The 72,089-nt window shown below is 39.0% G+C and overlaps 1 protein-coding gene across 4 annotated transcripts; it reads left to right on the forward strand.

Moving 5' to 3' along the window:
• Nucleotides 1–6,812: 6,812 nt before the first annotated feature.
• On the forward strand, nt 6,813–56,517 carry mdfic (MyoD family inhibitor domain containing). 4 transcript variants are annotated; one of them, XM_072551480.1, is made up of 5 exons: nt 6,813–6,969; nt 7,793–7,927; nt 21,099–21,233; nt 43,797–44,072; nt 55,215–56,517. In XM_072551480.1, exons 2-5 carry the CDS (start codon nt 7,843–7,845, stop codon nt 55,463–55,465), a joined length of 747 nt encoding a protein of 248 aa, XP_072407581.1. In that variant the 5' UTR covers nt 6,813–6,969; nt 7,793–7,842; the 3' UTR covers nt 55,466–56,517. The 4 variants fall into 4 exon arrangements, with proteins under 4 accessions (XP_072407581.1, XP_072407580.1, XP_072407583.1 ...); XM_072551479.1 differs by lacking the exon at nt 6,813–6,969 and adding an exon at nt 7,014–7,344; XM_072551482.1 differs by lacking the exon at nt 6,813–6,969 and adding an exon at nt 7,408–7,426.
• The last annotated feature ends 15,572 nt before the right edge of the window (nt 56,518–72,089 follow it).

Consider the following 72,089-nt stretch of genomic DNA (forward strand, 5'->3'; position numbering starts at 1 on the left):
CTAGGACCGGGCGGGGATGCTGATCCCACCCGGATGTGCGCATCGCAATCAGGTGGGCCTGCTTCACATGCACCCGGCCTGACTTGACTCCTAGCCCCACGAACTGCGAGAGCCACTGCTCTAGGAAGCTAACCAGGTTCTCACCATCTTCACGTTCTGGGAGCCTGATTATCCATAAGTTTCTTCCAACGACCTCAATTCTTGACGTCATTGACCTGGTCTATCAGGACCTGAACCTGGTTTTCCAGCATTCAGATCCTCCCCTCCAAATTCTCTACCATGATCTCTGACGCCGCAGTCCTTTGTTCGATCGATCAAGCATTTGGACCTCCTGCTCATGTTTTTGTAACATGATTTGGAGGTGCCAGTGTTGGACTGGGGTATACAGAGTTAAAAATCACACAACACCAGGTTATAATCCAACAGATTTATTTGGAAGCACTAGCTTTCAGAGTGCTGCTCCTTCATCAGATGGTTGTGGAGTATAAGATCGTAAGACACAGTTTATAGCATAAGTTTACAGTGTGATGCAACTGAAATTATGTATTGAAAAAAACATTTATTGTTTGTTAAGTGTCTCATCTGTTAGAATGACCAAGTTGGTTTCAGTTTTTTCATATGTAAATTCCAGAACTTCTTATTTAAAAAGTTACATTCTCAAGAGAACTTTAAAATAGGTGCCATATCAGCTAAGATAATGCTTTGAAAGGGGGAGATGCCCTGGATGAGACAGTGTGTGCTGCAATTTTCCAAAATTATTTCTCAGAATATTTCTAAAAAAAAACCAATACTGGAACAGCTACAATCCTCTGGCATTAAGAATTCCAAAGAATTCACTACACTTTTTAAAAGGGATTTCTCCTCATTTCAGTCCTAAAAAAAGACCTCAAATCCTGTATTCCCATCTTCTCCATTTTCCAGCCTCTGCAAGCAATCTGCATTTTGTGCAATAGCCTAACGTGGGGAGACTTATCAAATGCCTTACACCACATCAACCGCTTTACCCTCATCCATCTGTTTGGTCACCTTCTCAAAGAACTCAATAGTGCTTGTGATGCACGGCCAACCCTTCACAAAGCAGTGTTGGCTTTCCCCAATCAACTTATTCCTCTCTAGAATATTATAAATCCTATCTCTTATAACCCTTTCCAACATTTTACCCACAACTAAAGTGAGGATCACTGGTTTATAATTTCCAGGGTTGTCTCTACTGCCCTTCTTGAACAAGGGAACAACATTTGCTTTCCTCCAGTCTTCTGGCACTATTCCTGTAGACAGTAACGACATAAAGATCAAAGCCAAAGGCTCGGCAATCTCCTCCCTGGTTTCCCAGAGAATCCTAGGATAAATCCCAGCCGGACCAGGGGACTTACCAATTTTTACACTTTCCAGAATTGCTAACAACTCCTCCTTATGCACCTCAATCCCATCTACTCAAGTAACCTGTATCACAGTATTCTCCTCGACCACAGTCTTTTTTCTAGTGTGAATACTGACGAAAAGTACTTAGTCCTTCCCCTATCTCCTCTGATTCCATGCACAACTTCCTACTACTATGCTTGATTGGCCCTAATCTTACTCTAGTCATTCTTTTATTACTGATATAGCCATAGAAAGCCCTAGGGTTTTCTTTAATCCTAACAGCCAATAACTTCTCATGTCCCATCCTGGTTCTTCATGGCTGTCTCTTTATGTCTTTCCTGGCTAACCTGTAACTCTCAACTGCCCTAACTGAGCCATTACATCTCATCCTAACATAAACCTTCTTCTTCCTCTTGAAGAGAGATTCAATCTCGTTAATAAACTATAGCTGACACGCTCAACAACTTCTTTCCTGCCTGACAGGTACATACTTATGAAGGAACCACAGTAGCTGGTCCTTGAATAAGCTCCACATTTCAATTGTGCCCATCCTATGCATCCTAAATTTTGTCTACTTGCATTGTAATTGCCCTTCCTCCAGCTGTAGCTATTGCCCTCCAGTGTATACCTTTCCCTTTCCATCGCTAAAGTAAACATAACTGATTTGTGGTTACTATCACCAACGTGCTCACCAACCTCCAAATCTAATACCTGGCCAGGTTCATTACTCAGTAGCATATCTAATGTGACCTTGCCCCTTGTTGGTCTGTCTACATACTGTGTCAGGAAACCCTCCTGCACACATTGGACAAAAACTGACCCATCTAAAGTATTTGAACTATGGTAATCCCAGTCAATATTTGGAAAGTTGAAGTTCCCCCATAACAACTACCCTGTCACTTTTGCTCCTTTTGAGGATCACCTTTGCTATCCTATCCTCTACATCTCTGCAACTATTTGGAGGTCTATAGAAAACTCCCAAAAGGGTAACCTCTTCTTTCCTGTTTCCAACCTCAGCCTATACTGCCTCAGTAGAGGAGTCCTTAAACATCCTTTCTCCAACCATAATACTGTCCTTGACTAACAGTGCCACAACTCCCCCTCTTTACCATCTTCTCTATTCTTACTGAAACATCTAAATCCCAGAACCTGCAATAACCATTCCTGTCCTTGCTCTACCTATGTCTCTGAAATGGCCAAAACATTGAAATCCCAGGTACCAACCCATGCTCAAGTTCACTCACCTTATTCTGAATGCCTCTAGCATTGAAGTAGACACACTTCAAACCAACTTCTTGCTGCCAGTGTCTTCTTGAGATCTTGAAATCTTAGTTCTGACTTCACTACCCTCATCTCCCACATAAGCAAACTACAATTCAGGTTCCAATCCCCCTGCTGAATTAGCTTAAACCCACCTGAAGAGCATAAGCAAACTCTGCCCCCCCCGCCCAGGATATTTGTGATCCCACCCATCCCAAAAAGAGCCCCAATTATCCAGGAATCCAAAACCCTCCCTCCTGCACCATCCTGTAGCCATGTGTTCAACTCCTCTTTCTTCCTATTCCTTATTTTGCTAGCATGTGGCATGGGCAACAAACCAAGATAACAACTCTGTTTGTTCTAGCACTAAACTTCCATCCCAGATTCCTGAATTTTTGCTTCCTACCTTTGTCATTGGAGCCTATGTGGACCATGACTTGGGGCTTCCCCCCTCCCCATCAAGGATCCCGAAAACACAATCAGAGACATCATGAACCCTGGCACCTGGGAGGCAACACACCAACCATGAGTCTCTCTCATTACCACTGAACCTTTTATGTGTCCCCCTAACTATGGAGTCCCCAATGACTAATGCTCTGCTCCTCTTCCCCCTTCTCTTCTGAGCAACAGAGACAGACTCTGTGCCAGAGACCTGTGCCCTATTGCTTCCCCTGATAAGTTTCACCGCCCCCACCCCCTCACAACAGTATCCAAAATGGGATACTTGTTGTTGAGGGGAATGGCCACAGGTGATCCCTGCACTGCCTGCCACTTCCCTTTCCATCCCTGACAGTAACCCACGTATCCTCTTCTTTTACCTGAGATGTGACCAACTCCCTGTAACTCCTCTCAATAGCCCTCTTTGCCTCCCAAATGATTCAAAGTTCATCCAGCTCAAGCTGCAGTTCCCTAATACCTTCTCCAAGTACATGGCAGTAACACTGAAGACATATTGGTGTGGTCACATTATTTCAAAGGTCTCCTTAAAACGTAGCCCTTTGAACCATACCTGCAAGTCTCCCTCCCCAACTTAGTTAACGATTCACACAGCATTGAAACGGACTGGTCCAACCAGTCCACAGAGACGATGTTCCCAATCTAAACTAGCCCCACCTGCTTGGTTGATATCCTTACAAACCTTTCCTATTCATGAACTTATCTAAATGTCCTTTTAAATGTTGTAACTGTACTTGCATCCATCACTTTCTCTGGCAGTTCATTCCGTGCACAGTTTCATTTTCTCAGTGGCAGTTGCAGTGGGAGGAGTGACAGCGAGGATCAGAGGCCCATCGGGAAGGTAGGAATAAGGAATAAGTTGATTAGAGATAGTCAACATGGTTTTGTGAAGGGTAGGTCATGCCTCACAAATCTTATTGAGTTCTTTGAGAAGGTGACCAAACAGGATGAGGTTAAAGCCATTAATGTAGTGTATATGGATTTCAGTAAGGTGTTTGATAAGATTTCCCATAGTAGGCTACTGCACAAAATATGGAGGCATGGGATTGAGGGTGATTTAGCAGTTTGGGTCAGAAATTGCATAGCTGAAAGAAGACAGAGTGTGGTGGTTGATGGGAAATGTTCATCCTGGAGTTCAGTTACTAGTAGTGTACTGCAATGATCTGTTTTGCGGCCACTGTTTGTCATTTTTATGAATGATCTGGATGAGGGCATAGAAGGATGGATTAGTAGATTTGCAGACTACACTAAGGTCAATACAGTTGTGGATAGTGCTGAAGGATGTTGCAGGTTACAGAGGGACATAGATAAGTTGCAGAGCTGGACTGAGAGGTGGCAAATGGAGTTTAATGCAGAAAAATCTGAAGTGATTCACTTTGGAAGGAGTAACAGGAATGCAGAGTACTGAGCTAATGTTAAAATTCTTGGTAGTGTAGATGAGCAGAGAGATCTCTGCGTCCATGTACAGAGATTCCTCAAAGTTGCCACCCAGATTGATAGGGCTGTTAAATAAGCATGTTGTATGTTCACTTTTATTGGCAGAGGGATTGAGTTTCGGAGGCACGAGATCATACTGCAGCTGCACAAAACTCTGGTGTGGCCACATTTGGAGTATTGCGTACAGTCCTGGTTACCCCGTAAGAGGAAGGATGTGGAAGCTTTGGAGAGGGTTCAGAGGAGACTGACGAGGATATTGCTTGGTATGGAGGGAAGGTCTTACAAGGAAAGGTTGAGGGACTTAAGGCTATTTTCATTAGAGAGAAGAAGGTTGAGAGGTGACTTAATTGAGACATACAGGATAATCAGAGGGTTAGACCAGGTGGATAGTGTGAGCCTTTTTCCTAGGATGGTGATGGCTAGCACAAGGGGACATAGCTTTAAATTGAGGGGTGTTTCATATATAGGACAGATGTCAGAGGTAGCTTATTTACTCAGAGTAGTAGAGGCGTGGAACACACTGCCCGCAACAATTGTAGACTCGCCGACTTTAAAGGCATTTAAATGGTCATTGGACAGGCATATGGACGAGAATGGAATAGTGTAGGTTAGATAGGCTTCAGATTGGTTTCATAGGGCAGCGCAACATTGAGGGCTGAAGGGCCTGTACTGCGCTGTAATGTTCTATGTACATGGCTCACTTTCCATGTAAAAACATTGCCCCTCATGTCCTTTTTAAATCTTCCTCCTCTCATCTTAAAAATATACCCCTCAGTTTTGAATGTCCCCATTCCAGGGAAAAGACCCTTGTCTTGTACCTCATGATTTTATAAACCTCAGTCTCTTTTGCTCCAGTGAAAACAGAAATCCCAGTCATAGTCATGCAGCACAGGAATAGATCTTTTGATCCATCCAGTCCATGCCGAACATAATCCCAGGGAAAAGACAAGTGGGCGGCACGGTGGCACAGTGGTTAGCACTGCTGCCTCACAGCGCCGGAGACCCGGGTTCAATTCCCGCCTCAGGCGACTGACTGTGTGGAGTTTGCACGTTCTCCCCGTGTCTGCGTGGGTTTCCTCCGGGTGCTCCGGTTTCCTCCCACAGTCCAAAGATGTGCAGGTTAGGTGAATTGGCCAAGCTAAATTGCCCATAGTGTTAGGTAAGGGGTAGATGTAGATGTAGATGTAGGGGTATGGGTGGGTACGCTTCGGCGGGGCGGTGTGGACTTGTTGGGCCGAAGGGCCTGTTTCCACACTGTAAGTAATCTAATCTAATCTAAACCCATTAATATTCTATAAACTTCGGTAAGGTCACCCCTAAAGCTCCAATAAAAATGTCTCAGTGTGTCAAACCTTTCTTTATAACTCAACCCTTCCATGCCTGGCAACATCCAGTCTATTTTTATGTGTCATAACTTCCATTCCTGGCACACCCTGAACCCTCTCCAGTTTAATAATATCCTTCCCATAACAAGGCAACCAGAACTGCACACATTACTTCAGCAGAGGCTTTACCAATTTCCCGTACGACCTCAACATGATGTCCTAACTCCAGACTCAAAGGTCTGAGCAATGAAGGTAAGTGTGTTAAACACCTTCTTAACCATCCAGTCTACCTGTGATGCAAATTTCAAAGAGTTATGTACCTGAACCCCAGCGTCTGGCCTTCCCTTTACATGCCATTTGGGCAAGTTTTAATTTTGCAATGTCGTATATTACGTTGTCATCCAATTTGTATATTCAAAATAAACGTGCAGTAAAATCAATAAGTTCATTTCCAAGTATTATTCAAAAATCAGAGGATCTTCCCTCTGAGCAGACCACTGTTATGTGGCAGTCTAAGTGTCTAAATTCATCAAACATGATACAGAAAATAAGTTGAACAAAGTCATAGAGCCGTTCAGCATGGAACCACACCGTTCCGACCAACTCGTCCATGCTGAACGTCAGTCTAGTTCCATTTGCCAGCTTTTGGCCCATATCCCTTTAAACCCCTCTTGTTCATTTATCCATCCTGATGGCTTTTTAATGTTGTAATTGCAATGTTTGGAGATAAGCAGTGGAATTTTCTAGTTGGTGAGAGGGGGAGGGAAGGTTACCTTTATCTCAGTCATGCAGTTGCACTGAAAGAGAACAGACAAGAGGATGAAAACAAACGTTTGGTTTGGAAGCGTTTTGGTCACTATCTGAGTATAGAGATCCTTTGAGTGAGTTGTGTGTACTTTCATAATGTAAACGGCATTGCGAGGCATAAGTTCAAAGTGCAGAACTGAATGAAAAAAGAAGTTATGTGTGACGCCGCCTATCCCACCCAGTGGTTAACTCCTGCTAAAGTTTCAAATGAAAATATCGAAAGCCAGTCCCTTCATGATCCTTGAGTTTATCTGGGCGTTAACCGATGGACGCTGTGTAATATCACAACACGCTTCGAGATGTCATAGGACTGTTAAATCTGGTAAATGAATCAGCTGTTTTACTGTATCAATGCAATAAACCTGAATAATATTTTGTTCTTTGGCTGGAGCTTTTAAAGAAAGGCGGTCTGAATCTTATTTTGGTTTCGAAACATATTTGACTACAATTTGGCATATAACGGAAGTAAGTCAAAATACAAATACATCAGATTAAGAGTCAAATGTAAACTAAGAGGTTTGATTGAGTTAAAGACAATTGTGAGCGGCGGCCGTGTAGACCCCGCACTTCTCAATGGCTCCACTCCAGCGCTGAATACCATTGGCATCCGGAAATGATGAAAACTGAGGTCTGGGGTGAAAAAGGGAGAGGGGAAAAAAAGCCTCTCTTGTGAAGAAATGAGTTGCAGAGGAGTAATGTAAGTATAGCAAGTTTACTCGCAGCTTGGCTATCCAGCTTCACTCAGTCCTCGTTGTAGAACAGGGTCTGGGCTGCAGAAAGTAACCGAGTTTGTGTTGTTTGGATACTTTAACTTGTTTTTTGTTGATTGATATAACCAAATCACCTTCGAAAAAAGTAAAGGTTGGGGATGGTTTGCAGGTATAGGGCAAACTATAGGGCTAAGAATCTGAGTGCAATATAAATAATACATGCTTTTCTCTGAAATTGTTTTCGTTCAAGGAAAACTATATTTCATGTATTTTTTTAAAAGATTTGGAACAACTGTTGACGTAGTTCAAATAATAGTTTACGATGGAGATGTCAAAGTAATTTTAGAAATTAAATAAAGGACTAAATGCAGTTTTTGTATATGTTTATGGTCTGCTGCTTTCGTAGTTTTGAGATTTTCTCCTTGCATTTCCTAGGATTGCTGGTTCCGTTTCTGGCATCTGTGCCTGAGTGAGCTGCTTGGCAGATGTCCCGGGTGAAAGAACCTCCAAGGCCTGAAGGGCCAGAAGAGGACATTTTTAGTGAAAACAGTCTTTTACTTCACACTGATGGTAAGGAAACGTAGGGTTAAAAAACTCCAGCAACCTCATATATTTGGGGAATTCAGCTGGAACGAAATCTAATACTCAATACAAATTATGCATAGTTTTGACAATAGGAATTGATTAGAAGCACTTTACTCACTAATGTTACTTTTTATCTATAAAACTTTAAAAAAATGTACCAAGCTTTCATACTTGTAGATATACAAATGTTTGATGTTTGGTTTCAGGATGTTGGTTGAGACTTGAGCTTTTAAAATATGTAACTAACCTTTAATTGGTCTTGGAATATGTTCAAGTTTGAAATCCTGTTGTTGCTCTTTTATAAGTTTCCCCAAGTCTTTGGCTTGTTTCAGATGATTAAATTATATTCTCACTGAAGAATCTGAGATTCAAACCTTACACCTGAGTACAGTTATTGGCTTTCAGACTTACACTGTTAGTTGTGTACCTGAAAGTGATTTGTATTCCAAAAAAGTGCATCCTTAAGTTTCAATATTAGTATCATTTTGAAATATTTATTATCTACGTAGTAAAATCTAAACAATATTTTTGGTTCTTGAAGGAATTCTTTCTGTGTGTAAGATATACATTGAAATTTAGTAAATTTTAAAAATAATGCTGTGACAATCAATATATCAAACTTTGTATAAAAGTCTTACTTGAAATTCATGTTGTGGAAATTGACCTTTTAAATAATTTCCTTTAGGATTTGCGTTTAATGTTATCCATATCTTGTCATATCCTTCTCTAGCTAAAACCACACAGTTAGATAAGGAATTTTATATGAAAATTAAATAAACACTAGAGAGATTGCTGCGCATGTGAAATTGATGCTCGGGTGTGTCACCTGATCAGTAGCCAAAAAGCTTAATTTTGGCAATTCATTGTGAATTATGTGCTGGACAGCTATTTCTGGCATCCTTCTATTGTTTGTTTATTTTAAACCCTTCAATTGTTGTGAACTGTAGACTTATTGTATTGCTTCTGTCCTTAAGTAATGAAATGGCCTTATTATTAAATTGTTAGCAAACATGAAACCAACTGCTAGAACTGGTAAACTTGATGTCAGTGAAAGTGTACTATTTGATACGAATGCTAAAATAAAATTAGTTTAATTTATTACCAAGGGTTTAATATGCCTTGGATGTTATGAAATTGACTATTCTGCTATTTTCTAGGTGTAGAAACTACAAAGAATGATTTGTTTTCATTTTTATTGGGACATCTGAACTGGTGTATTTAGCCCTTACCGTGAACTGTGTTCTTGGTCTTGACAACTGCCTGAACCTGGAAAACAGTGCACAACTGCAGTGTTACATTAGACTCTGAATTAACTTTCAGACACAAATCCACATGATCACCAAGACCACTTGTCGTAATATTACATGACCGAAGTGAGACCGCAGCTTGCTTACTACTGAACTCCCACGTGATGCCTACTTGCTAGCTTCTCATCTTCCACCTCCATAAACTCAAGCTCAACCAAAACTCCACTGCCTGTGTTGAACAAAGCTCTGTTTAACTGTCGGTACTGTTTACTTCAAGACAAGTAATTCCTATCTTTTGTTCTCAAAGCCCTATGGATGTCCTTACCAGTTCCCCTTCTGCTTCCTCCCCAGTCACTCAATTCTTTCAGACATCTGTGCTGCTTCAATTCTTCTCTCTGGCACAAACCAGATTTTAATCACTCCATCACTAATAACCATGCATTCAGCGACTGATACCTTGAGCACTGAAACTTCCATCTCCATCCAAACCTCTCTACTTTTCAACACACCTTTTAAGATGTTCCTTAAATCTTTCTCCTCAACCAGATCTTTTGATTGTCGTCCTTAATATCTCCTTATGTGGTTTAATATTAAATTGTATTTAATACTCTAACTTGCTTTGGAACATCTACCCATGTTAACTTGCATTTATATTATGCATTTGTTTTTCAGATGAGATTTAAAGGTTTTTAAATTTTCACCTTACATTAAGCTGGATGTAATTAATGGTACAGATGTTTAGCTCACTGTCCTTTCACCTCTACAAACTTAAATGAAGTTTATAGAATTACAAAGAGGTTTCTGTGCCAAAATATTTCAATTAGCTTCTAATGCTCAGCATTAGCCTGCACCCATTCTACTTCATCCCAATTGAGCAACATATTCTTCTTTTCCTATCTCCCTCGTGCTTGTATTTAGCTTCCCTTTATATACATCTCTGCTAAAATATTTTGACCACATATTATGGTACTGGGTCTCTCACTCTTAGCACTCTTCTGAGTACAGAAATTGTTTCTCCAGTTTCTAATTGTTAAATTCAATAAAAATTATGGTTTCCAGTTAAGAACAAAGCAACAGGAGTAGGCCATAATGCCCCTTGAACCTGCTTTGCCATGTAATAACATTATGGTTCTCAAATTCCATTCCAGTTTCCCACCCCAATAAACTACTGATTTCTGCTTTGAATACAGTCAACAACTGAACACTGTAGGGTAGAGATTTCCAAATATTGTCAGGTTTGAACAAAAATTCTTCTTCATCATGGACCAGAATGGCCATCGTGTCAGGCTATGTCCCGTAGTTGTAGACTCTCCAGCCGTGGAGAAAAAACAGCTTCATAACGTCTGCCACTTCCCTCAAAAATGTCTCTCATCAAGAGGCAATCTTCATATCCCAAGAAGCAATCTCATGAACCTTTGTAATCTTTTGAGGCCTTTCTCGGGCCATGGAATTCGTAGTTGCTAAGACCAAAAATATAAATAGTACTTTGATTGGGAATGTGCCAAAACGCTGCACAATTGTAGAAAGATTTCTTTATTAATACTCTAAACCTCTCATAATAAAGACTAATCTACTATTTCCGTTTCTCATTGTTCGATGTATATACATGTTCACTTTGTGATTTAAAAAAAATACATGACAGTTAATACCCTCTGTCCATGCCATTTAACCAACATTTCATAGTTCTGAACCATTTTGGAGAAAAAAAAAACTTCCTCTCAAAATGAATGACCTTGCCTTCATAATTTATACTCCATGTATTATCTTCTTGCCCACCCGCTGACTGAGGCCCCAGCACTGATCCTTGCAGCATCCCATTTGTAATCTGAAAATGACCCATTTTGTTCTTGAGTTGGTTTTATCCTTCAACCAATCTTCCAGTTGTGAAAATATAATAGCCCTATCTCATGAAATATTATCTTGTGCAACGTGCTTTTCTGTGGCATTTTGTCAAGTGCCTTTCAAAATGTGAATATGTCACACCTAATGGTTCTTTTAACTTGCCTTGCTGGCTCATCTATCTAAAACATCCATCAGAGATATCAAATTGATTTCCTTTTCATAAAACCATGTTGACTTCACCAAGTCATATATTTAGGTGTCCTGTTGGATTTGGAACTGGGTAATAAAACAAACCAGGTGTTAGATTTGGAGGTAGGTGTGCACTTTGGTGATAGTGGCCACAAATCGGTTATGTTTACTCTAGCGATGGAAAGGGATAGGTATATACCGCAGGGCAAGAGTTATAGCTGGGGGAAAAGCACTTACATACGATTAGGCAATTTTTAGGATACATAGGATGGGGAAGGAAACTGCAGGGGATGATCACAATTGGAATGTGGTGCAAGTTCAAGGAACAGTTACTGCGTGTCCTTGATAAGCATATACCTGTCGGGCAGGGAGGAAGTGGTTGCGAGAGGGAAATATGGTTTATTAAAGAAGTTGAATCTCCTGTCAAGAGGAAGAAGAAGGTTTATGTAAAAATGAGACATGAAAGGTCTGCAAGGGTGTTGAGAGTTACAGGTGTGCCAGGAAGGACCTAAAGAGAGAGCACAGAAGAGCTAGGAGGGGACATGAAAAGTCTTTGGCAGTTAGGATCAAGAAAAAAAACCCTAAAACTTTCTATAGGTATGTCAGGAAATAAAGAATGACTAGGGTAAGATTATGGCCAGTCAAGGACAGTAGTAGGAAATTGATCCAAGAGATAGGAAAGGTGCTAAATGAATATTTTTCATCAATGTTGTAGAGGAGAATACTGAGAAACAGGCAATTAGACTAGAAGGGATTGAAGTTCATAAGGAGGAGGTACTAGCAATTCTGGAAAGCGTGAAAATAGTTAAGTCTCCTAGGCCAGATGGGATTTATCCTAAGATTCTCTGGGAAGTCAGGGAAGAGATTACAGAGCCTTTGATTTTGATCTTTATGTTGTCATTGTCTGTAGGAATACTGCCAGAAGACTAGAGGATAGCAAATGTTGCTCCTTTCTTCAAGAAAGGGCAGAGACAACCATGGAAATTATAGACCAGTGTGCCTTACTTCTATTGTGGGCAAAGTTTTGGAAAGGATTTATAATTATCTAGAAAGGAATAATTTGATTATGGTTTTGTGAAGGATAGATTGTGCCTCTCAAATCTTATTGAATTATTTGCGAAGGTGACCAAACAGGTAGATGAGGGTAAAGCAGTTGATGTGATGTATATGGATTTCAGTAAAGTGTTTGATAAGATTCCCCACGTTAGACTATTGCAGAAAATACAGAGGCGTGGGATTGAGGGTGATTTAGCGGTTTGGATCGGAAATTGGCTAGAAGACAGAGTGGTGGTTGAATGGAAATGTTCATCCTGGAGTTCACTTAGTAGTGGAGTACTGCAAGGATCTGTTTTGGGGTCCCTGCTATTTGTCATTTTTATAAATGACCTGGATGAGGGCATAGAAGGATGAGTTAGTGAATTTGCGAATGACGCTAAAATTGGTGGAGTTATGAACAGTGTGGAAGGATGTTGCAGATTACACATGGATATAGATAAGCTGCAGAGCTGGGCTGAGAGGTGGCAAGTGGAGTTTAATATGGAGAAGTGAGGTGATTCACTTTGGAAGGCACAATAGGAATACAGAGTACTGGACTAATGGTAAGATTCTTGGCAGTGTGGATGAGCAGAAAGATCTTTGTGTCCATGTGCATAGATCCCTCAAAGTTGCCACCCAGGTTGATAGGGTTGTTAAGAAGGTGTACGGTGTGTTAGTTTTTGTTGGTAGAGGGATTGAGTTTTGGAGCCATGAAGTCATTTTGCAGCTGTGCAAAACTCTGGTGCAGTCGCACTTGGAGTATTGCATACCGTTTTTGTTGCTGCACTATACGAAGGATGTGGAAGCATTGGAAAGAGTGCAGAGGAGATTTACCAGGGTGTTGCCAGGTATGGAGGGAAGGTTTTAAGAAGAAAGACTTGAGGCTATTTTTGCTAGAAAGAAGAAGGTTAAGACATGACTTAATGGAGGCATACAAGATGATTAGAGGATTAGATAAGGTGGACAGTGGGGGCCTTTTTCCTCAGATGATGATGGCTAGCATGAGGGGACATCATTTTGAACTGAGAAGTGATAGATATTGGACAGATGTCCGTGGTAGGTTCTTTACTATGAGAGTAGTAAGGGCATGGAATGCCTTGCCTGCAACAGTAGTGGACTTGCCAACATTAAGGGCATTTAAATGGCCATTGGATAAACATATGGATGATAATGGAATAGTGTAGGTTAGATCGGTTTTAGATTGGTTTCACAGGTCGATGTAACGTTGAAGGCCAAAAGGCCTATACTGAGATGTTATGTTCTATGTTATCACTTCTCTGAGAATTTCCAGCATTTTGCTCATGGCTGATGTCAGGCTAATTGGTATGTAGTCCATGGTGTGCTCTCTGTCTGTTGCTGCCTTGCTCTTGACTCTCTGTGATACATTTGCCACCTACTAATCCATAGGAACAATTCCAGAATCTAGGGAATTTTGGAAGATCACCACTACTGCATCCAGTATTCCTGTAATCACCTCTTTTAGAATCCCAGGATTTAGGTGATCATATTGCTGGGTTGGGTCAACTTTGCCCATTAATTTCTCCTTTTCCTTTTCTTTAGCCCTTCCTGTTACCTACCTCTTTTTCTTTGCTTCACTCTCTCAATTGGCTCATGATTCTGCAGTATGTCAGGAATTCTTTATATCCTCTGCTATGAAGAAGGTCACAAATTATTTGTTTAATATCTTTGCTATTTAGAGTCATAGAGTCATATTTTCTTTATTTCCTTTTTTTATTTTCCCTTGTGTCAGCCTTCGACATCCAGATTGACATTTCAGGGGTAAAAAAAGCTGGTCAGACCACAAGTCCCTCTGGTGATGCAATTGAATAAATTGAAATGATTGGACCTGGCACTAAATTGGCCATCTCTCTTTGAAACAATGGGTGACCTGTAAGACAAATAGAAATTGTTCACAAATGCTTTGTGTTCACTGTGCTCTTTAATATTCCTGCCAATCAGTTGATGGGGGCACCAAGATGTTAATCTTATCCAGGAGTGAAGAAACCTTCACAGCATTCTCATTTAGTTCTCCACAAGGTTCCATTTGTCCAATAATATATACTTTAACATCAGTATAATGGTGGAAGCAGTATTGCCTACAAAACCACTTGTGGTTGTTTGAGTAAATACTAGAGTGATTTTTATCCACAATCAGTGAAAATATCAGCATAACATTGGCTCGCATGAGCCCCAGAAGGTGAGAGCACATGTTCCTGATATCAGAAAGGGCGGATCGTTACATGACTGCTGGAGCATCAGGATTTAAATGCTGTTGATTGAATGATGATTTATCAGGTCTTCTGTATATTTATACCTAAGTGCACATTTCTTTCTGGCTCTTAGAAGTTTCCTTTGTCAAAGTAACACTTTTAAAAAATTGACTTGAGGCCAAATGGCCTTCATTGACAAGGTTAGCATTTATTGCCCAACTTTTAATTGTCGTTGGGAAGGAAGTGATGAGCTGCTATTGTTTATCTGGTTTTGGAATGCCCACATTGCTGTTCGTAAAGTAGTTCCAGGAATTTGACTCAATAGCAGAGGAGGAAAAATCTATTGGTCCAAGTCAGGACGGTGCATGGCTTGGAATGGAATTCAGGGTGGTGATGTTGTCCTTTGTCCTTCTAGTAGGTAGAGGTTGCCGGTTTGTAACATGGCGTTTAAAAAGCCTTGGTCGGTTATTGCTGTGCATGGTACATATCACTGTCACTGTGTGGGTTGGTAGAGGAGGGCATGAATGTTTAAAGGTATTAGAAATGGTTCCAATTAAGTGAACTGCTTTGTCCTGGATAGTGTCAAGCTTCTTGAATGTCGTTGGAGCTGCACTCATCCAGGCAAGGGGGGAGAATTCCATCACACACCTGACTTGTGACTTGTAGATGGTGGATTGGCTCTCAGGTGCTCAGAGGTGAGGCACTCACCACAGTATTCCCAGCCCCTGACTTGTTCTCATAGCCATATGTTTGGCTTGTCTGGTTCAGTTACTGGTCAAATGTAACCCCCAGAATGTTGATCTTGGGGGATTTAATGATGATGATGCCATTGAATGTCAAAGTGAGATGATTAGATTACCTCTTGTTGGAGATGGTCAATGCCTGGCAGTTGAGGCCTGAATGTTGTCCAGGTCTTGCTGCATTTTGACACTGACTGCTTCAGTATCTGAGGAATCATGAATGCTGCTGAAATTTGTGCAATTGTCCCCACCTCTGAATTTTTGATGGAGGGAAGGTCACTGAAGATGGTTTAACCTACCACATGACCTTGAGGAACTCCTGCAGAGAGATCCTGGAGCAGAGATCAGTATCGCGAACAACCTCCAGCGTCTTCGTATTGTGTCAAGCATAAGTTCAGCAAACATAAAGTTTTTACCCTTGCTTCCCATTGACTCCAAATTCACCACACTCTTTCAAATACTGCCTTGATGGGACAGTAACTGATAAGGTCCTGATGAGGAGTTCCTGGACTTGAAAGGCTAGCGCTGCATTCTTCTTACAGATGCTACCAGACTGCTGCATTTCTCCAGCAATATCTGTTTTGTTTGCTTGAGATGGCTTGGTCCAATTGGCATTTCTGGCTGAAGGTGGGTAAAAACCCTTCAGCCCCTATCTTCTGTACTAAAATGCTGGTTTCCCCCATCAAGGAGGATGGGAATATTTGTGGAGCCACCTACTTCTGGTAGTTAATTTCCCAGCACCATTTGAGACTGTGGCAGGACTGCAGAGATAAATTGGGATCTATTGTTTGTGGCATAACTTTAGCTTATCATCTCACGTGTCGCTTGCACCTCTTGGCGGGCAAGTAATCCTGTGCTTAGCTCCATCAGGTTAATATTTTATGTGTAGATCTGCCTGGTGCTGTTCCTGCATCCTCTCCTGCACTCTTCATTATCCAAGGGTTGATCTCCAGCTGGGAGCATGATGGATATATTATTGAATCATGGATACAGATTGCATCTTTGGGTCTGACTCTGCTGCTGCTGGTTTCTCACAGTGCTCCATGGATGCCCAGTCAGGAATTGCCAGGTCTGTCCAAAATCCATCTCGTTCAGCACGAGAGTGATGCCACACAACCTTCTGGGAGGGAATAGTTCCATTCATCTCTGGGAGTGAGATTTGTGAGGGTGATTAGAGAGCTTTAGTTTTTGGTTTTTCCTACTCCCACCATGTTTTTATTTTCAGACTTTACCATTCTATGTTGTAAATGAGTGAGTAGGTCAGTTGTTCTAAACTATTGCCTGTGCCATCCTGAAATTTTTTGAGTGTTACTTTGTTTTTCAGGAATGTAGAGCATTCTACACTGTTTGCTTTCTTTTGAATATTCCATTCATTGCATTTTGTTTCCATTTTGACTGTGCTGCCCGCTGGCTCTGCCAGCTGCTCCAAATTGTGAAAACACAATTCTATAGGACACCATTTATGTTCATAAACACAACTTGATATTTTTAAATGTCAAGGATTGAAAATTCTTGGGAAGGCCTCTTTGTGGATCTGGGATATGTCTTATGTCTGTCCAATGGATGGACTGCTGATTCTCTACCAAGTTCCTGTGTCAACATAATATAGGCTGATGTTTATTTATACTGGGTTAGCATGGGGCACTTGTTTTAGCTGATATGGAAGAATTTAACTCCAACCCATCTTCCCGAGAACTTCACAAAACATCGCTCACTGACAACAGCAGTTTGCCAAGACCACTTGGTTGCTTTATGAAAACAATTCTTGAAGATTTAAGTTTTTTTTAATCCCCCGTTTTGCTGAGTCCTTGTGAATTCTGGTGGCAGGGACACAGTATCACTCATGACTCCATTATTGTGTAGCTTCATCAAACACCAGCGAGAGAGCTAATTTGAAACAGAAGCAAAATGCTGGCAGTATTCATGATTGAACAGAAGGTCATTGATTTGAAAGGTTCATTCTGTTTTTCTCTCCCCAGTTGCTGCCTGACCTGATAAGTTTTTCCAGAATTTTCAGCTTTTTTTAAAAAAAGTTCATGATAAGTGTACTTATAGGGGGTAGGTTCATGGTAATGAAGTGTATTTAAACAACAAATTCTGAATCTCATACACAAGTCTGAACATAAAAAAAAAGTGTCCTGTCTTAAGGAATTCTAATTGTTAAAAACTGAAAGAACTGCTGATGCTGTAAACAGAAACAAAGACAGAAATTGCTGGAAAAGCTCAGCAGATCTGGCAGCAAGTGTGAAGAGAAATCAGGGTTAAAGTTTCTGGTCTGATGACCCTTCCTCAGAACAATTTTCTAAATTCTAATTGGTTTTTCTCTTTTCTGTCTACCTTTTTGACAAACAATTTTCATAATTGGTCATGACAGTAGTAGTTTGCCTGGACAAATTCTAGCATGTGTGAGTGAATTTTCTTGTCAGTTAGTGACAGAAATGTGCTTGCAATTTAGTGATCCTCCAGGGACACTGTTTTCCTGATTGCTGTGCTGGAGCATGTTTCACAACAGAAAGAAGAGCATCTTTAGCAAAAAAGAAATGCAAAAGACCTCCTGAATCGAAATATGTCACTAAGAAAAACTTATAAGCGGACTTGTTAATATGAGCCAATTGATTGATTAGTCTGACTAATATGTTATCATAATGTCTTTTTAACAAAGGTCCCCTGTTTTCTCTGCGTGCATCTGTATCAATATAGTACCCTCTACCTTGGGTGGGGTTTTATCTGTTTCCTGCATGGCAAGCAGGCATGAAGTAATCCGAGCAGAATGAGAGTAGAAATTGACTATCTGTAGGGCGTTCACCTGAGAATGTAACTTTTTAAATAAAAAGTTCTGGGATTTACATGTGAAAGAACTGAAACCAACTTGGTCATTCTAAAAGATGAGACTTAACAAACAATCCAGGTCTTTTTCAACATATAATTTCAGTTGCATCGCACTCTAAACTTATACTATAAATTCTGTGTCTTAAGATCTTATACTCCATGACCACCTGATGAAGGAACAGCACTCCAAAAGCTAGTGTTTCCAGATAAACCTGTTGGACTATAACCTGGTGTTGTGTGATTTCTTTTTTAACTTTTGTACAACCTAGTTCAGCACCGACCCCTCCAAATTGTGTCTGTAGGGCAGAAGACCTGCATGATATTTTGATGTAGAAAAAAAACGTACAGAGCTTGCACCTGCACTAAACTTTGTATATGTAAATAAAGGAATACTTTTATATATTTGGGATGCCTAGCCCACCTCATTCAAGCGTCAAGACTATTAATAATGCAACCAACAGACATTAAAACATCACCATCAAAAAGGTAATTTCTTGACAATTGTTACTTCTGGCTCTCCTTCTCTTCTCCCACACACATTTACCAGTCCTCCATTTCTTGATTAGTTACCACTGCAGTTGTGCCACACCATTACTGCTACCCACTCCTTCCAGTTGTCTATCCTTGTTTCTTTTCCAGTTTGTCAACAGGCCTTATGCATGTGATTAATGTGGCTCTAAATTCCAAATTCCCTTCAGTAAGCTGCCTCAGGTCAGCCAGCAGCTTGGTAACAGCAAACTCTGCTTTCAGTTGTATCGTGGCTTATAGCAGCAAATTAGTGAAAGCAGTAACACATCATCATCTAAGTTTTTTTGAATTTAAAAAAAAAATTTAGCCCTGCCGTCTCTTAAGTGTTATAAGCAACCCACTGAACTGTGTATGTGCCACATGGTAAGTTGGAAAATAATGAAATGTTAACTCATCCATTTGGTTGAATAATGGACAGATAGAGGCATTAAAAATGAGTTGACAAGCAAATACAATATCAGGATTTTTAATCTAAAACATGGTTCCATAAAATGTGCATTACTACACCGTCCAAAGGAGTCTGCACTGAACATAAGTAAATCTTCACACATGACTAACCGTGTTTGTGGTATTCATAGTGTCATTGCTCAATTCACTGTCCCTTTGCATAATTGCATTTTAATATAGAATTAACCTTTCTGAGAGTATCTGTTAAGGTACTCAGATTTTCTTCTTAAAAAAATAGCATGTTTTAACTTTGGTTTATCTATCTCAATAGTGACTCTGAATTTGCCATTTAATTGTTTGAGAATTGTTAGAATGTAAAATTGAGATAGTCCATTTTGAGGCACAGACCAAAAAATGCATAAATAAGTCAAATGATAATACCCATCATGCAATCTTTGACAGTGGAGGAACGAGATCATATAGGATGCTAAATGTGAAGCTGAAAATGTTCTGGAGCAGCATTGACCTGGTAGTTTGCAACAAAGAAAGGTAGAATAATTACAATGGATATAAAATTGGAATGTCAGAGATTTACAGGTTTTCAATATCTGATAATCAGCATTACTTGTTCCCTAGCATGCAAGCAGGGTCTAGAAAAGTCTTCATAGATGTGGAAGAATTAATCAAAACTGTCTTGGGGTTTGTTGAACATTCCCAATTAAATTGCAAATGATTTGTCATGCAGTCTAATGTAGCTTATCCATCCAGGAAGACCCCAGTAACTTCCAGATTGGTAGCCAGCTGTTTTCATATTATCTCAAGGAATTTGCCTCAAATTCTCAACCTGAAAATCCCATCCATGGTATTTAATGTGGAGAAGAACTTCTTGATGTCATTTCTAAATTTGCACTTCACTTTGAAGCTAAACCCATCGTCTTACTTTCATGTAGAAGTTTGAAATTGTGTTCTAAATTTACCTTTTATGATTTTATGTGGTTCTTCAATGACCCCAAGTTATGCTACCTATTGCAGAATTGTAAGGAAAAATATTTAATATTTAGTTAGTTACTAAATCACTTCTAGCACTTAATTGTATCCTGTTCACCGACATAATGGGGTAACAGCATTCAAGGTACTGTCTGACCAGAGCATTTTAGAGTTAAAGCAGACATGTCTTCTGACCTTTTGCCACTATCATTTTGTATTCAACTTGCTATGTTGATAGCTGCCCAGCTGTGATAAGGTCGGTTGAATGTTTGCTAAAACCCAAGATTTCTTTCAATTCTACCTTCGTCATTTTGAGCACAATTTGATATTTATATTTGTATTACTTGATATTTATTTGTCTTGCAGTTTACCTTTTCATTGATGTTCTGAGTATGTTCTACCTAACATTTGTTTAGATCCTGAATTGTATCCTTTGCAGTTACTTTCCACCCCTTCCACCATTCATGTTGTCTGAAAATTTGACCAGGTTGTGCTAAGATGCTGAATGAACATTAAAGCAGCTTGGTTCTCAATATCAATCTTTGGAGATGTTCATTCATCCCATTCATCTTTATCTATTTACTGACATAACTTCTCAAAAATGATTTATTACCATCTATCCTTAAACTTTTTATTGCTCCCAGGGTTCACCCCAAATCCCCAGTCTTTCTGGTCTCAAATTGCAAGCATTATGGAACTTTATCGAACTGTCTTTCCTCAAAACAAAAGTGGTTAATCAGAGGTTTAATCTTCAGGATTGTTATTTGCTGTCACTTGTGTAGCCCATTCCATCGTTGTTCAGGATTGATAAGGTTGCTTTTACGATTCTTTTTGTTTTACTTTTCTAAGGTAATATTTCTTGATTCTATCATTGATTTTCTTTTTTTTTGTCTAGGTGTGTTCTGTTATCTGTCACCTGATACTTTGTAAAGTTATTTTCCGTCAAATTTAAGACAAAATGTATAACCTGCTAATGTAACTAGGTTGTATCACTTTTGCTCAAATGTTTGAGAAATCCCTAGTATATTTATCTTCTCATATAGCCAGCAAAAAGGAAGCATGTTCATTAAATATGTTCATATAAACTGGAATAAACATGTTATTTTACATAGTTTTATTATTTGGAGAGTTGAGGTAAACATTGAATAATTCCCTCTTTCAGATACCAATAAACATGATGAGGGGAGAGAAGTTACACAGCGGGAGGACTTACCTTCACCAGGTAACTGGCCCATACATCAGGATGCAGAGCACCCATCATCCCTGGTGAATGACACTACTGGTGACCTCATCAGAAGTAAGTGCATGGAAGGTCTTTTGACTAATGTAGTGCATTCTGGAACAAATTGCTGTCTGACAGTATTACAATAATACCACAATTACACAGAGTGGCAATATTGACATACAGTTAACTTGTGTCAAATGTGATAATGTCAGTAAAGTAACATGAATCAACGGGAATCGCTTTAACAGAATGATCGCTGTCTGAGTGCATTAACAGTTTGCGCAACTGCTACAGGTATTTGCTGAGCCAGCACTACTTTGATTACCATGCATATTGTCAAACTTGAGTGCACTAATGATGATATTTGCGTTGCAGATTTGTTGCCATTGTTTTGAGGAACAAGAAAAAATGATTGGTGGAATTATTCTGGCACACATTCTTTGGCTGCTGGCTGAATATACATAGTTTCCCATTCTCTGTTGAGGATTTAGAACAGTTCTATTCTATAAATTCCATTTCTCACAGTTCCCTGTCAAAATATTTAGGAAGGAAATTTGTACTAGTATGTACATCTTACAATATGGAAAGCATAGTTTTGAATCAAAATCTGATACTCTGCTCTTTGCTTGTATTTTTTCTATTAAATCTACCTAAATTAATCATCATTACAATTATTTTAGAAACAAGTTCTAGAAAGTATTCTCTGAAAACCAACTCCACTGTTCAATTTTAGTCAAGCAAAATGGAAATGTGAAAGTAAAGTTGAGAGATCAGCAAGGCCTATTACTGCTATTACTCATTGGCAATTATTTTTGTAAAGGAGTCTTACAACAAATATTAAACCATAATGGACATATCCAAGGGAACTGATGCCTGGTTTTAGGAGCCTCTCTGATACGTGCTTGAAAGGAAATCAAGTCGAATGGAAATGGTCGTTTTGACACATTGTCAGGTTCCACTCCCTCTCATTTTGTTGGTGTTGCTTGCAAACACTGTTGGTGACCCATTCTATCACTTTAATGATGATCAAGAGTAAACTGACGAGGTGGTAATTATCTGATTGCATTTGTCCTGCTTTCTGTGTACAGAGCAGATGTGACAATTTTCCACACTGCCAGGTAGATGCTGATGTTGTAGCTTTATTGGAATAGTTTGGTAAACAGGGACAGGACTAGTTTAGGAGCACGTGACTTCAGTACTATTGCTGGAGTTGTGTCGGAGGACAATGTCATTGCAGTATCCAGTGCCTTCAGCTGTTTCTCAATATTATGTAAAATTTAACTAAATTGGACAAAGGCTGGCATCACTGATGTTGGGAGCCTCTGGAGGAGACAGATAAAATCGAGTACTGAATCAGTGTTTGTTTGTAGATATATCATAACTTCCAAAGAAGAATCATTGGACTCTGTTAATTCTGGTTCTGTCTCAACAAATGCTGAGTTTCTCTAGTGCAATGTTTTTATTTTTCCTAACCTGATGTGATTTATATGGACTTCAGTAAGACATTCAACAAGGTTCCCCATGTGAGACTGATTTAGCAAGGTTAGATCTCATGGAATACAGGGAGAACTAGCCATTTGGATACAGAACTGGCTCAAAGGTAGAAGACAGAGGGTGGTGGTGGAGGGTTATTTTTCAGACTGGAGGCCTGTGACCAGTGGAGTGCCACAAGGATTGGTGCTGGGTCCTCAACTTTTTTTGTCATTTACATAAAAGATTTAGATGCGAGCATAAGAGGTACAGTTAGTAAGTTTGTAGATGACACCAAAATTGGAAGTGTAGTGGACAGCGGAGAGGGTTACCTCTGATTACAACAGGATCTGGACCAGATGGGCCGATGGGCTGAGAAGTGGCAGATGGAGTTTAATTCAGATAAATGTGAGGTGCTGCATTTTGGGAAAGCAAATCTTAGCAGGACTTATACACTTAATGGTAAGGTCCGAGGGAGTGTTGCTGAACAAAGACACCTTGGAGTGCAGGTTCATTGCTCCTTGAAAGTGGAGTCGCAGGTAGATAGGATAAGTGAAGGAGGTGTTTGGTATGCTTTCTTTTATTGTTCAGAGTATTGAGTACAGGAGTTGGTACGTCATGTTGCGGCTGTGTAGGACATTGGTTAGACCACTGTTGGAATATTGTGTGCAATTCTGGTTTCCTTCCTATCGAAAAAATGTTGTGAAACTTGTAAATCTTTTCTGAACACTTTCAAGGATGCTGCCAGGGTTGGAGGATCTGAGCATCTGGGAGAGGCTGAACAGGCTGGGGCTTTTTTTTCCCTGGAGCGTCTGAGGCTGAAGGGTGACCTTTATAGAGGTTTACAAAATTATGAGAGGCATTGATATGCAAAGTCTTTTCCCTGGGGTGGGGGAGTCCAGAACTAGAGGGCGTAGGTCTCTTTTATATCTTTCCCCGCTCACCCTAAACCTAAGGGGCAACTTTTTCACGCAGAGGGTGGTACGTGTATGGAATGAGCTGCCAGAATATGTGGTGGAGGCTGGTACAATTGCAACATTTAAGAAGCATTTGGATGGGTATATGAATAGGAAGGGTTTGGAGGGATATGGGCCGGGTGCTGGCAGATGGGACTAGATTGGGATAACTGGTTGGCATGGACGGGTTGGACTGAAGGGTCTGTTTCCATGCTGTACATCTCTATGACTCTAACCTTCTTGATGTTTGTAGTTGTCACCCTACTTAAAATACCCAGGATCACCTGCACCATTTTAAATGCTTTGTTATCTTCAACTATTTGTTGAATAGAGCACATACACCTCTTGGTGCTTGTCTGGTTCTGTAGCCCCTTAGTAGTGTGTAATCTGGGTTAATTTTCACCCCCCCACACACACACAATCATTCTTCCTTATAAAATATACTACTTCACACTTTGTATTAAATTCTGTGTTGCAGGTCTGCACTTTGCTTTAAATTTTATCTGCCACATGTCCAGCAGCTCTATGAACATGTCTTTTACCATTCAAAGTCATTCACAATCCTCTTTCTTATTTCATGATTCCAATCTTTGTTATCTGGAAGTGGGGAAATTTTATCCTGCACACACCAATCAAGGTCATTACTATAGGCCAACGAAAGCAGTACTGCTATTAGCCCTACTGCTGGACATTGGGAGATGAAACACAGACTGGTGACCACTTTACAGAATACCTGCGTTCTGACTGCAGAAATGACCCTGAGCTTCCTATTACATGTGATTTCAGCACACCACCATGTTCCCTGGCCAACATCTCTGTTTTGGGCTTGCTGCAGTGCTCCAATGAAGTTCCAGTACAAGATGGAAGAACAGCATCGCATTTTCTCCATGGCGACCCTGCAGCCTTCCGGAGTTGATACTGAGTTCAGTAATTTTAGGCCTTGAGCACTTCCTCCAATGTCTTTATCCCAACCCTGCACACACCAGGCCTTGTCATCACATGGGCTGCTACCAATAGCAACCAATTGACATTAGCTGCTATTATCCCAGACTGATTTTTACCTAGTCCATTGTCTGTCCAATAGTTTGTTTGTTTTTTTTTCTCTCTCTCTCTCTCTCTCTGGGCTCCATCTCCATCTATTGCTTACTCCTTTCCCCTTTCACCCCTTCATCAACCTTTTCCTAGCTACTATTGGATCTGAAAGAGGGTCACTGGAGCTGAAACATTGTCTCTGATTTTTCTCCACAGATGCTGTAAGACCTGCTGAGGTTTTATGCAGTTTTTTTTAATTGCTGTCCCTCCGTATTATACGGAGTTGTCAGTGTAGATTCCATCCTCGCATCCATGATTTGTACTCTCAATTTCCTGATTTATATGCAGAAAACCTCTGTTAGGTTAATGGAGGTCAAACATTGGGGTTATATTTACAAGGTAGTGGCATGTGTTAAAACAGTTACAGCATCATCAAAGCAGAGATCAAAAGTTTTTTTTTCATGTTGTTATGAAAGTCAGGATTTTCCACTAGTATGGAAATCCTGCTGGAAGCATGGCAGAATGAGTATGACTCACACTCGATGACGTTGATACTGACACTGCTCAAATTACTGGTGTTTTGAGGATCATTTTAATTAGAATAATTTTACATTTACTCCCCTAATATAGAGTTCACCTTCATCAAGATAGGCCAGGTTTTGAAAAGTGAGTAATGGGAAAAGAACCTGTTAACAACAACAGTCAGTATGTTTGTTGTCTGACTATTACGTTGACATTTCCTGTTCCTCAAGTTGAATGTGCTCATTTTTGTTTTAGTTCTGACCAGAAAAGCTCTTCCTGGTTCCATCACTATCTCCTCTTGAACACAGGAATATAGGATTTGGGAGCAAGAGTAGGACTTGTCGTCCTTTTGAGCCAACTCCACCATTTATTAAGAACTGATCTGATCTGATTATGATCTCATCTCTACTTGCCTGTCTGCTCCTCTCCTCCATATACCTTGACTGCCTTGTCAATCAAAGATCTATCTGATTCAGCCTCAAATAACTGCAATTACCTAATCTCCATTGCTTTCTAGGGAATAGAGTTCGACAACTTAATGAGACAGTGAGGGCAGGGAAGTAAAGACCTCCTCATCAGCAACTTAAAAGGCAGACTCCTTATTCTTAAACTTTGTGATCTCTATTTAGAGTCATAGAGTCATAAAGATGTACAGCATGGAAACAGACCCTTCAGTCCAACCCGTCCACGCCAACCTGATATCCCAACCCAATCTAGTCCCACCTGCCAGCACCTGGCTCATCCCTCCAAACCCTTCCTATTCATATACCCATCCAGATGCCTTTTAAATGTTGCAATTGTACCAGCCTCCACCACATCCTCTGGCAGCTCATTCAATACACGCACCACCCTCTATGTGCAAACGTTGCTCGTTAGGTCCCTTTTATATCTTTCCCCTCTCACCCTAAACCTATGCCCTCTAGTTCTGGACTCCCTGACCCCAGGGAAAAGACTTTGCCTATTTATCCTATCCATGCCCCTCATAATTTTGTAAACCTCTATAAGGTCACCCCTCAGCCTCTGACGCTCCAGGGAAAACAGCCCCAGCCTGTTCAGCCTCTCCCTATAGCTCAAATCCTCCAATCCTGACAACATCCTTGTAAATCTTTTCTGAGCCCTTTCCAGTCTGAAAAACAACCCTCCACCACCACCCTCTGTCTTCTACCCTTGAGCCAGTTCTATATCCAAATGGCATGTTCTCCCTGTATTCCTTGAGATCTAACCTTGCTAACCAGTCTCGCATGGGGAACTTTGTTGAATGCCTTACTGAAGTCCATATAGATCACATCTACTGCTCTGCCTCAAAAAAACTCAATCAAGTTTGTGAGACATGATTTCCCATTCATAAAGCCATGTTGGCTATCCCTAATCAGTCCTTGCCTTTCCAAATACATGTACATCCTGTCTGTCAGGATTCCCTCCAACAACTTGCCCACCACCAATGTTAGGCTGACTGGTCGAAAGTTCCCTGGCTTGTTCTTACCACCCTTCTTAAACAGTGGTGCCACTTGAGCCAATCTCCCATCTTCCAGCACCTCACCTGTGACTATCAGTGATACAAATATCTCGGCATGAGGCCCAGCAATTACTTCTCTAGCTTCCCACAGAGTTCTAGAGTCCACCTGATCAGGTCCTGGGGATTTATCCACCTTTATGCATTTCAAGACATCCAGCTCTTCCTCCTCTGTAATCTGGACATTTTGCAAGATGTCACCATCTATTTCCCTACAGTCTATATCTTCCAGATCCTTTTCCACGGTAAATACTGATGCAAAATATTCATTATTTGTTCTCACAAGAGGCAGTATTTCCTTGGTATCCGCCCTGTTAAATACCCCCAAGAATCATTCTTGTAAACTGCAATATGTACAGCTCAACCTTCTATCATATATAAGCCTTTCATCTCAGGAGTTGGGTTAATGTTCTCTGAGCTGCTTTTCAAGGAATTGTACTATTATTCCTGTGTATGGAGCCAAAAATCTACACATTACTCTCTATGTAGTCTGCCTAATGCCCAATGCAAGGGGCAAACCTTCCCCATGTTTATATTCCATTCATTTTTCAATATATGCTAACATTTGTCTTGCAGGTCACTTGCTGTACCTGCATACTAACCTTTTGTGATTCATGTACTAGCGGACCCATATCATTCTGTGCCACTGAGCTTTGCAATTTCTCCACTTAAATAGTAATTTCATCTATCTTCTGCCTGTCAAAATGGATAAGTTCATGTTTTCACACATTTTGCTCCACCTGCTAACTTTTTGACAACTCTGTTAACCTATCTACCCTTTTGCAGACTTTCTACCTTCTCTTGATAACTTACTTTCCTATAATTCTTGGTAGCCTTGGCAAATTTGCCAATCTATTTTTAGTTGCTCATGGGCATTGGCTGGTATGTCTACCATATATGGACCTCGAAATGTGACGACTTAGGCTATTTTAGGGAACAGTTCAGAGTCAACCATATTGTTATAAACTTGTAAACCAGACCAGGTGAGGATTGTCCAGGTAAAGATTTCCTTCCATCGAGGACATTTTTGTGACAATCAGGTATTTTCATGGTCACTATTAAATCAATAGTTTTTTAATTCCAGATTTTTTCATTGCAGGCTGGGAAATTTGGATTCAATAGTGTGACTCCAACCCACTTTGCCTGGACATTTGCCTAGGATGCTGGATTACAAGTCAAGTGCCACCACCTTCCTATGTTTGGTCCTTTCATCCAAGTCAGTGACATAAATAATAGATAGTTATGGAACCAGCACGGATCCCTGTGGCACACAGGTTGCAGTTTGACAACCTGAAAATGATACGACATCGGGTTATAGTCCAACAGGTTTACTTTAAACTGCAAGGTTTCAGAGCCTGAGGAAGGAGTGGGAGCTCCAAAAGCTTGCCTTTGCCTTTGACTTTGTCCACCCCCGTCCAACACCAGCACCTCCACATCACGAAAATGATACATTATCCCTAATATTTTTTAATATCCAGAAGTGCTCTTATACAAAACTGACTTGTTTTCCCATCACCAAATCACCTATGTTTTTTCTCTCCATCTATTAAGTAACACCAGTAAATCACGTGTGTTTTCCAATTGATTAATTTACATGCAAATCTCGTTCAGGACGATGCAAGCCATCAAAGGTGAGGAAAATGTCGGGAGACGGCTAAATCAAAATGGAGTTGAAAGATGTCTGCCTTCTGTTAGCTAAAGAATCCTTTATTACCTCCTACATTATGTAACTTACCTAATGCCTTTTGGAAATGGAAAGCATATTAACTCTGCCATGATGATTTTATGAGCGTTCTATTTTGACTTCCTTCATAATTGTTCTAGTAATTTCCCTATACATATGTTGGGCTAAATGTCTTGTTGTTTACTGTTTTCTGTCTCCCTCCTTGTTTGACCAAATACATTACATTTGCTATTTTCCAATCTGCTGTGGCTATTCCAGAATCTGAGGACTTTAGGAAGATAATAAGCAATGCCTCTGTCTTTGTAGTCACTTGTTTTAAGGTCCTAGGTCTAGGCTATCAGATCCTGAGGCCTTGTTAGTCTTCAGGTCTCGTTGCTTTTCCAAGATCATTTTCCTTGATAATGGTGATTGTTTAAGTTCCTTCTTTCTGCTCATCTCTTGATTTTCAAGTAACTTTGGACAATGAACTCCATCTTCAACACCGAGAACAGACACCACATGACACTCTTTTAACATCTCTATCATTTCTTTGTTTTCCATCAATTCCTCAGCCCCTGTCCAGAGGACCAAATGTAGACTGACTTTTTTAAAAAATTTGAATGTTTATTGAAACTTGTATCATAGTGTTTTATTGCTTTGAGTTAGCTTTCACAAACTCTATTATTTCTCACTTTTGGTTTAGAAATTATTTACTGGGTTTCAAAATGTGATCAATCTCTGACTTACCACAAATCTTTGCAGATTTGTTCGGTGTTTCTTTTGATTTGAGACAATCCTCAACCTTTTGCAAGGGATGTTGCATCCTTCGAGTCAATAAATACTTTATGATGTTTGCCACTGCAGCTCCTTTGTCCTACCTTTTGACTAGCTGTTCCAGTTTACTTTGGCTCTCCCTTCATACTCCTTTATTGAAGTTTAAAACACATGCATTAGACCCACAATTTTGCCCTTCAAGCTGAAAGCAAACTTGATCATAGCATGTTGCCTAAAGGCTGCATTTACCATAAGATAAAGACAATTCCAGTTGTCTTCAGAACTTGACGATTGAAACAATAGCAACAGGCAACATCATACACAAAAGGAAAATAAGGTTCTGATGAAGAGTCACTGGAATCAACGTTAACTCTGCTTTCTTCTCACAGAAGCTGCCAGACCTAAGTTTCTCCAGCAATTCCTGTTTGTTTCAGATCTCCAGCATCTGCAGTTCTTTGTTTTACTTTCGGAAAATAAGGTTGTTGAAGATAGGGTGTTGTGAATCAAATGTTTGTTCAAAAGTGAGTAGAAGTCTTGTGTGGCAGACAAATAAAGGTAGAGCAATGCAAGATCAGTTCCTCTGTGGATACACCAGAGTAATAGTGGTGGAGGAACGTAGTGTGGTTGACTGTTTCAACATCTCAAAGGTTGGGATATGATTAAAAAGGGCCTTATTATAGGTGCAATTACAGAACATGCCTTAGACATTGATCACTAAACTGATGATTGTAGTGATTGTAAGGAGTTCAGCCAGGTGGACGTCATAGAATTTGAGTTCCCTGTTTGGGGTTGTGAATCAGATGTTATCAGGAGTGTCAGAGACTCTGCTCAGTCTAGGAGCTGGCTTTAGAGGTTTTGGGAATAGAAATTTTCAGAGAGCGTAGCACTCAGTTGGGTGTTCATTACATTCAAAGACCTGGAGAAGACAGAGAATTTGTTGATAGCTTGATATTTCGAGAGGATGAAGGGATACAGAGTGACTGTAGCAAAATTGGAGCAAGGGTATGTAGTTGGTTTGGAAGGAGATTTAGGTGCTTTTTAATGGACCTCCAAAGAGATGGATATGATGAACATTGGTGTGGAGATAGGGAAATGGTTTACTGATGTGTGCTCAGATTACATAGGGAAGGGGTTGTGGCTGAAGATATAAATAAAAATGCCCATCTGGTCATTCAGCATTTACAAATTCTTTGTGGTTAAAAGCCTTTTAAAGACCACTTCAAACTGCAGTGGTAACTTTTCTCTGTAGAGGTCTTGTATTATCTATATATTTTTGGTAATTTCTGTTTTATTTTCAGTTTTCAGAATTTAAGGGTTTTTTAAAATGCTGTTTGGATGATCTGTATGGTTGATTTTGATTTTTGAGGAAGTGTAATTCATAAAATATTCATATTTAGCACTGGACAATGTTGGATTGTCGAAAGAGGGTTTGTAATAAATCTTATCTTGAAGAGTATTGCAGTGGGATCTGTTTGCCTTATACAATTCTCCCCCCATTTTAATCTGCAAATATTATGGTCCCAGCTGATTATTATTATTATTTTAATTATTATTATACAAGTCAGATCCCAGACTGAAATGTGGATTGATAAATGTTTTTGTTTTAATGAGGTAGCATCTCGCTGAAACATAAGCACACAAAGTTGCAGATTTTGTTTTAACAATAAAACATTGTTGTTTCATTCAGTTAATAAACATAAAATAAAACAAACCAAACTATTTACTTCTAACACAGACTTATAAACACAAAGTGAAAATGTAACGACATTAGTTCCAAAATACTCCTTTACAAATTCCAAAATGAAACAATATCAAAGCACCCCTTTTACAGTACTCCCACTAGGAAAAAAAGGCAAGATTTAGTAGGAGTGACTACCTATTTTACAGGTTGGGAAGAATGAGAAAGGATTGTGCCATGATATGGATTATTTCACTTATTTGGCGGGGGGGGGGGGGGGGGAGGTGGTGAAAACGTAATTGAGAGATTCAAACATGCAGTGATGGGTTAGATGATATGGATTTTCACATGACTGCATACCAAAAGATAGATGAGTAGTTAGAGATTGGTGATTGATTGATTGATTAATTGTTTGCGAGGACAAAGAGATCAAGAAGGTAATGATGGAAGATTTGAAAAGTACATGGACAGTCCAAGAAGAGAGAGAACATTTTACAATATCAGCAATCGTGGAGACCCCAGAAAGAAAGTTAGGTGGCAGCATGATGGCACAGTAATTAGCTCTACTGCCTTACAGCATCAGGGACTCTGGATTGATTCAGCCTTGGGTATCCATCTGTGGTGTTTGCATGTTCTCCCTGTGTCTGTGTGGGTTTCTTTGGGTGCTTGAACAATCTATGTTTGTTCAATAAATCATTTAACTTGCATGAAACCATAAATTCTGTGTCTTATAATCCTGCCCCACAGCTACCTGATGAAGGAGCAGTGCTCCAAAAGCTAGCATTTCCAACTAAACATGTTGGACTATAACCTGGTGTTGTGATATTTTAACGTGAGGACTGGGGGACCTTAAGATTGGTTCTCAACTCTTTCTATAATCACGCCTGTAAATTAAGTTAACTCAACTTCAGTTTTACAATTAAACTGTCCAGGTCCTTGTGCTATAAAGCAACAGTTGAGTACCTCTACAATCTCATGCTATAGAAAATTGCACTATGGGAAACTGCTGCAGAAAATTGCGCTGTAGAAGATTACTAATAGAAATTCACTATAGCCATTCAGTAGAAAGTTCGCATTATCTAAGCAACGTCCACCATTTGTTGATCGCATTATAGCCAATTCATGCTGACGAAACACGCATTATAGCAGAGCGACTTGTAATTAAAAGTCTAAAAGGCATTGTTTAGGCATGCTATCGGTTTGATTTATGTGGCTGCATCAAGGGATAATATATTTGAGAGAGAGGATTCCAATAACTGGTTTAATGAAACTAATTTGAAACATTAGAACATCTTGTAAAATGGAACAGTCTCTCAATTTATGCAGTAGGTGCATAATACTAAAGGTTCTGTCTTCCCGCTGCTTACCATGCTGCTTTTTAAGTGAAATATCAATTGGTAGATACTTCAATACTGTAAGATGTTATTGGGGTAACCTTACTCAGATAAGGAATGGTAGGTGGCTTAGCTTTGAAGGGTTTCATTGACTTGTGACCATTCCAAAATAACACAGTTAGAATGGTCAGAGTACACATAGGACCTTTAACAAGTGAGAAGGCTTCCATGTCCTGGATTTGATGGATGGAATGGCCTGGTCTATGGTACTTGCCAGAATGATCTCTTCCATCCCTGTCAGCTGATTGGGATGTTGAGCCAAAGCTGGCAACCCTGAAGAGTTTTCCTCCATTCATTTTTCCTCTTATCCACCTAATTGTATGTTTTAGGGATTGGTGAGTGCGTTGGACCAAATAATTGCAGTTTTTGATTCAATTTGACCAGTTTTCAAGGGATAGGTAACCTGCTTCTGGGTGTAGGGGGAAGGGGGGAGTGCGGTCACCACATTGCTTACTTTCTGGAAGAATCTTTCTGTTCTCTTATTTGGATAAGTGGGTTTGGCCTCCATTTTGTCAGACTCTGGACTCCTCTCACATGAAAGTCTGTGGTCGAAGGAACTATGTCATCTAGGTAGCAATCTGTAAAACAATGGATAATTGACTTGCTGGGTTTGTTATCTCTGGCGAGAGCTGGAAAGTTTGAACTTGGGAGAGAAAGAAACTTTATACCATGAAATAACCACAGCCTTGATGTTTCTTTGACAAATATTATTTCTATCAATTCTGATATTCTCAACCACTCGTTCAATTTACATTCATGGTTCTGCAATTTTCTTGTGGTTTGTCATATAATGTATACAATTAGCAGATGTGGTTACATTTGGTCGGTTTAATTTTGCCGTACTCACAGCCATACAGCACAGAAATAGACCCTTGGTCCACTCATCCATACTAACCAGGTATCCCAAACTTAAGTAGTCTCATTTTCCTGTGTTTCACCCATATCTCTCTCAAACTTTCCTATTCATGTATCTATCCAAATAGCTTTAAAATATTGTAGCTGTACTTGCATCTACCATTCCCTCTGGCAGTTCGTTCTATGGACCTTCTGTGTGGAAAAAGTTGCCCTTCTGGTTTGTTTTAAGTCTTCCCTCTCTTAGCTTAAACCTATGGCCACTAGTTTTGGACTCTCCTACACTTTGAAAAAGACCTTGGCTATTCACCTCATCTATGACCCTCAGGATTTTATAAACTTCTGTAAGGTCACCCCTCAGCCTCTGATGCTCCAGGGAAAATAAATCCCAGCCTGTCCTTATAAGTCAAACCCCCCCGGATCCAGCAATATCCTTGTGAATGTTTTCTGCACCTTCTCAAGTTCAACAACATCTTTCCTATAACAGGGCAAGCAGAATTGTACTGAGTATTCTAAAAGAGGCCTTCCCATTGGTTTGTACAGTGATGTCCTAACTCCTATATTCCATGGTCTGACCAAAGAAGGCAAGCATGCCAAATACTACCTTCACCAACCCAGCTACATATACGGCACATTTGTGGAGTTATTTTCAAAGCTTATCTGTGGTGCAAAAAAGTGAATGTGACTCAAGTAGTTACTTTCAAATTGACTGGGGCTTAATAATTTATGAAAATGTCAAACTGATGTATATAAGTGCAGGAGAATTCTTATTGCATTTCAAAATGAAAATCTCCTTTCTTCCTGTTCGATGTAAGTGCTACTGAATTTGTCCATCTGGATTGATGTATGATGCTAGCTACATCTACAACAGCAAAGGGCAGCAAAATATAATGTAGATCAATGTGATACTATCCTTGACATTTGCAACTGCTCACTGCAATGCTGCTTTCTTTAATGTCTGTCTCTGCAAAGGATTATTTTGTAGGGTCAATTTTCTGCTCCTGTGTACAAAGTGCAGGGGGTTTGGAATTGTCATCAAATGTTTGATACTAAATGTATTACAAATTTGAAATTGAGCTTGATTTGGACATTTTTGTTCTCAGCATATTGAAGGGGATGTGGAAAAGATTAGTGTACAGATGTAGTTTCTAGAGCAGTTATAAAACCATAGGAATAAGAGTAGGTCATTTGTCCCCTCGAACCTGCTTTGCCATTCAAAGGATCAGGGCTGATGATACCATTGAAACAAGGGTCCAAGGCTAAAATGGCTTGCCCCTTTTAGGTAAGTTCTTCAAGCTTGCCCATCGATCTTTAAAAGTCTTTTGACAAGTGTGTTTACCATGCTTTATATCCATGCATTTACAGACTTAAGTGACTGGTGTGTGCTCCCAAGAGACGCAGGAAGGAAAACTAACTTAATTTCTTTTGTTAAAGTGCGACTTTCACAATTGTAGAACGTGTCTGATCAAATTGCATCTATTTGATGCTCTCTGGCTATTCTTTAATTTCCTTGTAGGTGAGAATGTATTGGAAATATTTACAGCAATAGTAGTCATTGGTTTCAGTTTCAGTCTGGCTGAATAGTAAAATAAATGAAAAATTCTGAAAGCTGAAGAGTATAGTTAAGAATACTTCAAGAGTATTTAAATGCATGCCATTTTTAAACTTCACAAAGTTTTTTTGCTTTCACCTGCTGATCATCTGTTTCATCACCCACTTTCATGCCAATGTAAAGCAATAAGTTGCTGGAGCTTCCTGTTTCACGTTTACACTTTTTAACAATCCCCCACCCTGTGCTCACAATCTGATGGAAGAACTTCCCTAGATCCAAATTTCAATATTTGAAAATGCCATAAATAACTTTTTTCATTTAGACCTTTTTATAGAGTAAAGTTCTTTTGAATTCTGATCTCCTGTGAAAAGTAACTTTATAACCTATTTCTTGACCACATAAGTTTTATATGTTTCAGATCATATGAAGTGTATGAATCATGAGCAGGAGTAGGCCGTTACTTCATGTCTGTCCCTCCATTTGACAAGATCATGGCTAATCATCATTGTGGTATCCATCTATTCTCCTGTCTCATCTTTATCTCTACATTTCCCTGCTAACCCATGATGCCTTCATCTATCAGGTGTGTATGTAACTCAGCCTTAAATAAACACAGTGACCTCGCCTTTTTAGGGAAGAGAATTCCACAGATCCCCTGGTTCTCCTCCGGGGAGAAAAAAAACTATCATAAAAAAGAGACCTTCATGTTCTTAAACTGCATCCCACAGCTGGAGTCTCCCCCAGAAGAGGAAACATCCTCAGTGCTTAACTTAGGAAGAAGTGGGTACTGCAGATGCTGGAGATTAGAGTCAAGATAAGAGTGGTGCTGGAAAAGCACAGCAGGTCAGGCAGCATTCAAGGAGCAGGGAAATCAGCGATTTGGGCAAAAGCCCTTCATCAGGACTCCCTCAGTCCTGTCGAGTTGCCTCAGGATTTTATCTAATTCAATATGATCACCTGTCATTCTTCTGAAGTCCAGTGATTATAGGCCCAACTTATTCAACCTTTCCTCATAAGCCTTTTATCTCAGAAATGACCTATGAGGCTTTTCTAAACTGCTTCTCATTAAAATTATATATATTTTCTCAAAGAAGGAAACCAAAACTGTGCATCGTACTTGGCCTTGGTGAGACCACATCCTCATGTACAGCTGCAGTAAAACATCTGTTCTGTGTATTCCATTCCTAATGCATAAACCTCAATGTTCAACTTTCCTTGTGGTTCCTGCAAATTAATATTTTGCTGATCATATGCCAGGATGTCCAGATCCCTTAGTATTGCCAATTTCTGCATCTCTCTCTCCATTTAAAGATTCAACTTCTTAAAAAAATTATTTCTCCCAGAGGACAAGTTCACATTTATTCACGTTTTATTCCAGTTGCCAGTTTTTTTTGTGCACTCATTTTAACCAATCAATCTAACTTTGCAGGCTGTTGAACAATTACACAACAGAAGGAGGCCATTTGGCCCATCATAAGCCTGTCAGGCAACAACGATCCAACTGCATTAATCCCATTTTCCAGTGCTTGGCCCATAACCCTGGAAACTTTGGCAACACAAGTGAATTTCTAATTGTTGCTTAAATGTCACAAGAGTTTCTGACTCAAACACCCTTTCAGGCAGCGAAGTGCAGACTTCCAAAACCTTTGAGTGAAAGAAAGTTCTTCTCCACACTCTCCTTAACCTTCTATCTTATAGTTTAAATCACTGCTGCTAAAAAAAAATCTGGTCACATTCATATAAGAAAGGGAATTCCTACACCCCACAGTCAGTGTGAGGAAATTTCAGCTGATTGACACGAAAGCTGAGTGTGTATGCTTTTGGAAATTTGAGTTTAAGTGGGAATTTGGTGCAAAGGGGGACAGAAATTATTTTACTAAAGTCTACTGCAGGAAGTAAACTTTTCTGAGTGAGAGGTCAGTGGGAAAGAAGAAAAAGTATGAATCAAGAGGCCGAACCACAGTAAGACCAGTGGCAGAATGATGTCACAAACCACAACAAGAATTGAGGAGCTGAATATTACTTAACCGAAGAAAGGCTGCAGAAAGCTACAGCGCAGTGATTTGGAAGTCTTCATGCTTAAATTTCAAAAAAGCCAGCATTCAAATTAAGGAGGTAAAAGGGAAAGTAGGTTTTTGATTGCCAAGGAGATCAAGGGTTATGGGGAGAAAACAGGAGAATGGGTTTGCGAAACTTACCAGGAATGATTGAATGATGCTGGAAATCTGAGTTGAAGAGTGTGGTGCTGGAAAAGCACAGCCAGTCAGACAGCAGGAGAATCAGTGTTTCAGGCATAAGCCCTTCATCAGGAAACTGGTTTGAGTCTGCACCACTATTCAATGGGCTGAATGGCCTAATTTCTGCTCCTATTCTTATGGGAAGCAAGTGGACTCTTCGCCTTTATTTCAATGGGATTTGAATCTAAAAATATGGACGTTTTGCTATATCTGTGCAAGGTACTAGTCAGACTACAACAGGAATACTGAACTGTTTTGGGCCCCTTATCAAAGGAAAGATACGCTGGCATTGGAGGCAGTTCAGAGAAGGTTCACTAGAGTGATACCAGGTGTGGAGGGACTGTCTTATGAGAAGAGGTTGAGTAGATTGGGTCTTACTCATTGGAGTTGAGAAGAACGTGAGGTGACCTTACCGAAACATACATGTGTGTTTGGAAACTTGACAGGGTAGATATGGAAAGGTCGTTTCCCTTATGGGAGAATCTAGGACCAAAGAGCATAATCACAGTAAGGCGTCAAGACAGTGATGTGGAGGAATTTGTTCTGAGTGTAGTGAATCTGTGGAATTTTTTATTGTGGAGGGCTGTCGAGGCTCGATTGTCTTTCTCATCCTTGATCAGATTTAACAATTCGTATGGGATTCAAGGGTTACAGGGAAAAAACAGGGAAGTGAAGGTGAGAATGATCAGACTGGCCATGATCTTGTTGAATCAACGAGGTAAAAACAATGACTGCAGATGCTGGAAACCAGATTCTGGATTAGTGGTGCTGGAAGAGCACAGCAGTTCAGGCAACATCCAAGTAGCTTCGAAATTTGCCTGAAACGTTGATTTTGAAGCTACTTGGATGCTGCCTGAACTGCTGTGCTCTTCCAGCACCACTAATCCATGATCTTGTTGAATGACTGGGCAGACTTGAACTGAATGGCATGCTTTTGTTCCTGTGTCTCATGGTCTGAAAGTAGACTACCATCACTTTTTAATGGCAATTTGGGATGGAAATAAATGCTGGCCAAGCCAATTTCACCCACATCTGGTGGGAAACAAAATCAAAAACATCTATAATCAGCACAGAAAACAAATTTTACTGAATGTTTTTCACTTCTTATAACTTTAATTTAACAATCAAATATCAGTCAACATAAATTACACCATGACATATATACTAATTCAACTTCTATTGAATATTGAACTTGTAATAAAAAAATAACAAATATGTTTCATGTACTCACTGGACAGTGCCCCTGGACTAAATGGCACCAATTCCAACTACAAAATCCTTCAAAGCAATGAACATCAGCAGAATTCCAATTCCTTTCATTTTGATTTTAGTGACTGCTCCCGACCAGCTTGAGTTCATAGGCAATGTCTTTAAAATAGTGGATTTCTCCAGATTCTGGGCAGCTCTGCTCCCTGCAGTCTCTATCTATTGACACTAATTTTGAACAATTGGTGACAAATTTGTGAACTGTGGGGTCAGGCTTGACAGACAAAAACCAGCTGTAGCAACCACTGACTTTGTTTGTTCCCGACTCCAGGACCAACTCTTCATTTTCTGCCTGTACTTCACCGCTGACTGATCTGAACATGGTTGGCTCTTTATCTTGTATTTGTTTCAAGCAGCTTTAGTTTCCCCAAAGTTCTCGAACTTCAGGTTTCCTTTTGGCTTTCATCAGCACAAACTTGAAGGTTCAGTTTCCCTTTTGTTCAGGGTCTGACTCAAAAAACAGAGAACAAGTTTTGAAGCTATTGTATGTGTCCCTGAAAGTATTAATACAGAGGGGTGCCATAAGGCTGTCATGTCATAAGAATCTCAGTGATAAGGTTGAACATCCCAGTCCTCCTCAAAGTCTGTGTAATGATGTCACTCAATCCTTGTGATCTGTTGAGTTGTAAGTAGTTTTTTTCTAACACTCGAGATCAAGCACACCCTGTAGATCCTTGAAGGATGGTTGCAGCAAACCTCGTGCATGAGGTGCATTCTGCAGCAGAAACCTGAAACTCCATACCAAGCTTTTATTGAAGACTCACTTTTTCCACTTGCACCAGCATTCAGAATTTTGGAAAAGGCTGAACTTTATCACTTTCAGAAACATGGTGTTCCTTGCCTTATAATCATGATGTGGCACTGGTAACAAAAGCTGTGCATGCCATGTGCAAGGCATAGTCTTATTGACTTTAACTGTTGCGCTATGAAGAATGTGAAAAACAAGTGGTCAGTTCATCCATTTTGTTCTGAAGAAATTTAAAAACTGACAAAGAATGTGAATGATTGTGTGCTGTTCGAAAGTAGACGACAGGAGCATTTTGAAAGTTAAATTTAAGTCACCTATTTCAAGCAGTATTTTCTTTGAATATGAATAAATTTGTGGACAGTTATTTTCCACATCTGTTTGTGATTTAAGATATAGAGAACTTAAGTTTTCTGAAGACAATGTTTCCCTGTTCTGCCTGAGCAATGTCATTTAGCTTGGAGATGTTTAAATAGGAGCATTTCTAAATGCCCAGCAAAAGGTGGTTCTGTAACTGGAAAACATTTGAAAGTCATTAATTTTGTTTTTATGAGGTTGGAGAGTCACAAACACGTGTTAATAATTTAGGAGCCAGAACTTTATTTTTAATCTGAATTGTAAAATAGGTCGCTACCTGAGTGTAGATGCCAACATTTTTCATCCAAGAATGAGAGGAATGGGTAAAAATGTTCCAATGTAAAGCTCTGATCTTACACCACAAAATGCTTTTGAATAAGGAAGGTTTGGGAGGTTAATCATTGGCAAGGTATTTTGTATGGTGGCCATGTGTGCTTCTAATTACAAATGCAATGGGAGAAATTTTATCTTTGTTAATTGCTGGCCACTTTTATAGACGATCAACCAGATGTTCTGGACTTGACCCTCTAAAGTCCAGTTGTGTACTTTAAAGTCACCTCAGTGTTTGTTTATTTTTATACTTTTCCCCCTGAAGGGTATACAAAATAAAAGTATGGTCAGTTAATTTGTTGTTGTTGTTGTTGTTGTTGTTTGTTGTGAAAAACTCGTAAAGTTCACAGCAGATGTTTGTGTCTTGCAAATTTGAAACACAGGACTGCTTTTGAAAGTTAATTCTAAAATTAGTTGCATTCTGTGCAATATTTTCTTGTGAGTTTGTATTTTGAGACTGTAAACAGTTGATTGTTCAGATATATTTATTGACATTTTACAAACTTTTTTCCAATGATTTCTGCATAGAGTAGTTCCAAAAGAGTGTGAAGATGATATAAAACATCATTTTGGAATGGTTTTTGCAGTGAAAATGTTTTCTTACCAATTGAAATATTCCATCGTTTTTTAAAAAAAACTTTAATAAAATTGCACAACTAATTATCCAAAAATAGCATGATGTGAAACCAACAGAAGACTTCTCTCCTTCAGCACTCAGATATTTTTCAAATGAAACTTTTTTGTTGTTGTTTACAGGATATTTTGATTTGAATGCTGGAATGTACTTTTAAAAATTATAATTATAATCCTGCAAATGAACAAGGAAATGAAGTATTATACCTCACTGACTCAGCCACCTATAGTTCAGAAAATACTTTTTTGGAAAAAAAAACTTTAAGCAGCTGATTATCAACACTGTGTGTCTTATTTCAAGAAATTTCTGTAGCATAGTTAGCTATCAACTATGATAGCTGTTCTGGAGTGCCTCCACTAATTAAGGTTAAAAATCTCTCAACACCAGGTTATAGTCTAACAGGTTTATTTGGAAGCACTAGCTTTCAGAGCACTGCTTCTTCATCAAATAGCTGTGGAGCAGGACCATAAGACACAGAATTTGTAGCAAAAGATTAGTGTCATGCAACTAAAATGATATATTGAATAAAGCTAGGTTGCTGTTAAGTCTTTCATCTTTTGAATGGATTTCAGGTTTCGGTTCATTAACACTTAAATCCCAAAACTACTTTTAAGTCACATTCTCGAGATAACTTAGGGTTTTAGAAAAAACAGTGACATCTCAGCTTAGACAATGCATTAAAGGTGTGAAGTTAGAGTCTGTCTGTATCCCAATGTTGAGTCAGACTGGTTCTATTTCCAAAGTGGAATTTATAAAATATTACATGATTTATTGACTGCCTGCAGATTGTGTTTTTGTTTGAGCAAAATAGAATGTATTTGCAAATGTAAGTCTGTAAATTCCACTTTGGAAATAAAACCAGTCTGACTCATGATTGGGATACAGACAGGGGAGAGGACATAACAAGTGCTCACGCTGTCAATCCCATTGAAGTGAAGCAGCGTTGGAGAGAGGCTTCAGCAATGCTGCAGGTCCCTTACAAATAGGTGTGAGTCTGTTCAGAAACAAACCCTGAGTCAAAGAGAGGGAGCAAAGCAGGCTGAGCAAGGAAAAAGGAAACTTCAGAAGACTTCAGAATCCCATAGGAGAGGCATTGAATCAATTATCTGAATAATCAGTTATCCAAACGAAATACTGCTTGCCATCTCGTTCGGATAATTGAGGTTCCTCTGTATTTCTGAATTTTCTGCTCCTCACTAGTAGAAAAGTCTGCTCAGTAAGGTTTACAATACTGGCATCTAATACTGCCCTCGCACATTTTAGTCTATCCTAGATATGTATGAGATATTTGTCTTTGTGTTAATTCTTTACAGGTTTCTCATCTTGGAATATCTGACTTTGACTTTGGATCAACAGTCAAAGTTGTTGGTAACTATCTGTTTAATCAGTTGATAATTGGTTATCCACAGATTCAGAATTTCAGACATGATATGTATTGTGGTGTGGATTTGATGGGAGGTTGGCTCCCTGGAATTACATAAAACATGTGGGATTCTGTTCATTATTAAACTACTTCCCCATTGAATATTTTTGAACTGTGTACTAGCTGTGATGTAAAACCTACCAAGAAGGGTGTGAGGGTTTTAATCTGATAAATGCAAACTCTGGTCAGTTTTAACTGGGTTGGACACATTTGTGAAGGTGAGTGGTCTAATCGTTCCATGTTAGATTTGGTCCATGCTGGCTGAATGTTCCTTTTTATTGCTTCACTGTTGTCTCATGTATGCTGTTAAGTTGGTTCAGAGAAGATAATCATGGATTTGCTGTTCGTTTTGATTGTGATAAGGTTAACAGAATGCTGTCTACCTATTTCTAAACATTTCCTTCCTTTCAACATTTGTTGAAAATGTTTCTTGACTGACTTCTATATGAGTCAAGGGTGTGGTGCTGGAAAAGCACAGCAGGTCAGGCAGCATCCGAAGAGCAGGTGCATTGACATTTTGGGCATAAACCCTTCATCAGGAAAGGCTTCTGTATGAGGTTGGTGATCACCTTGATTTCATAGAACCTTTTTTATAGTTCTCACATGACCTAGTTAGTGTATTTGGGTTGTGTTTTAAGCATATAAATAATATTGTTGAGCTTGTGCAGATTGCACAATAATCTAATTGCCAGCCCAGATTCATGTGTGTTTTTTATGGAGCTTAGTAAATTCTGAGGATGCCATCGGTTGAAGTTTCCAAGAAATGCTAATTTCTTATAGATTGCTACTCTGCCCCTTTTTTTTTTAAATGAAGGCAGGAGTTCTGCAGTTCTGGCAGGAAGTTCTGATCACGCCTCCTTCAGAAAGGCAGTTCTGTACTTCATTTTTTGACACTTCTCACATAGTGAAGAACTATCAGAGGAGAACAAACGACACTTGCTTTCCACAGCAACCAACTGTTGTATTCTGACATTTAAAGGTTCAGAATCACATTGAGACACTTTGACAGCTGCTCTGCAATGGTAAGTGAGGGGTTAAGGGCTATTAGGTTGGGTGGGTGGCAGGATGCAAAGTGAGTTGGAAGGCACATTGTGTGATACAAGATGGAAAGTGGTCTAAGTACATCATGCAGTGCTTAGTGTAGGTCAGGATAGGTAAAAGAAATTTGGGTCTGACAGAGAATGGTGGATGTTGGATTGGGCGATTTGAGTGGCAATGGGCTCTGCTGTGGGGTAGGGGAAGGAGTACAGAGAGTCCTAATGGGAGGAGAGGCAGTGGGGTCCAGAGTGGGGCAAGGGATGTGGTTCCGAAGCATGCTGAGGTGGTCAGATTCAGAGAGGAATAAGGGAGGGTCTCACTGTGGCCTTGCTCCCTCCACTGCATCCCCCGCCCCACCCCACCACCCCTCCCCAGCCACCACCACAACATCCTCCAATCCCTCAGCCCTCTAACTTTTCCTTTTAGTTCTGGCCTTTGCTGTATCTCTTGTATTAGTTACTCCACTAATGATGCCTGTTGTTTTTATCTGCTTTAGGTGCAAAGCCTAGAGTTCCCTACCTTAACTTCTTGAGCCCTCTACCCCTCCTCTTCTCTTCTGAATTGCAGTTTAAAACCTTCATCTTTGACTAGACTTTTGGTCAAATGTCCTCTTGTATCCTATTGTGGAACAGTATCAAAGCTTTTTCAAAGCATTGCCATGGAGAATCTTGGGAAATTCATTGCATTACAGATGCTATGCAAATGCAAGTTATAGATGGTATATTGTTGAAATGTTTGTTTCCGCAGGAATTGATTCTATGCTTTGAAATTTCACCAAACTTAGATTGATAAAAGACTTGTGCTTATTCAATAGAATTAACAATCTTGTAAGCTTTTTACAGCTGAAAGTATTTTTGAGATGTCGTCACTGTTGTGTGGCTTTCTGCTTCCTAAAAAAAGGCAAACTCTGGCACTTACAGAATAACTGTTCTTGCTGTTTTCAATATTTTTGAGTCAATTCAGTTGTTTTCACTATGTACCAACTGTACACTAACTTGTATTGAAACTAATGCTGCTTTCTAGCATTTTTAGAAAGCAAAATTATTCCACAGCAGTTATCTCTAGTGTTGAGTTGACAGTTTGTGTTCAAGGATTTCTGCAGGAGTTTATCTTTGATATTGATTTTATTGCACAAGTCAGTTATTGTTTGGAGAATAAAACTGAGTTTTCTTTTGTCTTCCTTTCATATATTCTTTCAGCTCAACCTCAATCACTGCCTTGGCCAACTACTTCAGCACTGGAACAGACTGAGGGGGAAACTGGCAAATTACAAAATGGCCACATGAGTCTGACTAATGTAAACGGAATTCACAATGGGGTCACACGTGGGATTTCAGACCACAGAAAGCTCACTGCTCCAGTCTCTCAAAAAATGCACAGAAAACTCCAATCAAGCCTTTCTGTGAGTAGTAGTGGTAGCAGGAAAAGCAAATTAAGCTCTACAAACTCTCAGAAACCAACTTCCACACCAGAAGGTAAGTTTATCATTCTGCAGAAGTGTTTTTTATAACCTTACAGTATTCATTTTAAATAATTCCATAGAACAATTCCATTAAATATTTCTGTGAAACTTGGCACCACTTATCTGTGCTGAATTTTTCCCTGAGCAGCCTTTGTTTTCTTTTTAGATATGCTTTTATCATTCACCTGATTAGAATTTTTAAAATTGCACCACTATTTTGATTCCCCAGAAATAATTCATTCTGTAAACTTTTGAGGACAGTGTTTTTTAAACAGAAAGGAATGAGTTATTTCCCTTTTCTGCCTGTGATTCATTTTTTTTTATCTGGACATCCTGATTTACCAACCGGATGTATTTTCTAATTTAAGGATCTGACATCTTCCAAACTGTTTGCTTACGTGATCATTCATAATGGTTTATCTTGTATTTCACATAGATTTTGCCGATTTGTCACCCTCAAAATATAATCAGGTTTTTTTTTATGACCCCTTTAGATTATGCAAGACGTGCATATTCAAGGATCTGAATTCCTTTGTCTTTCTATCCTTGTAAAAAAAAACAAGTTCTCCTTTCTTAAGGAAGTGTCATATCCAGATGTAAGGTGCCTCACTTTTAATAAATAAGTTAAATAGTACATCCTGGAGGCCTGTGACCAATGGAGTGCCACAAGGATCGGTGCTGGCTCCTCTACTTTTTGTCATTTACATAAATGATTTGGATGCGAGCATAAGAAGTACAGTTAGTAAGTTTGCGGATGACACCAAAATTGGAGGTGTAGTTGACAGCGAAGAGGGTTACCTCAGATTACAACAGGATCTGGACCAGATGGGCCAATGGGCTGAGATGTGGCAGATGGAGTTGAACTCAGATAAATGCGAGGTGCTGCATTTTGGGAAAGCAAATCTTAGCAGGACTTATACACTTAATGGTAAGGTCCTGAACATAGAGACCTTGGAGTGCAGGTCCATAGGTCCTCGAATGTGCATTCACCGGTAGATAGGATAGTGAAAAAGGCATTTGGTATGCTTTCCTTTATTGGTCAGAGTATTGAGTACAGGAGTTGGGAGGTCATGTTGCGGCTGTATAGGACATTGGTTAGGCCACTGTTAGAATATTGTGTGCAATTCTGGTCTCCTTCCTATCCAAAAGATGTTGTGAAACCTGAAAGGGTTCAGAAAAGATTTATATGGATGTTGCCAGGGTTGGAGGATCTGAGCTATAGGGAAAGGCTGAACAGGCTGGGGCTGTTTTCCTTGGAGCGTCGGAGGCAAAGGGGTGACCTTAGAGGTTTTCAAAATTGAGGGGCATGGATAGGATAAATAGGCAAAGTCTTTTCCTTCGGGTTGAGGAGTCCAGAACTAGAGGGCAGAGGTTTAGGGTGAGAGGGGAAAGATATAAAAGAGACCTAAGGAGCAACTTTTTCACGCAGAGGGTGGTACGTGTATGGAATGAGCTGTCAGAGGAAATGGTGGAGGCTGGTACAAGTGTAACATTTAAAAGGCATTTAGATGGGTATATGAATAGGAAGGGTTTGGAGGGATATGGGCCGGGAGCTGACAAGTGGGACTAGATTGGGTTGGGATATCTGGTCGACATGGACAGGTTGGACCGAAGGGTCTGTTTCCATGCTGTACATCTCTGTGACTCTATGACACCCATATGATCACATCACAAAAATTGTACATGAGCCAATTCCACCTCTTCCTCACTTGGCAACCATTCCTTTGCACTTGATGCAGGGTAATTGGATGCTATATTCATTCAGCAGTTATGGCTGATTTTCCATTCCCTATCATATTGATGATTGACTGTATTGCATCACCCATAATCTTGCTGAGATAGCTAACTCAGCATGAAGTGAAATTTGAAGTTGAAAACCACCTGCTTTTGATGACTTTGTAGCAAAATTTGAGGACAAAACAAGCATTTTTTTTGAGAGTGCAACTCCTTCTATTACGCCATACTGATAAATGCTGTTTTGCAGATTTCCTAGATGACTGCCTAAAATGAGTAATAGGTTGTTCATGTAAATAAGTGAGGGGAATATAGTTTGCCTCAGACAGGCTTGTAAAACTTGTGTCAGTTGTGGAGCAGAAGCTGGGAAATACGCTGGTTGGAATTCTTAGGCATTGGTGCCTCTTAAGCGGTAACCAGCACTGTTCGGCAAATCTTGATACAGACTGAGAAGCAATTTTGGACAATTGTCAGACCTTCCAGTTTGGTTGCATGCAATCAGCCTGCAAAAGTCTATAACCAATTTTCATACTGGATCTCTGAAAAAAGAGGAATCTTTTCAACAAATCTTTTCAGTCTCACTTTTTACTTTCACCCAATTTGAGATGAATAATTCAACCATGAGATACGATTTGCAGGTGTAGATGACACCGAGTCCTTTACAACTGCAGTTGTACACACTTCATTTAAATTTAGGCAGTAAAAGTTAACATTCCTAGGATGCTTGAATTCTGATCAAGTAACTAAAAGACTGATGTTTAACTTTTTTTTGAACTTATCCAACCAATTCAGTTGTTTGTTAACGTACTGGAATAGCTGTCACAACTTTGTCTTAAGTATTCTTTTGTTTTCAGTAGCATTGGTTGCACAACATGGGGTTTATGATCTGTGTGTGTGTCACACTGACCAATACAATCATTAATCATGGTGGATAATGGGGGGGTGAGGTGTGCTAGAAGGATGGCCAAACTAACATGGATGACCTGAACTTGGTATTTTGGCTTTTGTATCAGCCCTTGTGCACTTGTACAGTTTTTGTTTTGGTTGGTTGGCCAAAGTACTTCAATGAGATGAGGTCACATATAAAATCATTGTTACTTTATTGTGCAGATAGCTAAGGAATCGGAGAGTGATGGTTAGTAAAAAGAAACCATTGGCTTCACTTAAACTTGTGAATAAGAGAAATACAAAGTTTTGAATCTGTGTATCCCTGCTTTGAAACTGGGGGATGCGGGGGTGAATGAAATGATCTAAAATCCCAAAATGGCGTTGAAGATTGCTGGTAGTTGATAGATCTACAACTTAATTTAAATTACTATTACTTTCACCATCTTTTGAAAATGTCATCTCCTGGGACTTTAAAAAAGATGCATTAACCTTTGGCATGATTGTTAGTTCCACTGGACGTTAAAATCCTAGGAAGGAAAAGAAATTGCAGGAATTCTAAAAGGATGTTGATAATTGATAAGTAACCTAATGTGTTTCTTAAATGAGGCTCTCACTGGTCTGTGGCACATATAATCAACGCCAAAATTGTATCTTAAAAAATAGATTCAGTGTCTAAAGCTACTTTTAGTTTCAGTGTAACCTTTGCAAATTGAGGTTTTTGACTTAAGAATAATGCAAATCCAATGTTTCAGGCCTGATTCTGGACCAAAGCAAAGTAAGAGTCATACTGCTTCCATTCAGTGTCAGTTTGAGGATTCTGGGTTTATACTCGATGGAGTTTAGAAGGATGAGGGGGCATCTAATTGAAACATCCAGAATATTGAATGGTCTGCACAGAGTAGATGTTGGGAAGATGCTTCCATTGATAGGAGAGAATAGGACCCGAGGGCACAGCCTTAGAGTAAAGAGATCTTTTTAGCATGGAGATGAGGAGAAACCTCTTCAGCCAGATGATAGTGAATCTATGGAATTCATTGCCACAGAAGGCTGTGGAGGCCAGGTCATTGAGTATATTTAATACTGAAAGATTTTTGAGTGTCAAGGGGATCAAAGGTTACAGGGAGAAAGCAGGAGAAGGGGATTGAGAACTTGTCAGCCCTGTTTGAATGGTGGAACAGACTGGATGGGCTGAATAACCTAATTTCTGCTCCTATGTCTTATGGTCTATAACAAGGCCTGGTGTGTGGGGCTTGGCATTAGAACATGGTAGATGGTGCCTTGAGCCCTAAGGTTGTTCAACTCAACATTGAGACAAGAAAGCTGTAGAGTTTCCAAGGAGAAAATGAGGTGCTACTCTTCCAGCCTGAGCTTCACTTCATTGGAGTATTGCAGCAAGCCTGAGACAGAGAGGTTGGCCAGGGGACAAGACATGTTGATGTTGCAGACAACTGAAAGCTCAGGGTCTCTTTTGCAGACAAAGTCCAAAGATATGCAGGTCAGGTGAATTGGCCATGCTAAATTGCCCATCGTGTTAGGTGCATGAATCAGAGGGGAATGGGTCTGGCTGAATTACTCTTGGGAGGGTCGGTGTGGACTGGTTGGGCTGAAGGGCCTGTTTCCACACTGTAGGGGATCTAATCTAATCTAAATGTAGTTGTTCTGCTAGCAATCACCAGTATACGCATTGTTTCCCCACTGTTAAGCAGATCACATTGTGAGCAGTGGATATAGTGGACTAGATTGAGTGAAATGCTGTTTCACTTAGAAGGTGTGTTTGGGACCTTGGGTACTAAGGAGGGAGGAAGTAAATGGGCAGGTGTTCGACTTTCTGCAGTCTAAATTTATGGATAAATGTAGGCCATGTTAATACTACCTACATCCCATTTTAAAAAACTCTCTTGGATCAACTGCACTCCTCAAGCACTTTTTTTTTCAAAAACCTACATTCAAGAAATTTAAAGTATGACTATAAGTCTGAACATTTTGAACATAACTGTTGGGCAAGCAATGATGTAGCTGACCAACGAATTCATGTATCAACGAGGCTGGACACTTTTAGACTGAAATTGAATTCTGACACTGGAGAGACACCGCAGCTTCTAGAGAAGAAGATGTCACCTGTTTCTTTTCTAAATGCTGCTCAACAAATTACACTCAAAACTGCCATAAATTTGGTGATGGTTTGCATTTCTTGCAATGTAACTAGGTGTTTATTCAATTTAATTTTCACTTCTGCAGGGGACTGGCACATCTATTGCATAAATATGAAAATTTCTGAACTGGATTCCTTTATTGGGTTTAAAATATAGTGGCTTCATCAAATGCTTAGTTAGATCCTTTTTCTAATTTGCATTTAAACAGAGACTAGTCTGCTGAGTTTCTGATCTGTATTGAATAAAAATGTGATTTATTCATACTTGCGAATTTCCCTCTTCCAGTTAAATCTTCGCCAGTAGTTTATTTTACTAGTGCCTTATTTGCATTTTATAATGGAGCAACTCTGTCATACATATTTCTTGTATTTGTATTTAACCAAAGGAATGCCAGTTCTCTCTAGTCTTTGATGTACTTTTTGTCTTTTCAAATCACTTTGCGTTTAGTGAAGCTAGAAAGTGCATTTATAGTCTTTTAATCGATGTCTTGAACTTGCATAATACCTGAAAGTGGAGATAAATTGATGAGTCAATTACTGCTTCTGCCTTCGGGGCTTAACAGTCAGTTATATTAATGATAATTAATAGACTTTAGTGAGCAACTAATTTTTCAGGAAATCAAAACAGGATGTACAAGACATGAAGGAAGTGAGTTGAGGGCTCTATTTGAAGCAGAATGTTAATGGGTGATTTTTTTTTTTCCCAAAGAACACAGCATTCCTGCCTGTAGGCTTCATAGACTTCAACTCATTATCTCATTGATCTAATTTTGTAATGTTTCACTTTTGTACATTTTTTGGGGACAGAAAACAAATTTACACATGAAACTATTCCATAAACAATACAGATATTTCACTGGATCTGTAGACAGAATATGTGTGCAGCTCATTCATTTTTTTTTTCCTCCTGGAACCTAAATATGCATTTGTGTCTTTCAAGAATAGGTTACATGTCTACATATGACTTGGGGAATGTATGAAGTAAGGGAAGTGATCAAAAATAGAATATCCCTGAAGAAGAATATCTCTTTTTTTTTCAAGTGCATTTTGGTATGGCAGTATTCTTAATTAATTCAAATTGGGATAGAGAAAATGTATGCCACAATCCATTTCAAATGTAGTACCTGTACAATAAACAACAAAATATATAAAACTGTCGCATATGCAACAAAGTTGTTGAAAGCTGTTGAATAAGCAAAATAGGATATAGCCTGGAGGGCATTTTTGTTTAGTATAGTTATTTTTCCCCATATTATGTGACAAAAAAATACCTTCAGTTATGTAAATGAATTATCTGCAGTAACTTTGCAGGTGTATTAGAATGCATTTAGACATCTTTGGCTCGATGGTTACAGGATGATGCAGAATGATACCAATAGTGCAGGTTCAATCCCTGTACTGGTTGCTATGGTTCGTGGAGGCTGTGTCCTGAACATGATGTAGAATTGTGTTCCTCAAGCCATGTAACCAGTTCTCTTCTTCCCTGCACCCCCCCCCCCCCCATTATAATTATCCATTCAAATCAATCCAGAGAGTAGTGTGGAGTCAACATTCCACTTGATGTTAGTGGGTTTCCCAGCCAACGAGTAAGCCTAAAGTCCCCCGATCGTTGCCTATTGATGTGCTTACTAACAAGAATATGGTTTTAAAGTGCAAACCTCACTTCATGACAACAAGTAGAATAACCTGCCATGGAATGTCTCTCCAATTTATATTTTCCTCCTCCAGGAGTGTTGCTGAACAAAGAGACTTTGGAGTGCAGGTGCACAGCTCCTGGAAAGTGGAGTCACAGGTAGATAGGATAGTGAAGAAGGCATTTAGGAGGTCATGTTGTGGCTTGTACAGGACATTGGTTAGGCTACTTTTGGAATATTGCATGCAATTCTGATCGTCTTCTCATCAGAAGGATGTTGTGAAACTTGAAAAAGTTCAGCAAAGATTTATAAGGATGTTGCCGGGGTTGGAGGATTTGAGCTATAGGGCGAGGTTGAATAGACTGGGGCTGTTTACTCTGGAGTGTCGGATGCTGAGAGGTGACCTTATAGAGGTTTATAAAGTCATGAGGGGCATGGATAGGATAAATAGACAAAGTCTTTTCCCTGGGGTGGGGAAGTCCAGAAGTAGAGGGCATAGGTTTAGGATGAGAGGGGAAAGATATAAAAGGGACCTAAGGGGTAACTTGTTCAGGCAGAGGGTGGTACATGTATGGAATGAGCTGCCAGAGGAAGTGGTGGAGGCTGGTACAATTGCAACATTCAAAAGGCATTTGGATGGGTATATGAAAAGGAAGGGCTTGGAGGGATAAGGGGTGAGTGCTGGCAGGTGGGACTAGATTGGGTTGGGGTATCTGGTCGGCATGATGAGTTGGACTGAAGGGTCTGTTTCAGTGCTGTACATCTCTATGACTCAATGACGATACTGTATTCTTAATTGCATTTTGAATTTTATTATAAAATGGTCTTTCTGGATCTCAAACTTAGTTAAAGGCATCTGAACTTTTATTGTGATAAATCTGTCAGTGAATTACTCTGTCTTGGTGAAAATAAGTATGCACTAAGCCCACTTAGTATTAAATTTAAAGAGTACACCTCAACAGAATTTTCAATTATATATTTTGGTTGTTGCGAAGTGTATAGTTTGATATCCTTATGTTATAGACTTCAATGAGTGTTTGTGTAGTGTAAAATTTACAAGTTAAGCTTGATGTATGTAACACAATCCATTAACTTTGATGTCCTTTAGACTGACACAGGGACTCTGAATTAGTTTTTGCAGTCTCAATCCACTTGATTGCATTGCAGGTATTTACACACATCTGTCCTGGTGAATTTGGGTCATCTTCTTAGAGTGTAGGATAGGATATACTATTCTAACGGAATGAAGAAACTTTACCACACACTTAATATGTGAGATTTCCAAGATTCGGAATTGAAATTTCATGGAAAAATATTCATTTCTTCATTTTGGTCAACCTATACTTTAATGAGCATTAAAATAACTGAAACCAGTTTCATTTCTTGTGTTCCAATGAGCTTTTTTTGTTATGAAGGTTGTTATGTTTTGGCAGTAGCATTTCTCTGCTGCTGGCTAACAAGAAGCTGCATTCCTTTGGTATTAACTGGATTTGTTCTTGTGGGAACCACTTTTTGAGCTGCACCTGCAAGCACAAGTTTTAAGAGGCAAAACATGATCTATTAGGATAGGTGAATGATTACTGTTAACTGAGGCGTGGATTTGAATTTGAGTGCCTCTATTAGGAATCCCGGAAACTATAGAGAGTGCAATTGGACTGTCCACTATAAACGCTATACGAAATTAAAGCTTACAATATCTAACTATTACATACATGTGTTTATCTACTTTGAAGGAACAAGTCACCTTGCATATTCTTACCTTTGTTCTTTTGTTCTTGTATTAGATCATAAATTGGTTTAAACATTTGAATATTTCCTTTCTTTATTTGTATATTAGATTTCATGTATACAATAATTAGACTCCAAGTCAAAAATGTTTAAAAGAGTATACGTGGGAAGAAGATTTAAAAAATGTGATAATTTTCATGATCTTGTATTTATTTATTTTACTGGACTTATTTTGTTTATTCAGGCCTTCCTTTCTGCACCAGATTGCTGGGCTTCTTTAGTACAGGATCTTTGTTTTTGTCACTATTCTGAGATCACCTTTAGTTTTGCTCTTGCCACCCTACTATCTTTGATTCTTGCTGTGATTGCAGTGCCTGTTTCTGTATGAAACTTGAGGAAGCCCCTGCTGAGGACCCCAACCACATCTGTGACTTCAACTTTACACTGTCTTTGATTCTTGGTGTGAGACAACCAAATGTCTGGAGATTTGCTTTGAGTGCTCTGAACTCTGACAGCATAGCTGGTTAAGACAGTACTGGCCTAAGGTTTATGTTGTAAAAATGACCTTAACGATATGTTAATGTCATGTTCAAACCTTAAATTAGCTACTAAGGGAAAACCTTGAATTAGTTCTCTTTAGTCAGCAAAAAAATTAGAGTTCAAAGACTAAATTGGGTAACAATCTTCAATTATAAAGTCTACTTGCATGCAATTCAAATATATGCATTGGCAAACATTTTCTTGAGTTCTCCAGATGGACTGATGTAACATCAGAAACATTGTTTAAGTGGTTAAATGAGCATCCCTGATTTTTATCTAATTTTACATGTACCGATAAGGACATAACCAGTGCAATTCTTTAGAATCCTTGATTTAGTTTTATTTATGTAAGTGTGATCTATTTTTAATTCAAGTTTCTTGTACAAAGTAAAAAATCTGGTTGAATGTAAGAAACAGTAAGTTAGTATATTAATAAAAAGAAATTATCAGAAACTTGGATGGAAGTGGAATGATCTGTGGAACATAAGTTCCAATCAAGCCCATATACATCAGCTGAAGATTTGCTGTTTAACCCTCTGTGAAGTCAGCTGGTTATTCCAAACTTCGAACCTGGCCTACCGGAATCTACAAACCAAAACTGGCATTGATTGATTGGCAATTCCCTAGTGGGTGGTATAGAAATTGTAAATCCAATCTGACTGCTCAAATAGATTTTGCTCGTAAGTTGGAATGGAAGCATGTTTTCGTGACAGAGCAGGGGAAGTTTTGTTTCTGCATCTGAAAAGGGAATGTTTCACGTTGGTGATATTGAAAACTCAAGTGGAAAGAATTCCATTGCATAGCACAAAATGCAATCACCAAACAGTTTTTATTATTCATATAAATCATTGAAACTCTGTTTGGAAGACTTCAGTTATATTAGATAGAATCCCTACAGTGTGGAAACAGGCCTTCGGTCCAAGAAGGCGACATTGACCCTCCGAAGAGTAACCTACCCAGACTCATTTCCCCCTACCCTATATTTAACCCTGACTAATGCACCTAACCTATACATCCCTGAACACAAAGGCAATTTAGCATAATTAATCCACCTAACCTGCACATCTTTAGACTGTGGGAGGAAACTGGAGCACCCAGAGGAAATCCACACAGACACGGGGAGAATGTGCAAACTCCACACAGACAGTCGCCCGAGGCTGGAATTGAACCTGGGTCCCTGGTGCTGTGAGGCAGGGATGTATTGGATAAACGTTTTAGATATTATCTTCAAATTGAACTACTTGCCTCATATTTGTTTCGTTAATGTGTAATTTATGATTCCAGCTAGTCGCTCGCATGTGATTTCATCTTTTTCAATGCATACTCATCAACACATTAACGTTTAAGTAAAGAACTGATTTTTCATGAACTCCAACATTGATATAAATTAAGCAAAATGGTTTATACTTGTGTGTAACATTCTGTGAAGAATGAAAAAGCCACTAAAACTTCAATGTGTCTTTTATCCAGCCTGTATACTGGTGCCTCGGGTTACTTCGAGCACAGTTCAAAAGTACTTTACAATCCTGGTCTTTTTAGATCTTAACATGGTCAAGAAAGGAACACCCAGTTTAATCACTTCAAAATAGCATGAAATATTTCCTTGGACATATGAAAGGAAATTGAATGCTTCATTTAGTATCCCTTGCCATAGCCAGATGTACGCTATCATAATATTTGCTTTTGGTGTTTTTGGGAATGGAACACAAAGTAGAATTTTTTTTTTTCTCTTTCTTTCTATCGGGATCACTGCAGTGTGAATTGAGTAAACAGGAATATTGAAATACTTCAATATTTCTGCTAATCGATATTGATATTAAATGTAGAAATATAGAAAATAGGAGTAGTAGCAAGTCATTTGGCACTTTAAGCCTCTCCATCATTGGAATTTGACATCAAAACTCAGTACACTTTTCCCACTTTCTCTCCTTTTTTTTCTTTGATCCCTTTAGCTCTAAAAACTATATCTAACTCTTGAAAACATTGTGTTTTGACCTCGACTGCTTCTGGTGGCAGAGAATTTCACAGGCTCCCCACTTTCTGGGTGAAGAAATTTCTCCTCAGCTTGATCCTACACAGTGTACCCCGTATCCTTAGACTGTGAGCCCAGATTCTGTGTTCTCTGGTTATTTGTGCCATCCTTTCTGCATCCACCCGGTCTAATCCTGTTAGAATTTCGTAGGCTTTTATGAGATCCTGCCTCATTTTTTTAAACCTGAACTGCTCCCAGTGCTCAGATCTGCTGCTTTCTCTTGGCCAATTTGAATGTCCCCTGTAGATTTCTCAAATAATTCATTTTTACAGTAACAAAATGATCATTGTACATTACTGTTGATCAGGAAACATCTTCAATGTGTTTTAACTTAGTGTTGTCTATTATCTTGCTATTGTGTGATGCCATGCTTTGATTCCCTTTCCTTCCCCCAATTACAATTTGTGGTGTAACTAGTAATTTGCATTCTGTTTTCCTCCATTGAAGATGGCTGTGTACATTGCATTCTCACCTGTCTATTCTGTGAGTTCGTCACCTTCTGCAACATTATCCTGGGACAAGCTTCCTGTGGTATCTGTACATCTGAAAACTGTTGCTGCTGTTGTGGAGCAGATGATCTTGGGGATGATTGTAACTGCCCATGTGACATGGATTGTGGCATTATGGATGCCTGCTGCGAGTCTTCGGACTGCTTGGAAATCTGTATGGAATGTTGTGGGATTTGCTTTCCTTCTTGATCATTTGGAGCAGCATGATTTCTAAAAGCAAGCTGAATAAACTGGAGACAATGTTCATACTGTTGCCAAGACAGGAGATGTCAAAATACTCTGGTCGTGTTCAACATTGTGAAGACAAAATGGTTGCACTCTCACTTCTACATAGACCTAAAAATAACTTGTGTGGAATCTTATATCATCTCTCTATATAAATATGGACCATAGATTTGGTGTTTTTGTTTTTAAAAAATGTGCAGTTCAAGTTTGCAAATGTTGCTTTGTTGTTAGGCAAAGGTGTTGCCATTGAACATTGCATGCATACGTGTTAGTTAATATACAGTTTCAAAACCAAAGCTGTTTCTCCTCAAACTTTTGAAATGCATTCATGTTGTATGTCGTTTGTGATACGTACTTTTTTAAAAAAAAATCTTTATTATATAGTTAGATTTACAATCCAGGTTCACAACTTTCTGCCTTAATTTTTCTTGATGCTTTTGGTTCACATTAAAGGAATCTGTTTGGTTGTGAATACCATTAAATACCATATTAAATTATTAAATATGCATTTTACTGTAAACTACTGTTAAGAACATTCTTTAAGTGTCTGGTTTAAAAACAAATTAAGGATTTAATTGAGTAAATGCTTTTTGATGCACTCTTTAAAAACAATGATTTTTTTTTACAAATATTCATCTCTGCTTAATTTCCTGAAGTAAGTTTAAATTGAAAACCAGATTAAGCGTACCTGCATGGGGAAAGTGGGAGGGATTTTCCATACTCTTGTTTCCTTTAATTTAAGAGTTTTTTTTCTGGAAATTTTCTTGTGTTGAGTAATAATGGACCAAATTAAGCTGATAAAGCAATATAGTATTGCTGGATGGAAACATTTGCTTACATTTTTAAAAAGTTGTTTTTTCCTTTTGATTTGTATGTAGCTTTATTTTGAGATAAACCAAAGGAAGCCAGATACATATATTTTTATGCCTTTCTGTATTTTTTTTTAAAGACTAGAACATTATCCTAAGCCATGTACTAAAACAACCAACATCCAAATAAAGTAATTAGACTTTAAAGATGTGGCTATATTTTGTTCAATCCTGTGTGAATGTGTAATCTGGATCGACAAATTGAACTTTATTGAATATGTTCTGAATTGAAGCATTATTTCTCTTCCTCTTAAAGTTACTAACTTTTTAAGGATGTGTAAATATGGGTCACACTGAACAATGAAAATGACAACGACATAACAGCTAAAGAGTCTGACAGTGCAAATAATGAAGCCCTTGAATATTACTTCATTTGTTAGACAATAGGTACAGCTGTAAGTCTATATGTAGTCAAGGCAGCTTTGCTAGGCAAACTTTTTTTCGTTTTTCAAAATGAATTGTGTATGTCCAGCTGTAAGAGTAATGGATTGGTATATAATGGTTTGAGATTAAATGTTGGCTATAAAATATCAACCTAACCCCTCACACAAGTCTGTGAGATGTGCGTTTTTATAAACATGAGTGAATATGATTTTAAATAAATTCCTGAGGCAAAAAACGGTCTTGCAGAGAGTAGCCTTTTATTATATTAGGAATGTTGTGGCCAGTATTATTAAGTACTTTATGTTTAAAAAGCTGATTCCAACAAGTGAAATTTGATAGTTTGGCAAACCAAAAGTACAAACCTCCTTGGTGGCTTTCTGAAAGAATATATAACTTAAGTATGGTAATCTTTATATTGTACTTTATAAAATTGACTCTGTGCACACCTGAAAAGTTATTTCCTTTAACTTGCACAGCAAAACATGGGAAGGAGAGTTGGTGACTACCTTTTCATGAGCAATTAATAGATCATCACCTTCAATAAGGCTAGACTCTGGTTATTTACTTTAGGCTTCAGGGATGCTTTTGGGCATCTTTTTGGTTGATTGGCCCATATTTTAGGTATTTGTGAGCATGAATTTATAAAAGAAAAGTTCTTGATACTTGCTTATTCATAATGGCTGAACATGAGAATGCTGCTAGTTGTACCTTTTTAAGCTGGCATCACAATTAAACAGTAGCAGCAAGAGCTGTAAAGGATGTGACAGTGAAAAAGGCATTCCAAAACTGAACATTCTGCAAGTGGAGAAGCAGAATGTATTGAACTATCTGCCAAGAAAGAGACGTTTCTATTTGTGCCATCTGTTGGAGTGAGAATTGTAGCCCAATGGTAGTGTATGTACTACACTGCCCAAGGAAATTCAGATCACTGTGTCTATAAACTTTCATATGTTTGAATTGTTGCAAACGGCATCTAGTGGCATCAGTAAAACAGTGCAGATTTCTGTGCTTGTAGTCTGGCAAGTCACTGATGCATTCTTACAATGTATCATCTTCCTCCTCGATGATTTCCAAAGAAATTTAGAGCATCAGGGCACTGCTTTTCCCATAATAATGGCTTCTTGCAAATTTAGGGAGGGATTGCAGTCATGGAAACCTGAATCCTTCGCTCTCCAACCATAATATACCCCTCCTTTGAGTGTCAATCATCCTTTAATAGGAAATTCTTTCAATTAATCTATCAATGCTTAATATTTTGTCAGTGCATATAAAAATATGTACAGATTTTTGACCAGAAATCATAACACACGCTTGTCTCCCTATTTAATACTACTCTTACTATTTGCATGGCAGGCTGGCCAGTGATGAATAGACTAACCCTTACAAACTGACTCATGACTCTAAATGGAACCTTGTCATAGGTAATGCGTAGTAATTTAATGAGAGTCACAGAGTTATAAGGGCTCTGGGTAAACTATTTGCTTTCTGAAACAATGCCCAGAATTTTCCCAAACCTTCAACAAGATTGGCAATGGTCAGTGGCAAAAAAATGACAAAAACTCAGATTCTTACTGTTGAGGAAAAAAAAAGTCAGATGTTTTTCACCTGAGGTTTGAACGCAAAATGAGGTTCTCAGTAGTGACTGGCAAGATGCCAATCTGCATGCATTAACATTTTGTTCCTATTCTTACCTCATTTTATACATGGTTTTCTGTTCTTCTACATGGTGGAACGAAAGTAGGAGGCAAGGATTCTTTAATGTGAAAATAAAAGCAAGCATCCTATGTCTCCAGCTTGCAGCTTACTCCTCCAGGCCTCCATCTTAGCTAGCAACCCATATTGCTACAGTATACATCACATGGATAGAGACGTCACCCCCTCCTACTCCCCCAGTTGATGGAGGTCGGCACTTTTTTTTTGAGCCTCAACACGTCATGTCACACCTGACTCATTTAGAATACAGCTATCTACCCCAATGCTGTGCTTTGGAGCACACCAGTATCTTTCATTATAATGGTGTTGCCAGGTTGTTTTATGCACACATTGAAGCAGGATACACCTCTGGGCTCTTTGCTTACTTGCATTCATTTGCTTTGCATCATCTTTGATTCCTCAGCCTTGCCTATTGCTTGTGCACTTTGCCTCATTCTGAACTTTCAGGCTCTCGGCTCTTGCATTTTCTTTTTAAGTTTAGACAGGCAGCTTGTCATTGTTGTCAGTAGTGATCCATCAAGAGGTTAGCCATGTTGCTGTATGGCACCATGCCAGTGTCAGTGCATGATGCCAGCAGCTTCAATGGCAAGCTCACTGTGCTTCAACCAAATGGCCATGTCTCAAAGTATAAGGGGATAGTCCTCACTTGAGTAAAGGGGATGGTCATCAATCTGGGGTTCAGCCTTGCCAGTTAGTTATAGTGTCTAATCACAATCCAGGGGCTTGGACATAGACAGTCAGCTGGTCAAGGTATTCAGGGTCAAGGGTTCTTAACAGTGTGGAGAAGGGGTCATTGTCAGTCCTACAGCACCAGTGCAAACCGGTCGGGGCAATAGTGATAAGGGAGCTGTACAGCTATCCGTCAGGACTATAGGTCCAAGTTAGTCAGGGGATGGGCCACAGTCAGGACTGAAGGCCTGCTCACTGGAAGTCAAGGAGGCTGATCAGGAGCTACGACTGTGGTGCCGTGGTGAGGTTTCTAGGGAAATCACTTTTGGGGATTGGAGGCAGCAGGCTCGATTGTCGACTGGTCAAAAATTATACAGGGACAAACTCAACAAAAATGTGGGAGATGGTAGTGCACTGGAGAATATGGGTTATTACAGAGATTGGGAGAGTGGTGTTTATCAGGCTCTACCTCCCTGAGCTTGATTTAGGGGTGGTGGTGGGGGGGGGGGGTTTGGGGTGAACAATACATTGTAATGGTTGACAGAAGGGTATCCAGGCCCTGCTACACAAAGAAACAAACATTAGCAAGCCACCTAAATAATTGACAATGCTTTGAATTATGAAACAAGTCTCCCTGATTTGACAGAACTATGAAAGTTCCAGAAAACCACAAAGGATCTAAAAACAGAGCTTTCCTGCAGATGGATCTCTTAGACATTCTGGAGACAAAGAAAAACTGACTGGCTTGGCAAACACTAACAAACCATTTGGAGTGAGAGAAAGAGAATTCTGACAAAGGGATTGAGCAGATTTGGAATAGTATTGTTCGTACTAAAGTCTTACTGTTACTTGTTCCTTAATAAAGTTGTGACAGTTTGCATCAGTACCAACTTTGTGTCTAGAATGATTTGACCAATCTGATTTTGTGGGAGACCTGGGTAAGTTCATTTGTAACCTATTGTTCAAAGTCTCTAATGGGTCCAAAGGCATTTGGACAACCTGTTTTCTTTCTGACACTGCCCACACTGTTTTATTGGAATCGTGACCACATTATTGTCCAGCCCACAAATGTACCTAGGTTATTCCTGATGGAATTTGTGACAGATTGTACTGCTTCATCTTATTTCTGTAATATGGGGTCAGTGTTTTGATCTGGGCAGTAGACCTTGCCAGTGTAGTTGGTTTTCCCTACATGCAAGATGTGACAGGCTATATACACCTTGCGTTCAAAATGACATATAATCAACCTGACACATCAACAGGAAAGATTTTGAAGTCATTTGTGATGATGAATAATACATCTTAGAAGTCTGTCAGGGACCTTCTAAGATGCCAGGATGCCTATATCCTTGAACTTTTTCAGGTTCCTGCTCCAGTTAAACAACAGATTCCTTATAAGGATGATTACTGGGAGACAACTAGAACATAGAATGATACAGCGCAGTACAGGCCCTTTGGCCCTCGATGTTGTGCTGACCTGTGAAACCAATCTGAAGCCTGTCTAACCTACACTATTCCATCCTCATCCATATGCCTATCCATTGACCATTTAAATGCCCTTAAGTGGCGAGTCTACTACTATTGCAGGCAATGCTTTCCATGCCCCTACAACTCTGAGTAAAGAAACTACTTCTGGCATCTGTCCTGTATCTATCACCCCTCAGTTTAAAGCTATGTACCCTTGTGCTAGCCATTACCATTTGAGGAAAAAGGCTCTTACTGTCCTCCCTTTCTAACCCTCTGATTATATGTCTCAATTAAGTCACCTCTCAACCTTCTCTCTAATGAAAACAGCCTCAAGTCCCTCAGCCTTTCCTCGTAGGACCTTCCCTCCATACCAGGCAATATCCTAGTAAATCTACTCTGAACCCTTTCCAAAGCTTCCACATCCTTCCTATAATGCGATGGCCAGAACTGTATGCAATACTCCGAGTGCAGCTTCACCAGAGTTTTGTACACCTCCAGCTTATATTTCAGAAACTCAATCCTTCTACCAATAAAAGCTAACACACTGTATGCCTTGCTAACAACCCTATCAAACTGGGTGGCAACTTTCAAAGATCTATTCAACTATGGTTGGTGATTCCATTATGCAATACATTGAGGCTAAGCATAGAAATTATATAGCCCATTCTTCCATTGTGATCATCATGGAGTAGATGATAGGCCTACTGAAGGTGAGGTTCCTACACTTGGACTGGCTGGTGGAGGTGTTGGAGAGGTAAGGACAGAAGTTGGGATGGGGGGTGTCAGAGGTGGGGCTTTGCATGACACTTTGCCTGCTCTCATTGTGTAGTAGATCACAAAGAGGTAATGTAATGGATGTTGAAGCACTGGCAGAGCAGCAGCAGTCGTCTGAGGAGGAAGATGAAGAAATTGAGCAGGAGCATATCACCTTCTGCGACCTAGAATGGAACAGTGTCTGGTGTCTCAAATCAGACTGAACTTTGTTGACAGCTGGTTCCAGCAAATCAATGTTGCGTGAATTAAACATTCATTGACAGGAAGTCTGTTGATAATGAAAAAGCAAGCAGCCACAGTTTATTCCCAGAAGCAAATGTACTTTATTCTAGTTATTTTCTCAACTTTTATTAAACGACAGGGAAAGCCAACTTTTTCAACAGTTTGAAATCTTTCCAACATGTGTTGCAAATCAAACAAAGGTAAGCTAGGCTCACTGGGCATTAGGGGAAAAGTAGCATTCTATTAGGCAGCTTTCTGACATTGTATTGTGCTGTGGGAGATGAGCTTATGTTACTTCATTCATGTAGCTGGAGTTAAATTGACACTTGATCAGACACATGAAGATAGAAAGTAGCAATATGTTTTCAAATGTGAGATGCCTTATCATTCCCACTACATTTATTGTGAAAGGTTATTTCTGGCTAGCAATTTAATCTGGTCCACAAATGGACTTCAAGTATGGTGCTGGTGGTTGGAAATCTGGAAGGTTCTGGCCGCGTCCCTCACGAGTGAGTTCAATATGACACTATGCCTCTACAACACCAAGCTTATATATGAGAATTGTGTGAGGTATGTTGTTAGACCTTATGGAGAGAAGCTGTCCATTAGACTTGCTGAAATTTGCACTTAGCTACAGTTTTGCTTTATTCAGCTGAATGATTCTACTTCCTGAAGAGTACATGAGGAGTTCTTGAATGCAGCTCAAAGTATTTTATTGATTTATTGTTATTTGCTGCATGGTCCATAATCTACCTACACAAAATGGAACTACCTTCAAGTTCCCTGAAATGGAAGTGGAGCATGAGGATGAAGGAAGTTTACCTTAGTAACACTGCCATGTAAAATTCCTAGCTGTGAGTTAGATCACTAACATTAATTGAACTCACTGGACTCTTCTTTTTTATCCCCCCTCAGATACTGCCTGATCTGCTGAACTTCTATAGCAATTTCTGTTCTTGTTTAAAATTTCCCGAATCCATAGTTCTTTTATTTTAGTGATCCATCTTTACGACTGACCATTGTTGCTGTTGTTTTTAAACATAACACTCTGGAATGAGCATGATGATGACGCGGCTTCCTCCGAATATTGCGACTGAGAAGGTAAGCTGATAATTACATTTTCTGGGCAAAATTTTTATTTTAAAGATTACATTGACCAACATTATCAAATTGCATGTAATGCAAACAGTATGAACTCTGAAGAATGGTCACTGAACTCGAAACAGTAACTCTGCTTTCTCTCTTCAGATGCTGCCAGGCTTGCTGAGTTTCTCCACCAATTTCTGTTATTGTTTCAATCATTTATCATACTTCCTGTGCATAACTCTCCCATGTATCATGCCTGCCTTGTATAGTGTGCTGGCAATTGAGTTCCAATTTTCTCAGAGTCAACACAACAATTAAAGATCTCAAAAAGTACGAGGATTCCACACTTTATTTAATTTTCAAACCCAGGATGAATCTGAGAACAAACCAGGTTTCTGTCCCTAACAATAATTACAAGTCAATAGGCTCTAGCGATAGATAAACAATTATAAACTGTTGGCAAATAATGTTACTGGTTAAAACTCTAATCCCTTTATACACTCCCTCTGAAACACATATGCACTCACTCACTCATAGACTGGGAAGAAATATGGGTGTGATGAACAATAGGACAATTTGGAAAGTAGTTCAGAGGCCTCTGTTCACAGGATTTGCTGAGATGATTCTTGTGCTGGTCAGAAAGCTGACTGCTCGGTATTAACCTGAAAGTTACAAAGTTATTTTGTCAGGTATTTTATTTCGCGTGTTTTAACATTTTTGAAGCAGTGGGGTTAATTGTAATTTAAATATTTTAAAGCATGCATTACTTTCAAGTGTACAACACAACAGTGTGTTAACAATGGGACTTGATTGAAGTGGTTTCAAGATACCTGCCTACAGTCTGTTGGAACACCTCACTTGGATTGTATATTGGAAATTAAGCCCTGCTTTCCAAGCAGTCATCACAGAAATTAAATGTGTTATTACCACAGTACTCAAAATTCTTCAGTTAACTTGTCATTTTAAATCCAGGTTGACAGAATCCTCAGATCAGGTTTCTGTACTTAACAAGAATCTCTACTTATTATAAATAAGGTGAACAACAATAAACTGACGACATATAATTCCAGAACTTGCTGTGCCTCTACCTCTATTCTCCAGGTACGTTCACTTGCTTGAACAAGGCACAGGGCAGCTGATGCACATTTATAAAGTCTCTGATTTATTGGTAAAAATTAACAGCTTCCACTGACTTTTTTAGGCTTTAATTGTTCTTGAGACTGCAGATGAAAAGACAGAATCTTTCCTCTTGGAGGTTTGAAGGCTTTTCGCTATCTTCTTCACGCCACATGCTATTCAGCCATCTGGGAACCAATAACATAGTTGTTGACAGGTAGAAGGTCTTTATCATTGAATTGGAGATGCCGGTGTTGGACTGGGGTGTAAAAAGTTAAAAATCACACCACACCAGGTTATAGTCCAACAGGTTCAATTGGAAGCACTAGCTTTCGGAGCACTGCTCCTTCATCAGTTAGTTGTGTACTCCACAACCACCTGATAAAGGAGCAGTGCTCTGAAAGCTAGTGCTTCCAATTAAACCTGTTGGACTATAACCTGGTGTGGTGTGATTTTTAACTTTGTCATTGAAAACTGGTGACCATTCAGACCAATCATCTACTTGATGCCAGTTGAATCTCACTTTGTACACACCCACTTTATGACAGTTAGTCTGCAACTAAACCTCCTCCACTGCTTGAGCAAAATGTAAATACTTCGAATGGACATCCATTAACTTGCTTTTAGCAAGAGTAACAATTCCTTTTACAATCCTTGGTGTATAAAATGGTCCTTTTTCCACGTCAGTCCCAGATCAAAAGTGCAGAAAAGTAAAAAAAGATACGATTTTTTCATAGTAGAGGTCAAATGACTATGCCAGACGAGAACAACCAATTGTATTTCAATGCAAACAGCTACCATTTTCCTTTGATGTCTCATATGCCTCTGCACATTCTGACTTATGATTAGGTATTTAGAATGTTGCCATTTGTTATACACACACTACAGAGCCTATTTTGTTTTACGACTGAATGGAAAGAATACTGCCCCAAGAGTTCTATATTCCTTGGAGGGTGGATTTGCACAGTTCAAATACTATGTAAGAGAGGAAAAAAAATCAGACTCTGAATAAGTTTTTCCATTTGCCTCATTAGATCTGTTAACTTAGTTTAAAGCATTTCAAAATAAGTTTGACCTCCGTTTACCAAAAAGCAAACTTTGCCACATCATGTTCTAGTTCAGAAGGAACTTATTTATTTTAAATTGAGAGTTCTCTGTGCCAGCAGTATACAGAATGAACTGATACAAGGGGAGTCAATTAATCTAGTTTTTCTAATTTGTTTTGGAACTGTTTGTATATTTTGATGCTATTTGGTACTTGTCCCAAATTCAATGATTATTGTTTGATATTCTGTTCACCAAACAAATTACTTAAACTGGTTTTCAACTCAGCAGGATATTTTCTTTTTAGAATTTGGGCTTGTTTTATTATATATTTATTGCTAAGTTTTAGTTGCATTTTGCCCACTATAATTTGACTTTGAGGCCTACTTGAATTTGATAAAATACATTGATTGGCTGCAGTTGTTTGTCAGCCACTGGTTTCGGAACCTGCCGAGTATCGCTCAGTATTTTCAGTGACTGAGCCCCTCCCATTCAATAATTTCCATAACAGCTGTCTTCAAATGTCCTCTGTAATTGCACAATATTTTAAAATGTAAAACATTTTCAGATTCAGAACTGAGGTTGCATGAACTGACTTCCTTACTAAATGATGATCTTTGCAACCAGGATGTTGAAATAAGATAATTTTTGGCAGGCTGTGGCTTTGGCAGATTTGTGACCTCTACACTATTGCCTTTGGGAATTAGGTAGGTAATTAGTGACTGCAGATAGATTTTTTTCCACCTTTAAAGAAGAGGTGCATGGAATAATAGGGAATGCTATGCACCAGAATGAGAACACTGGAGTTCTGTTCTGATGTCTAAAATATATTGCTGTTGCCCGTAGATTGCTTCTTTGTGGAAACTTGCATATGTTTCTCCATGTATTGAAGGAAGTATCAATTATTTTTATAACTTTGTTGTTGATTTAAACAGCCCTTTTTTTGATATTGCAGCCCTCCTCTTTAAGAAGGGAAATTCCACCATAAATGTTAATCATTCGAGTTATTTAAAAAAAATAAAAGTTGGAAATCAGAAATCAAAAAAAATCAAAGGAAGGTTACTCATATGAACTGTTTCTAAGAAACAGTGAAAGTGAATTCCTGGAGAAAGGTTTCCCAGGTTAGCTGTTAAGGCAAAAATACAAATAAGTCAAGAGATAATTACATGTACAGGGCGACCGTCAAATCTGTGGAGTTGGTTTCCACAGTTTCAGTTAACCATGGTTTACCACTGCCCAAACATATTACAGGGAACTTTGCAGAACCAGGGATGCAGGACCTGCAGGGAAGGCAAACTTCCCATTTAAATGAACAGGCTCACTCCTATCCGTGGTTTCGGGTTTCCACGGTAGGGCTTAGAAGGTATCCCCTGCGAGTATGGGCACAACTACTGTATTTCTGAAGATGGGTAAGATTGAAAAAATGGTCAGAACACCAAGTTGGGGTTTTGAACTGTAAAATATAAAGAGATTCTTAGTGATTTTTCAAAGTTCTTTTAATGCTTAAGTTCATTGTGCTTTAAATGTCTACTTGTGTCTAAGTGTGAAATATTACATGAAAGCCCTTTTTGGTCATTGCACTGAATATAGGAGTTGGGAGGTCATGTTGCAGCTGCATGGGATGTTAATTACACCACTTCTGGAATATGGCATGCAATTCTGGCCTCTTTGCTACAGGAAGCATGTTGTGAAATTTGAAAAAGTTCAGAGAAGACTTACAAGGATAATGACAGGGTTTGAGCTAAAGGAAGAGTCCGAATAGACTGGGGCTATTTTCCTTGGAGCATCGGAAACTGAGGAGTGACCTTACAGATGTTTATAAAATCATGAGGAGCATAGATAAGGTAAATAGACAAGGTCTTTTCCCAGGGTGGGCGAGTCTAAAACTAGAGGGCATAGGTTTAGGGTGAGAGGGGAAACTTTAAAAGGGACCTGAGGGGCAACTTTTTCACACACAGTGTGGTAGGTGTATGGAATGAGCAGCCAGAGGAAGTGGTGGAGGTAGGTACAATTACAAGATTTAAAATGCATCTGGGTGGGTATCCTAATAGGAAGGAATTTAGTGGGATATGGGCTAAATGCTGGTAAATGGAACTAGATTTATTTCGGATATCTAGTTGGCATGGATGAGTTGGAACGCAGGGTCTGTTTCCATGCTGTATATCTGTATAACTCCATGACTAGGTGTTTCAGCAAAAGTACTGATCTGTTGTAATATGTTTGCTTTTATTAAACATATTCACAATGTAATTGGAAATGGACAGCTGCTCAGTGTTATTTGATGTTGCTATACTCAGCATAGTTTTAAGAAACCCATTGCCAATTTATTGTACCTTACAATGCCCTTTTCTTGTGTGAGGAGATTGAATTAATGTTTTATTGTACATAAATCTTTGATAACTTGCTGATTTGTTGAAAGAAGTGCAATACAACAACATAACTCCTTCTGAGTGCACACCCATCCATTCTTAGCTTCAGAGGTGGCTCTACTTATCTCATTCTGAATATTCACTGTGGGCTATTATAATAACAAATGGGTGATAAAGCTCTTCTATTTTAGAAAACCAGATGTTTATTTTGATAATATAATTATTTCTACTTTAGTCATGAAGATTTTAATCACAGGAAGAAATCATCACTGACTTTCATAAGAGCCAATAAAGTGAGTGGATTTTACTGTTTATAGTTTATTTTGATGCAATTATTTTCATTTAAGAAATTGAACTATGAAGCAATATCCTGTTTATTTACTGGCTAAGTGAAGCCTGTGATTTCCAGCGAGATGTTATCTGAGAAACGGCATTGTTCATTTCCCTTTTGTTATAAATCTCACGATGTAACATGGATATGGAAGTCTAAAGATCAATAAAAGAACAATCGCCACAACTAAAAGTAAGCAATACATTTTTCAGTAGCCCTAAAAATAATTCAAATTAATGGCCCAAATTTTATGATTAGTAGTGAAGTGATAGTACTTGCCATTGACTTTGAAAAGCGGTCTGCGAGAAACATTGCTCACGAAGACCAGGTAATAGCTGAGGTGTGGATTTAACCTTTCCAAATATTGGGCTTGATCTGAATCTAAGTCAAGGTGTGAAGTAACATTGATACCGTCCAGCCGGATGAACAGCTAATCATGTTGGTAAGTCCTCACAAATAGCAAAACAAGCAATAAAAACGCTTACTTTCCATTACATTTAATCATTATACGGTGTGTAATAAAGAATTAGATGTGTTTGGACTTATTATGGAATGGAAATTGATATGAAAATCTTAAACATATGTGGATTCTTTTTAATATTTACAAATATTTGTTTTCAGTGCCAGAGAGGTAGTCCCATATTAAAACTGACTATGTCATTTAAACACGGTTGTGTCCCATTTTATAAGGTTTAACTTTTAGACCGAGTTTTACTCATTTTTACATAAAAATGGAAGTTCCCACTGCTTAATCAGTCCTAATTGTAGCTTACAGGGATTTCAGCGATGCTGCCTTTGGAGAAGCATAGAATCATTGAGGGCACGTTCTGAATTTCCATGTTAAACTGTGCACGCACTGCCTTCAGATGCTGTTTTCGGGTTGAAAGAAGTCATGATGGAGAAATTTATAGTTTTGCAATAAATAATACGAGAATACTAGTTCCCAGAGGTGTTCAATATGATTTGATGGTTCCTTTTGTCTGCTAAAAATTGAAGCTGAAAAAGAATACAAAGTTCACTTGTTGCATGAATGAGATGAATTTGCTGAATTTTAGGTTTCCATAGTCTGCTGCTTTCAGTGCCTGACTATGTGCAACAGTAAGTAAAGAGATATAGTAGTAAGAAATATGAGTTGTGATCACTTGAATAATAATAAAGCACCTATGATACAAAAGTCCACAGACAAAATCTTTTTAATCACCATGTTGGATTTTATTGACTTCTGGCAGTAGGAGATAATATATTATATAGCAGCATATCTATACCATTATTTAATGTTTAAATTCTTGTATCTTGGCATACTTCCTGTCAACTTTGTTCCTTCTAAAGACTATTCAATTTAATGAGAACTCCTGTTTTTCCTTGTTGAATGATCAAAACTACTCCACTTCGCCAACATCTGAGCACTTACGCTTGAAGGTCATGCTGAAATCCAACTTCTAGCCAATATCCTAAACACCTCCACCACGACTCCTGGCTACTCTGCCCTTTCAGCAACTTAAAATGACCACAGTTGGCAGTACAATGGCATACATCCAGGGGAGAGTGGACTTGGGAGCCTTCAATATTGACTCCAAACTGCACCCTGGTATCAGGTCAGATGTCCACAAGGAAATCTACTGATTGCCATTTATTGCCTTCCCTCGAATGATGAATCTGGTTAGGTACATATCAAACACATTTGGAAGCATAGAGGGTAGCAAGGAGACAGAATATTCTTTGGAGGCCTTCAATATAAACCAAAGGGAAAGTCCAATTCGGAAAAAGTTAGCACTTGGAAATGAATGTACTGATCATACTTGATCTCCACTGGAGGTTTACAAGAGAAGTCAGACTAGTATGTATCATTTACAAGTTTTGCTGTTTTTTACATCTGAAAATGGCTTGATCATGCCAGTACTGACCAAACTGTCTAAATCATCTTGATTTAGAACTACACTGCTGCCTTTAACCGAGCCTCACTGGATTAAAATACTGAAACCTATACCAGAGTGAGCTGCAGTGTTTCAAGAAAGTAGACCACAATCTGCGAAAGATAAGCAAATATATTTTGGCCTTTCCAGTGATGCTGACATCCCAAATGCAATTTGTAAAAAATGAGACCACATTGACACTGACTTGTTACTTACTAGAACTGCTGTGATCTCTGCTCCAGCTTGGAGCTGTTTCAGCTTCTTCTTTGAAGATCTACAGCACGTCAACACAATCCAGCAACACATTTCATAGGTTTACTCTCTGGAAAAAGAAGAATTGCCTCATGTATAATATAACTCCTGACCTCTTGTCTTCTGTAATTTATGTAAATTCAATAATCTGTCAGTCTGGCACAATCGAGGTACTTCACGACTTTAAATATTTCGATCAATTTGCCCTTCTATTTAGGCATTACTAAATTAAAAAGAAAACACCTGGTTTCTTGCCAGTTATCGTTTTTCTGACCTTTCTCTAACCTTTTCAAATCACTTACCATATGATGTCACTAAAACTGGACAAAGTGTTCAAAATGAGGTCCAGACAAATTCAGTTCATTTCTATCTAGTAATCGATTTGCTTTGGTATTTATACAGCATTCATTCATGACTACCAGACATTCTAAAGTGCTTTCCAGGTAACTAAGTAATTTTAATTTTGAAGATTTATACTCTAAATTCCAGTATAGCAAACTCCCACAAATCACAGCGTAGTGATGACTGGGTAATTTTGTTTGTGATATTTAAGGGACAAATGTTGACTACAATGGTGGTGAGAACTCCTTAGTCATCTTTGAAATAGTGTTCCTTTATTTTTCACATCCACCGAGGAGGGTACTCGGTTTAATATTGCATGGGAAAGACAGACATTCTTTGTGATTCAGTAAACTCTTGGTACTTATATTGTTTTTGTAATTTAATGTCTTCCCTCTTTCACCTTGTTACAGTATCCCTTTATATTTTTCTTCAACTCCTCCACTATTCCCCCCCCCACCACCCGGTCCCTTGCTTAAAGCCTATATCTGATTCCGAAGTAAAGGTTTGACAGGGAGACTGTAGATATTTTTCTCTCACATAGTTGCTGCTTGACCTACTGTGTATTTCCAGCATGTTCTGTTCCAGTTCAGATTTCTAGCATTTGCAGTATTTTGGCTTTGCATTGTAAGACTACTTGTCATTGTGGCAAGAAGTTATTGGTCTAGTTCTCACACATAATTGTATTTGATAGTTGTTTGATATATTGGCAAAACTTGATCCTGGGATTTCTCTGTATAAAATTGCACACATTCTGGATGTGTAATAACATTAATTGAATGTTCACTTCAGAAGATTTGATTTGGTACCTTATTTGTAAAACCCGAATGTGGAAGTTTGCGTTTCTGACCACCTTTTTGTCAAACTCCAGAAATTGCTGAAGACTAATTGACTCTTCTGACTGTTCTTATTAGGTGCTCACATTCTTCTTTAGAATAGGAACTACCTACAGGAAATGATTCAGGACAAGCTTCTAGGTTTTTCTGCCTGGATGACAGCCTGTCAGCATTTTACAACTGTAAAGTAATCAAAACCTACTCTAGATAATAATGATCATATATCCAACTCTGAGAATACTAAGAAATGAGCACACCCACACAGATGAACCAAGGAAATGTCAGAGTGGCCCCAATTGAAAGACAATCCCTAGTTTGTTTGCTAGTAAACTCCTAGGAAGCAGAACACAAAATTCCAATAAATAATTAGCTCTCCTGTGACAGGCTTCTGAATTACTGTGATACATTAATTGGGCAAAATTAGCATGAATTAAGGCAAATAAGTATAACATGTAATTTATTACTTACCAAGCATGGTGCTGCAGTTGAAACTTGCAATTTCCCTTAAGATTGCTTTAACAGTTATAATGCATTCTGTAATTTACTCTGTGGAAAATTAATTTTTCAGAGTTCATTAAGCACAAATATGTTATAATGCAACTCCCAAGAGTAAATAGCTACAATATATTATGCAAATTCTTTCCAGTGTATTTCAAATATGTAAATAGCAATAATACCAGTGTCAGCATCCTGTATTCATTTGCACGATAGAAAGCTATAAATGTCACTTCTGCAAGAATTTTAACTTTATTTATGAAAGGTAGATTAAAAAGCAATATAAATAATATAAGTATAGGTTAATTGATTTGAGTTGTGGGTATCAATTCTCCTCCCATTTCTTTGCCAAAACTGTTATCACAAATCAATATTTTTGTGTTCTAATTGTATTGTGTGTAGGATAAAGAACTTTGTGAGTACATTGAATGTATGCATTGGCTGGCATTGGGATTAATGTTCCACATGATAAGATTTTCTACAGGATGTTTAATTGTATTGTCCTGTGGATCCATAGAAACATAGACACATAGGAAATAGGAGTGGGCATAGGCCATTTTGCTTGTTGAGCCTACTCTACCATTCAATATGATGCTGGCTGACCATCAGTACTTTGTTCCTGCTTTCGCCCCTTTGATCCCTTTACCCCTGAGAACCATATCTATCTCCTTCTTGAAAACATTCAATGTTTTGACCTCAAGCGCTTTCT

This window comes from Chiloscyllium punctatum, chromosome 32 (genome assembly GCF_047496795.1).
Source record: "Chiloscyllium punctatum isolate Juve2018m chromosome 32, sChiPun1.3, whole genome shotgun sequence".
Classification (NCBI taxonomy): domain Eukaryota; kingdom Metazoa; phylum Chordata; class Chondrichthyes; order Orectolobiformes; family Hemiscylliidae; genus Chiloscyllium; species Chiloscyllium punctatum.

Excerpts from the sequence above, each read along its gene's own strand:
- mdfic (XM_072551480.1), top strand. The coding sequence starts at position 7,843 with ATGTCCCGGGTGAAAGAACCTCCAAGGCCTGAAGGGCCAGAAGAGGAC. Across the intron at positions 21,234-43,796 it reads TACTGGTGACCTCATCAGAA|CTCAACCTCAATCACTGCCT; the intron begins GTAAGTGCATGG and ends ATATTCTTTCAG. Across the intron at positions 44,073-55,214 it reads ACCAACTTCCACACCAGAAG|ATGGCTGTGTACATTGCATT; the intron begins GTAAGTTTATCA and ends CCTCCATTGAAG.